Source organism: Tripterygium wilfordii, chromosome 12 (genome assembly GCF_013401445.1).
Source record: "Tripterygium wilfordii isolate XIE 37 chromosome 12, ASM1340144v1, whole genome shotgun sequence".
NCBI lineage: Eukaryota > Viridiplantae > Streptophyta > Magnoliopsida > Celastrales > Celastraceae > Tripterygium > Tripterygium wilfordii.
Genome location: NC_052243.1, coordinates 5,635,871 through 5,707,959, shown reverse-complemented (window position 1 = coordinate 5,707,959; position 72,089 = coordinate 5,635,871). Strand labels below are relative to the sequence as shown.

At 36.5% G+C, this 72,089-nt stretch overlaps 3 protein-coding genes and 1 pseudogene across 3 annotated transcripts; 3 read left to right on the top strand and 1 right to left on the bottom strand.

Annotated features, from left to right (window-relative positions):
- The first annotated feature begins 34,459 nt into the window (after nucleotides 1-34,459).
- Nucleotides 34,460-41,930, top strand: LOC120010183. Its single transcript, XM_038860899.1, has 2 exons — nucleotides 34,460-34,589; nucleotides 41,061-41,930. The coding sequence occupies exons 1-2, from the start codon at nucleotides 34,491-34,493 to the stop codon at nucleotides 41,331-41,333; spliced, it is 372 nt and encodes a 123-aa protein (XP_038716827.1). The 5' UTR covers nucleotides 34,460-34,490; the 3' UTR covers nucleotides 41,334-41,930.
- Nucleotides 41,931-42,653: 723 nt separating this feature from the next.
- Nucleotides 42,654-43,942, top strand: LOC120011144. Its single transcript, XM_038862208.1, has 2 exons — nucleotides 42,654-43,363; nucleotides 43,445-43,942. The coding sequence occupies exons 1-2, from the start codon at nucleotides 43,112-43,114 to the stop codon at nucleotides 43,613-43,615; spliced, it is 423 nt and encodes a 140-aa protein (XP_038718136.1). The 5' UTR covers nucleotides 42,654-43,111; the 3' UTR covers nucleotides 43,616-43,942.
- Nucleotides 43,943-48,412: 4,470 nt separating this feature from the next.
- On the bottom strand, nucleotides 48,413-49,632 carry LOC120011587 (uncharacterized mitochondrial protein AtMg00810-like; the record flags this gene model as incomplete). The annotated part of the gene is made up of 1 exon (XM_038862737.1): nucleotides 48,413-49,632. A coding segment is annotated over one exon (1,197 nt), but the record flags the coding sequence as incomplete, so codon positions are not given.
- Nucleotides 49,633-65,042: 15,410 nt separating this feature from the next.
- Nucleotides 65,043-68,553, top strand: LOC120011124 (annotated as a pseudogene).
- Nucleotides 68,554-72,089: the final 3,536 nt, after the last annotated feature.

Here is a 72,089-nt window from a genome sequence, read left to right as displayed (position 1 = left end):
ATGAAACCAAAAACCTGTTATTTTATCTACAATCATGAACAAACACATTAGATTCCTCAAAATGTTGAAAGACTATTATACAACAAAATAAACAAATCAACCAAATAGGAAAACACCAAGACAACAAGGCCCGACCCCTTTGGTACAACAACCATTATCCCCAGTGAAGTCGCCAGCTGAAGCAACCGGCTTGAAAAACAATGAAGTCGCCACCAATTGATTTTTAGGATGCAATTGGACATCCGTTCTGGTCTACGAGAAAAATGGGCAAGGGGGTCTATTGAGCATGGGGAAGGTGTTAGGCACCCCACAACTCCCGAAAACGGTTACCTTTGAATGTTTTCCTATTTGGCTCTGATTTGTTTTTGAAAATCCCATTTTGATGGGTCTTATTAGAAGGTAATGGAAAAAAACCCACTTGGAGTGGTTTGGACAACTAGGTGCACGGGATCATTGGGGCCATTCCCGGCTTGGCCGATTGGAGAAAACACCACTTGGAGTGGGTTTGGATATTTGAAAAAAGGGGTTGCACGGGATCATTGGGGCCATTCCCGGCTTGGCCAAAGATTGGATAAGGTACCACTTGGAGTGGGTTTGGAAAAAAGGATTTTTTGGGGACTTGGTTGATGTACCAAAAGGGCCCACAATCAAGGAATAATGTTCAATTCAAGCCTTACTCACAATTATGTTCTTCATGAGAAAAGAAAGAATTCATTTATGGCTCATTGAATGAGTCAAATATCTTTAAACTCACCGTTGAATCCGTAAATAAATTCTCCTAATCCCTAAAAACATATTTGCTTTCCGAGTCCACGAAATCCAAATGTTTTGGATGAATGCCAATGGAACCCCAATATCTTGAAGGCTCTTTGGTATTTAAACAAAACATAAGGATTCCATAATTTAATCTTGATGTGTTTTATTAATGTGAGACGGCTTGGATTAATCCAATGACTAACGCGTTGCATTTATTTTCATGACATTCAAATAATCCTAGCATACGTCTAAACATCATGGCATGGTGTGAAAAATCAAAATCCTAAGCATGCATTCTAATGCAATCATCATTCACAAAATCATCCCCTAATGTCTATATGCTTCTAGCACCCTAAACATTTATGTATGCATTTCCACTATTTTCCACTATACTATTACAAAGATTTACATTTTACAAGGATACGTGACAAAAACGAAATTTATACAAATGTACAAAAACCCAATATTGCCCTTGGGACCCATTGCTCAACTCCGGCCCAAATCTTCTAAGTATGTCCTCCGGTCCAAGTAGGGTCAAGTCCGATCCAAGCCCAACATCAAACACAAAAATAATGGGGGGGTCAAAATTGTGCTCAAATGCCATAAAAACTCAAATCAAATTCAGTCCATATATTATAAACATACCCACGCAACTCATATATACAAATATACAAATTGGAATATATATACATACACAAGCACATATACAATATATATACATATATCCACACCTTATAATACACACACAAATCTATGCGTACACGCATAACATATATACTGACAAATGCATATATATACATATAACATATACATTCACACACAGACACCATATATGAATATAATGTGCACTCAAACACGATATATATATATATATGCACCACACATACACGCAAAAGAGATCAAAACAAACTTAAACAACATCTCAGTGGTTCATCATCAGTATAAACGGAATATAAGCATATAAACACCTCTAAAAACATGAACAATATACACATATATAAACAGGAATGATCCATATGAAGAGCTTGATATAAACAAGAGTCCATATAAACAGATCCAAAAGAGAGACAAAATCTCAATCACTCATTAACATATAACCGGCACATCGAACTCGAAATAGGAATCGAAGCATGGATCTAAGGACATGGATCAAAAAATGGATCTAAGAACATGGAGCATCGAGTACAAATGTGAATCCAAAGAACCAAAGTGTATATGAGATATTACCTTCTTAGAGCAATAGAAAGTCCTCCTTTTCTTAGAATCAAAGTTCTCCTTGAGTGACGAAAGGCTTTCTCCACAACTCTCCCTTGATTTTGGCTTTCTCTCTTGTCTCCTCCTTTTGTTTGCTCCCTTCTCCCCCCTTTTTATTCTTTTTCTTCTCCTTTTCTCTACTAGTGTGCGACACCCCTCCCTCCACCAAAACATAGTCTTCTCTTATTTGTCCTCTTTTCAAACATCACCGAAAGTCTTCTTATTTGTTCCTTTTTTCTTTCTTTTTTTTTTTTCAATTTGTGCCGCGCCTTTCTCTATTGGTTCCCCCTTTCTCTCCCACCTTTTCTTCTTTTCTTTCTTTTTCATTTTTTTTCACCGTCTCCTCTTTTGTCTTTTCTTTCTTTTTCTTTTGTCCTCCCACGATTTTCTTCCCTCTTTTTTGGTTCTTTTTGACTTTTATTTTTCACACCACCTCCCTCTCCTATCATTGTCTTGTTTTTTTCCTAATTTTATTTTATTTTATTTTAATGTTTTTTTTTTATTTTCTTTTATTCCTAAATATTTTCTAGAGTTATGATTCATTAGTGGGCTGGACCAAAATTTTGGGAACTTATGGGCTTATGGATCAAAGAAATGGATTATGAATATTTGTGTGTTCATGGGCCAAAGAAATGAGTTTTATAGGCATGTGGGTACAAAAACGGGCTTTTGAATTTTTGTATTGTTTTTGGCCGGACGAAAACCGGTTACTACAAGGGATTATTGGATTCGTTGTCTTCCTTTGATTGGGTTGTTAGAGTTGTTTGTGAAATCTTACAAATTCTTGGACTCACCCTTATACTTATTGTCCGTGGTGTATTCCTAGGAGTTTGTTGATATTTTGATTGATGAACATTCTTGATTTCTTCTATAGAAGAAAGTGGTACATGTATTCATGGTTTTGATATGATACATGGGTTCCAAATCCTCGCATACAATGATATTTTATATGTGTGTGTGTGTGTATATATATATATATATATATAGATGTTAAATATATGAGTTTAAATATTATATGTAGTTAAATAATTAAAACGTGATTTTACTGGGCTCAATGGGGTATACCTAGCTAGGCCTAGGAAGACAACTTGATTTTCTTAAAGTTGCATATCTTTGAGAAATGGGTGGATAAGGGGATGTTAATGTGGAAATATTTGAAACTCTTGAAAATACAACATGCATCATGAATTTGATGGGATTTTGCATTGAAATTTTGGATTGGATAAATATGTGGCACAACTAGTATTCCTGGACCGGATTGAGCAAAGCTCTTGGTCAAGAACCCAAGTAGTGGGGGTCTAGGATTGAGCGAAGCTCTAGGCCCAAGATTCTTTAGTCGGAAGTAGGCTATTGAAATTGTATACTCCAATACCTAAGGTTATAAGTACTAGGTGTACTTATAACCTAGTTAAGCAATCAATGGTGATCGGTGTCCGGTGAAAGACCTATAGAGGATCATGGTATGACTAAAAGAATGGTTTTAAAGTTGAGATTTGGGATACTTGGTAATTGGAATAAATGTATTTATTTTATTGATATAACTACATTGGATTTTGAGCATAACTTGATGAGATCTTACATCATTTGTTATATCATCATCGTTTGGGGGTCGTCATATCCAGTTTATTATTGTTTTCTTCGAATTATACTTTTAATTCCTTTCTCAACCTATTCTCTTTTCTTGTTCTTGTTTACCTTTTTTTTAAGTGAGTAGGTTAATGAGCAATTATCGGACATGTGAAGCAGGTGTAGTCCATTTTGTCTCAATCAACCCATTTTTGTTCCATTAAGTATTTCAACGGTCACTTTTGTCAAAATTTCAAACATCACTTTCTAACGGTCAAAATTTCAAATATCAATTTTCAACGGTCAAATTTTCAAACATCAACGGTGAAAATTTCAAACATTACTTTTCAACGGTCATATACTTTTTCTATTAAAAAAAAAGAATTGTAGTATATTATTTCCAACTTCATTTCTTCATCTCTCATATCTTATTCATTATATTTTTTTGAACAATGAATTCTTTTTTCAAGCGTATAAAAAAAAAATTGGACGATTCATCCTCAAGCTCTTCCTCTGACGATGACTTTGAAGATCTTTTAGTTCTAGAATATGAAAGAAAATGATTTGAGCGTAAAGAATGATCAACGTCACATACTGGTTCTCATCGACGATGTTCGTTCATTGATCGTAACCCAGTGCAAGGTCACGACGGCATTTTCAACGATTATTTTGCAGAATCACCAGTCTACAATATGATATGTTTCAAAGGAGATTTCGCATGAATCGAGCTCTATTTCTTCAAATCCAATATGCAATAGAGATTCATGAACCATAATTTCAACAAAATAGAAATGCAGCCAGTAGATTGGGGTTGACTTCTCTTCAAAAGATAACTGCAGTCATGAGGATTCTTGCTTTTGTAGTTTCTACAAATTTCATGGACGAGTACATAAGAATTGTAGAAAGCACTGCTATAAAGAGTTTGAAAATCTTTGTGAAAACAGTTATTTCTGTCTTTGGAATATATCAGGAAACCTAACAGCAATGACATGGAAAGACTGCTAGCATTAAACAAAAGTCGTGGAGTTCTTGTGATGTTAGGAAGTATTGATTGTATACATTGGTAGTGGAAGAATTTCCGACTGCATGGAAAGGTATGTATACTGGACATTGTCATGAACCAACAATTATTTTACAAGTTGTTGCATCATATGATCGATGGATATGACATGCATTCTTTGGACTACCAGGGTCTCATAACAACATAATATATTAGAACGATCCCCTGTTTTTTCTGAACTAGCTCGAGGACGTGCCCCTACAGTTAACTATTCAATCAATGGTAATAGCTATGCAAAGAAATACTATCTGGTTGATGGTATATATCTTTCAGGGGCCACTTTCGTGAAATCAATCCCCTTACCACAAACTGTGAAGACGAAACATTTTGTAAGATGTCAAGAAGGTGCAAGAAAAGATGTGGAACATGCATTTGGAGTGCTAAAATCACGATTCGCAATAGTACGTGGACTTGCTCGTTATTTTGAGACTGAAACACATAAAAATATTATGTATGCATGTATAATCTTGCACAACATGATTGTTGAAGATGAACGACATCTACACGTTCCAAAATTTTTCCTTCACATATGATCAGATCGATGAAAGTCCTTCGCCAATAGAAGTGTCACATGACCATGCATATGAACTTCAAGATTTTATAGATCAACATTATCTAATCAGAGATTGAGAAGTTCATTCTCAACTCCAAGGTGATCTTATTGAGCATTTATGGAATATTTATAGTGAATCTTAATTATCTTATCAAAGAAATGTAACTTTTTTATGTTGTTTTAAGTCAATCTAACAAAAAGTTATTATTTTTATATATCGACCACTAATATTGAAATATTTATAAATGTATATATAAATATTAGTGTTTAATTGAACAAGATATGCCAAATATAACACAATACACAAAGTTAAGAATTATATAATAGTCAATTTAATAATCAAAAGTCTGAATATTTTAATAATAAAAAATTATTAGCGGTACTGATGCAGCACGGTTTTCGTGCTTTTTTGGTTTTGTATCCTGGTGAAATACCATGAAAGATGGTTTTACAAGAACTGATAAGGTTGCTCTAATTATCATATCTACACTTCCAAATTTATGTAAAATCTTTAAATATATTATTTTATTTGAATCAAAAAAAAATATTTTTATAATTTTACAACCTTGAAATAAATTTTCAAACAGAATAATTTTATTTCAAAAAATTTCCACTTACCCAATATTTAAAAGAGTGCATGCCTAACTATATATTGAAGCGATTTAATCACGACGAATTACTGTGAATCAATGAATATGAATCAAACAACAATTCAACAAAGTGAGTAGGAAACATATCACAAAAGATTTTCAGAACAAAGTATAATGCATTAGAGGCCAATAAATGAAAAACCCTACATGCCATGAAAGGAATCAAACCTCACCACACCACAACTTATCTCCAATCAAATCTTGTCAGAGACAATAGAATGCTCATACTTCCTAATGTAAATGACATTAAGGAATTTAGCGAAGAAACAAATAATAAAGGAAAATATGATCTACTATGCCATCATGATCAACTATATACATATATATGTATATGTACCTGAGGCCAATGAGATCTGAACCCCGTACCTTGATAGTAGTGCAACCCAAACTATGCGTCTATCACATCTACTATGCCACCTTGATCACCTATACATATATACGGATGTATATTAGGTTATTACATTATTCAAAATCACTAGACTAACTAAATAAATTTTCCCATGGTCTAATTAATCAGCTGACCTGTAATGGCCCATTGGGCCTGGCCAATTGGGAAAATAAATTCAAAATTACATATTATCAACTAAAAAATATATTATTTCCCTCACTCAATCAAATATGAAAATTAATATGGTATTTCAAATTCTAATGTAGATTTAATTTCATTTTTTTCCTCACTCAATGAAGCATAAAGTTTTGTCCAATTTATTTTCCTAATCATAATTTTTATTTAAATACTAAAAACTCATTTATGTACTAAACTCAAATCTATTTTTTTTAAATACACTGTTAATCTTTTCATATCTTTTTCCACCTAACGATATTTCTCCATTCGTTAACTTTCTATATTGATTAAGATCTCAATATTCGAACATAATAGGGAACAACCTCCAGCTTAGTTGGTAATGCATTCCCATATCTAGACATTAGGTCTAGGGTTCGATTCACTCCCCATCCAATGTATCAAAAAGATTAGAAAATAATATGGTATTTATTGGCTTTACAAATAATTTGATTGAGTAAATCAATCATAATTAAGGCACTCCAGTACTCAAATCTTTGTAATATTTAAATATCAATCAAATAATGTTATATTATTATTGACATCCCTTTTAACATCATATTATATTTCTGAGTTTTTTAAATGGTATAAAAACGATTTTATTCCACATGTAATCACATAAATTACCTATTTTGCATAATTGCATCAATTTTTTTTTGAAAAGGCATGTAACATTGAATATCATTGATATAGGAAAAGACAGCTCATAAGTTTATACGAAAAATTTATAAGTTTACACACAAAATTTTGATGATAAATTTATGTTTTTGATTGATGCATCAATCCATTACATGACATTAGAATAGTAGGCTTCATTGTTAGATCCCAAATCTGTCAACGTCATGAATGATTTACATATTTCATTGTACCGACGTTGTTCGGTTGAAGTTGTACAACCATCAAATTTTATCTTCACTCGTGAATGACATCTCCTAACATCCTTCCTCCACCTTCTAAAGGCATACTGATTTGAAAGTAGAAATTAATCATTATCTAACACATAATACCCCTGAACTCAAATAGGAAAAAGTAACATCGATTCCATTATACGTACGGTAGCATTTATTGTACATACTAAAAAATCCCTAAGTATCCATAATACACCTGACATGCCACATGGGCATAATGACATGACAATTTCAAAACAAAAAATATCTGAAAAACACATCTGAAGGACTATCCATCCGGACGGGCCAAGTAGTTATTGAGATGTGTCCGGACTATAGTTTTTTTTATTATAAATAGAAGTCTTTTCTAGGGTCATAAAATAAGTTCATATTGTTTTGCTTTCTCTAAACATGGGTTAGAGACTCGACCAGACCTAGTGAGAGATAGAGATATCAAGGTAGGGGAAACTTTATGGTTTATCTCTTGGTGTAATTGAGTACTGGGTATGAGATTGTGAGAGATTCAAGATGTAAAGTATTAGAGATATATCCTGGATTGGAGCTTATGATAATCTCTTGAGCTCTTGGGTATTCTCGGATTTCTTGGTACAGGAAAATTATTGGTGTGTGGTACAAATTTTATAAATAGTGAAGTTTTCTCTTGATTGTCTTTTGACAACACCTGTGATTTTTTCTCAGATTTGGAGTTTTATACATAAATTGCTTGTATTGTGATTGTGTTTCTATTCTAAAGTTCAATTTATATTTTGTTCTTGATACTATTGAGGGAGGATCTTGTGGTAATTTCACAATAACTGATATAAGAGTTTTGGTATCCTTAAGACAGACATGTTAAGTGTCGACATTGAGAAATTTTATGGGAGATGGATCAATTTTGGCTTGTGGCAAGTTCAAGTCAAAATTGTATTAATTAAATTAGGATTACACAAGGGGCAATGGATGTTGAGAGTGAGCCATGAAGGGAAAGTGTTGAGAGAAGTGCAATAGGACGGCTGTGGTGCAATTGAAAAAAGCACAGCAAGTTTGATGCTGTGTGGGTTTGTCAAGTGTGGCACTGAAATATGTTGTAACGATAGAGGTGTTGGATTGCGTGTGCCAAGTATGGCGCGGAGGTGGAGCTCTTGCATGGGTGGTACAGCTCATGGTAGGAAGTCTACCAGAGGTTAAACAGATGTTACCAAGTAGAGTTTTTTGGTGGTGGAGTTATCACCTGAAGGAGCTCGGTGGGGTAGCTGAAGTTGTCACCTGGGCATAAGGTGTGGACAATCTTGGCACCTAAAGAAATTTTTTATTTTAGGAGGAGCATGTTTCACTAAAAGTACCAAAGTCAGTAGATAGAGATGTTGATATTGTTGTTGACGATATAAGAGGCTGGTTATACTTTTGTCATGTTGACTGATTTCTAGGTTGCCACAAAAGAGGATGTGTCACTGAAAGCGGGTCCACAAGTTTACACGCGGGCATTGGTTTGGCGTGGATATAGGGTTTGTGGTGGAAAGATATGTCAAGGCTGAGGGAACTCCTAGGACAGTCAAGCATGGGTTTGTGACAACACCCGTGATTTTTTTCTCCGGTTTGGAGTTTTCCAAGTAAATTGCTTGTGTTGTGATTGCGTTTTTATTTTCAAGTTCAATTTCTCTTTTGTTCTTATATTGTCGAAGGAGGATCATGAGGTAATTTCACAACAACTAATAGCAAAATTGAGTTTATTGTATTTTCTTTTGTTATGTCTGTAATTATCAACTTCGATAGAAAAATGAAGACGATATTTAATAATTCAACTAAATTCAACCTCTACAATATATTTTGATTTTATTTTTGGTGTGTAAAAAATCACACATTAGAGAGGGTGACAATTTTCGGATCACTTGCGAATTAACAATACCAAACACAATAACAAGCATATCGAGGTTTTGTTGGTGTTTCGATAAACTCGATGCATTCTCCATCTCTCTGTTGTTGAGCAAAACATTTTGTATCACAATCATCGGGAGTGCACCCACTGGGATATAACAATGTAGAACATTTGTCTGCGTTAACCTGACGCATCGTTGAAGCAACTGCACCAAAACAAAAAAAAAGAGAAACAATCAAAATATCTTAGCATATTTAGATACAAGTTCCTTTTATTCTACCGTAAAATAATTTATATATTTTTATATAAATACTGCAAAATATTCTGCATTTAAATGTTCGACAAGTGAAATTTTGAGACTTATTTAGAATCTGTATGGTATCACTTTTGTTACTTTTTTTTTGTTTTAGTTTTCAAAAAATAGAAAATAAAAACAAAAAATATTGTTTGTTTGTATTTTCTGTTTTGGTTTTTACGAAAACTAAAAACAGGTTTTCAAAACTTTTGAAAACAAGAAAAAAAGGTTTTTAAAAGTTTTGGAAACAGAACTAGTTACACTTATTATAGATTGCACTTTCTTTAAGATTTCAGATTGCAAATTACATAGAGATATGAAGACAATGATCAAATATACTTTGTGTAGTACCCGGTTTTCGTCCGGCCCAAAAAAAAAAAAAAAAATAATAATAATAAAAAATTAAAAAAATAAAATTTAATTAATGAAATTAAAAAATACAATAATAATAACAATAATTCAAAAGCCCGTTCTGGAGCCCGTAATCTCACAAAAAATTCAAAGCCTGTTTCTTGGACCCATAAGCATGCAAAAAATCCTAAAGCCTATTTCTTGGACCATAAGCCCATAAAAATTCCAACCCAAGCCCAATATAACTAAACCCTAGAAAATATCTAAAAAATAGGACATTTAAATAAATAATAAACAAAAGAAAATCCTTAAGAGAGAAAGGTGATTCCTTTATTAGGGTTTCACAAAAATAAGGAAAAGACAAAAATGTAAGTCTGGAGGGTTTTAGAGAAGGAGAGGTAAATAGGGTTCTTGGGGGCATTTTGGGATTTTTTAAAATAAAGATAAGTTAAAAGGGAGAGGGTAGCCGAAGTTAAGGGAGAAAAAAGAGAAAAAAAGCTTGTGAGAGGAGGGCTGCCGCACAAGAGGGTTTTGGTGTGAAAAGAAGAAAAAAAAAAACAAAAAGAGAGAGAGCAAGAACAGGGGAAGGAAATCGGGAGAGAGGAAAGGAGACAAAAAAAAAAAAACAAAAGGGAGAACAATAGGGGGATTCAGCGGCACAAAAGGGAAGTCGGGGAAGAAAAGAAGAAAAACAGAAAAAAAAAACCAAAGAAATCAAAGGAAGGAGAGAAGAAATCGCACAGGAGAAGAAATTGAAGGAGTTTCAGGAGTTGAAGAAATCAGAGAGGAGAAAGCAAGAAAGGGATTTCTTCTTTTGGTTCTCGAAAGGTAGCGATTTACTAGATTTCATTTCTTTCTTTGCTTGGATTTTCATCCGGTTCTATTCCATTAAAGCATACTCTATTTTCTTCACTGATTTCTTGTTTGATTGCTGTTGATCAATTGTTTGCTTGGAATCGGAATTTGTTTGTTTGTTTATTGGTTTGCTTCACCGATGTCTTGTCCGCTTGTTGGCTGGAATTTCTTTTGTTTGCTTGGGTATTAATGCCGAGATTACTCTCTGTTTCTAATGTTAGGGTTCTAATGCTTGATAGATGCATGGGTTTGGCGTCCCTTTTTGAACCATAAAGTTACATATGTTGATGCCAAGTTCAGTCTCTGTTTCTATTTCTCTTGTTTTGATGTTAAGGATAGATTTGGTTTTTTTGATATTTGTCATTCTGCATCTCTGTGGGATAATTGCTTTGAAGTTTTTTTGATTTTGGTTTACATTGCTGAATAGAATGGAGTTCCTTGTTGATTTCGGTTTCTGATTTTGATTCAGAATAGAGTTGATTTCTGAAATTCTTGTTTCAAATCATTGATGGAGCAAGTTCTAGGTGCATATGTGTATATATATATATATATATGGTGTATGTATATATAGCGTGTGTGTATAGCAAGTTCTGGGTGCATATGTGTGTGTATATATATATATGGTGTATGCATATATAGCGTGTGTGCATATATGTATGCCTCTGTGTGTGTGCATATATATATGGTGTACGTGTATATGTACATATAATGTGTGTGTGTATATATGGGTATATGGGTTTAATTTGATTTGAGTTTCTATGGTATTTGAGCACCATTTTAACCCTTATCTTGTTTGATTTTTTGAATGTGGACCGGGCTCGACTTTATATGGGCCGGACTTGATTGGTCTTGGGTCGGAGAGTTCATTTGGAGATTGGACCGGGCTTGAGCAGTTAATGGGCTCCATAGGCCATGTTTATATGTGTATTTTTACCTTTATGTTTTATTATTTGTATATATTTTTACTTTATTTTTGTTGGGCATGTATATCCTTGTAAATGTAAGCCATGTAATAGTATAGTGGAAAAATAATGAAAAGTAGTGTAGAGTAGTGTAATTTATATTTATGCATATTTAAATTGATTAGTATGCATGTTAGGGGTTATTAGTTTAGGATACATGTTTAGAATGTATATTAGAATTGTATGCATAGATCATTTTCCGCAAATCCGTCAATTCAACAACCACGTCTTTACCAACTTTTCACAAAAACAAATTAATGGATACTACATTAAAAGTCAATTAGGAGGAGGACTTGATGACATTCAGCTCCTGCCTAGGCTTTAATTGTGCTATCCTTATTTAAGAAAATGTAAATGGTAATTTAATTTACTAGATACCTAAATTAAAGTTCATTAGGAGGAGGACTTGATGACATTCAGCTCCTGCCTAGGCTTTAATTACGTTATCTTTTCAAATTAAAGTGTCATTTGTATTTCTAAACACAATAATAAATTAATTTACTAGATACCTAAATTAAAGTTCATTAGGAGGAGGACTTGATAACATTCAGCTCCTGCCTAGGCTTTAATTATGTTATCTTTTCAAATTAAGGTATCATTTGTACTCGTAAAAATAATGGTAACTGAATTGAAGTTAATTAGAAGGAGGACTTGATGACATTCAGCTCCTGTTTATTGCTTTAATTGTGTTACCTTTTCAAATTAAAATACCATTCAAATTGGGACATACAAACAATTTTCAAGAAAAGCACATAGATCAATCTAGGTAACCTTTTAGGGAGTTGTGGGGTGCCTAACACCTTCCCCACACTCAATAGACCCCCTTACCCATTTTCTGGTTCGTAGACCATTTTTTTTTTAGTGTCCAATTGCACTTAAATCAATTGGTGGCGACTCTAAATCATTTTTTTCATCCTTTCATCGCCGGTCCGCGTCGTGACCCCGGTTGCGACAACTGGCGACTCTGCTGGGGAGATTGGTTTTCATACCAAAGGGGTTGAGCCTATATGATTGATTTTTGTGCTTTTCTTGTATAGTTTTTATGTTAGTTCCTATTTGTACTTGTATATTAAATTTGAAGAATTTGATGGATTTGTTCAATGTTGTAGATTTCTTCATCAGATATGGGCCTTGTGAGACTTAAATGTTAGGGATATTGGTTTGTATGCCCCCGCACACACATTCACTTATCACTGCACACACATAACCCTATACCCGGGTTACTTAGTGATTAGTGAAGGTTGACCTACCACTTTCATGGGATTCACTTCCCTGTATGGGTGGGGGAAGACACCTTCCTGGATTGACGTCCTCTTATGACATTAAGGGATGGGCTTTTGTGATCCAATGGAGCAAAAGCCACCTGATCCAGGGACCTCGTGATTAGTTAGTTAAACCACCCATATGCACCATAGATAAACCGTAGCCATGGTTCTAAACCTCCAGACATTTTTAGGCGGTATTACCCATTTTAGGAACAAAAGGGGGCATCTCTATCCCTAACTATTTATTTCGCATGTCCATACTATGTCGTATTTCTTGTTATATGCCTTAATCATGCTCATTATTTTTGGTGTAACTTATTCCCTCTCGTATATTGTTTTGCTTGTATCCTAACCTAGTCTGTGCAGGTTAATATCCATGATTGTTTTTCTTTTTCTTTCTTTATCATTGATCATGCATACACGTTAGATCACATCTTTGCAATCTAACTAGATAATATTGGCAGAATGATCAAGCCCATAGGAACAAGTACGGTGGAGTTGGGTGATCCAGTAGAAATCAGAGACAAGTTAGAAAAGCTACAAGAAGAGTTGGGAGATAGTTTGAAAGAAGATCAGTCGTTGAGACTAGTGAAGAAGGTTTCATTCCAGTCTCGAGCACCAGAAGCTTTGTCTGAGTTTTGGCAGAAACAGGATATGAATACAAAGAAAGCGTTTAGGAGTATGTTTGGGAGAATTGATCATCTGTTGACTATTCAGACGCCAGTAACTCTCCTGAAGGCGGCTATGCAGTATTGGGATCCAGCATACCGTTGCTTCACTTTTGGGTCAATAGATTTATCACCATTGATGGAAGAATATGCCGAATTATTGGGGTACACCTTGCACGCTAATAAAATCTATAACCCAGGAGAAAAAACTTTTGCAGAAGCAGTTATCTCTAAGCTTTTGGGTTTACCAGTGAAGAAGATTAAAGAAATGGGAAGTACAAAGGGTGCGAGGTGGACTTTTCCAGAAGAAATATTGATGAATTTTGCTAAAGAGAATTTCCACAAGGAAGAAGGACGATTTGCTTTTGCAATTGTCATATATGGTACCGTGATTTTTCCATGTGCTGGTGGAAATATAGATAGAGGTGTGATTAAGATGGTTAATCATGTTAAGCATCAAGCGACTCCAGTGCCTGCCATATTATGTGAGACTTTCCGGTCCCTTAATCACTGTCGTGTTTCTACAGAAGGGAGGTTTATTGGGTGTGCTCAGTTGCTTGGGATCTGGCTTATTAGTCACCTAAAGTATGACAAGACAGTTGGGGCTCCTTTTGTGCAGTTCCAAAAGGAGGATTGTCAGTTGAGAGATCCTATTAGTGATTTCGAAAAGGCAAGATTGCAGCCTTTAAAGCCTTCAATGGAGAAGTGGAGCTGTTTTTTGTCTAGCTTGGATGAAAGGAAGATATACATGAGAGCCCCATGGCATAAAACAGACGGATTGATTTATAGGTGCGGTGATTTTGATTGGGTTCCACTTATAGGCCCTTGGGGAATTACAAGTCAGGCACCAGCCATGTTTCTCCAACAAATAGGTGGGAATCCATGTAGACCAGTCACTTTTCAGTTGAAGGAGTTTGAATTCTCCCTTGAAGAGGAAAAAGCAAAGGCGTTAGTACGAAAGATAGTGGAGGCTTGGAGTACCCCTCAAGGAGTAAGAAAAGGTCCGCGAAATATTTATGGAACTGTTCAGTACAAGGCATGGCATGCAAAAAGAGGAAAATCTTATACAGATTATGATATGTCTGATGAGGGAAGAAGGAAAGGAAAAGGAAAGTTAGGTGGAAGAGATAATGGGGAAGAAAAGCATTCTCAGGAAAATGAAGCCATACTCAAGGAGGTCATTGAGGAAGAAGATGAAGATGGAAAGGTTTCTTATCCAGATTTTGTCCTAGACAGAGGTGTAGAAGTAATGGTGGAAGAAGAAATTCGGGAAATGGATGGAGATTTACAGATGGAGGACACATCAAGCGATGATGAAATGGTTAGAGGACCATCTGGATATCCTGACAAAGAGGCGAAGATAATGTGGAAAATGCTGCAAACTATGACTGAGAAATATAAAAAGTATAAAGGAAAGTTTAGAAGGATGAAAGCTGAGTTTGTCAAGAGCAAGAAAATGAAGCTGCAAGAAGATTTGCAAATGGAAAAAGAAAGGGGCAATCTTCAGGAAGAGTATACCAAGATGAAGGAGCAAGTGAGCAGTATGAAAGGAGAACTTCAAGAGGCGCGAAAGGAAATTACTCAAATGAAGGGAACAATTGTGACATTGGAGGAGTTAAGCTACAATGCTAAGAGGGAGATAGTTGACAAAGTTGATAAGTTAAAGAGGAATAAGGTGGAGATCAACTCTCTGAAAGAACAAATGGAGTATGCCTTTTCAGAAAGTCAAAAATTCCAGAAGTTGTATGAGGCAGATGAAGATTTCATTCAGCAAAAAGAGGCGGAGGTAGAAGAATTGAATCAACAGAATGATTTCTTACATGATGAATTGAATGAATTTCAACAGAAGCAACAAGGCACAGAGGACAAGATCAAGTTAATTATGAGTCGAGCATTGCAATTATCAGAATGGGCTCACAGCTATGAAAAACGGGTACAAGATCTGAAAGTAAATCGGGCATTTAAGGCGCCGGAATTGGCTGGGGTTTCCTTGTTTTTGACAGATTTACACAAAGACTTGTATGTACTTAGGGAGAAGATATTTCAAACGCAGTCAGCTAATTCTGATGTTATTGAGATTGATGATGAGTAAAGATGTAAACAATTCGAGCTACAATATTTTGAATGGAATGATATTTTGCCAATATTATCTTTTTTTGGATTGCAAAGATTTCTTAGGATTTGCACAAATAATAACCACATGCATGCATGTTCTTAAAATAAAATAAATGAGGACTAATGTCATTGTTTTCAAAATGCACAGAAAATCATAAATAATCATAGCGTCCAAGAAGCACCATCGACACCCCTATCAGACTCGCCTACAATCAAGAATTATTCAGAATATGGAGCAGGAAATGGGTGAGCATAGCCAGAATCAGGACATAGCTGAATTGAAAGAGCAAATGGCCCTATTAATGAAGAATATGGCGTTGCTGATGAAAGGAAAGGGAGTAGTTGAAAATTCTGAAACACCAGAGGTTCCTGAGAATCATTTGCACCAAGAAGTACCAGTTTACCCACCCGGGTTCACTCCTGTCCGTAACCAAGCTTTGCCTGGTTTGCACCAGCATCAATATGTTTCTCACCAGGCAACGACTCAAAACCCAGTTTACATTCATCAAGTTGATCCTCATGGGCATGAGAATCCCTTCCCAGTCGGTGCTGATACCGCGGGAACTTTTATTGGCGGGGTAGTAACTGAGGGAGTCCAGAATGAAGAAAGTAGCTCAATGGATGCTATCAAGAAGTTGGAGAAGAGATTAAGAGCCATAGAGGGTTTCAATGCTGTAGGGATGCTGAACCCAGCCAATTTGTGCTTGGTGAAGAATTTGAATGTTCCACATGACTTTGTATTACCAAAATTCAGTTTGTTTGATGGCACTGGAGTCCCTTTGGATCATTTAACGATGTATTGTCGACGCATGCAGCCATATGCAAGCGATGAGAAAGTGTTGATGCATTATTTCCAAGATAGTCTGACTGGGGCAGCCCAAAGGTGGTTCAATACCCTTAATCCTTCATTAGTAGCTTCGTGGGAGGATTTGGCTGAAATGTTTATGAAGCAGTATAAGCATAATGAAGAAAAGATCCCTACCATTTACGATCTGCAGAACACAGCAATGAAGAGTGAGGAAAGCTTTAGGGAATTCGCCCATCGATGGAGGGATTTGGCAGCCCAGATAGTTCCACCCCTTTCAGAAAAGGATTTGTTGAACGCTTTCATTGATGCTCTCTAGGAGCCTTATACTTCCAATCTGGCGGGAGGCGGTCATAGTAATTTAGCTGATATGATACAAGCAGGGGAGCGAGTTGAACGATGCATGAAGAGAGGTACTCTGCATTATCCTACCCTTTATAAATCAGACCCAGCTAAGGCAAGTAAAGGCAAGAAGGCTGAAGTGCATTCTGTGAATTTTGATTCAAATCCAGCTGTTTATGGTGTGCCTACTTCAGATTATCGCCCTAGAAGCAATGCCCCAAGGATGTCAAGCCCAGGAGCCTACTATAATTATACCCACACCAAAAATCCTTATCCACCCCGATTCAATGCACCATTACCCAATCAATACTCCCAAAACCCAAACACTTACCAAAACTTCCAAAACCCAAACACTTACCAAAATTTTCAAAACCCAAACACTTACCAAAACCCTCGTCCAAATTTCCAAAACCAAAGACCCAGAAGGCCTGTTGAGCATTTCGATCCTTTGCCCATAACTTATGCTGAATGCTTCACGAAACTTCAAGCGCAAGGAGCAGTGGCTCCTGTTCCGGGACGGGTCCACCAACCTCCATATCCCCATTGGTATAATCCTAATGCTACATGCTTATATCATGGAGGTACACCCGGGCACTCAACTGAAGGATGTTTACAATTTAAAAGGATAGTCCAGGGGATGATTGAAGCGAAATGGCTGGATCTTAGTGCAATCAATAAACCAAATATCAACAACAATCCATTGCCTAATCATGAGAAAGATGGAGTGAATGCCATTGAAGAATTTTGTGCTACAAAAAGATAGGTATCAGAGATTGCGATGCCGTTGGGCCAGTTGTTTATGGTGTTGAGGAAAAAAGGATTAGTCGAGGAAGTGGCAGTGGATGTGGCCGTTCAACGTGGACTTTTTGATGACATGAAGACTTGTGAGTTCCATAGAGGACAAAGGGGACATGCTATTGAGGATTGTTGTGGCTTTCAGGAGAAGGTACAAGAGTTGATGGATTTGAAGATAATTAAGTTTGAGGTGAAAGGCCAATCAAATGAAGTCAGTGTTATAGGAGGATATTATCAAGGGCCTAGGCCGAACCGTGCTCCGTAATTTGTCTTGCAGTATTATGTGGAAGATGCGCCACCAATTGGGCCACTCAAACCAAAGATAGATCCTTTATACAAGAATGACAAGGCTGTGCCATGGAATTATGAGGCTGAAGTTAGAGGAAAGCAAGGAGAAATGGTAGATAATATTTCTGGTGTTAGTGGAGTTACCCGGAGTGGGAGATGTTACACAAGAAATGAGCTAGAAAGGAATCCGGTAGTGGATCTTGAAGCTGAACGCAAAAGAAAAGGGAAAGCAATACCTGAAGTTGAAAGATCAAGTTCTATTCCAGAATAAGGTTTTTTTGTACGCCCAGAAGAGAAAAAGAAAGTTGTAACTGATGTGGAAGTCCAGGAGTTCCTGAAAATTATTCGGCAGAGTGAGTACATGATAGTGGATCAATTGAAGAAAACCCCTGCAAAAATTTCGATATTGGAGTTGATAATGAGTTCTGAACCGCATCGACAAGTCTTGATGAGAATGTTAAATCAGGCATATGTATCAGATAAGATTCCTACAGACTATTTTGATGGCATTGTGGGAAATGTGTTAGCGTCCCATTTGTTGTCCTTTACTGAGGACGATATTCCGCCTGAAGGGATGGGGCACAACAAAGCTTTGCATATTTCAGCCATGTGTCGTGGAAAGGAATTGGCAAGTATTTTGGTGGATAATGGGTCATCGCTCAATATTTTACCGAAGGAGACTTTTGAAAAGTTGCCGATTGACAGATCTTATTTAAGAGCAGTGCCGATGGTAGTAAGGGCATTCGACGGAACACGTAGAGAGATTATGGGAGAAATTGAAATACCTTTACAGGTTGCAAGCGTAACTTTCAATGTACCATTTGTGGTAATGGATATCTCACCAACCTACAGTTGCCTGTTGGGATGACCTTGGATTCACACTGCAGGAGCCGTTCCCTCATCGTTACATCAGATGCTCAAGTTTGTTCATGATGGAAGGGTTTATATAGTAAAGGGCCAGTCATAATGGATGGTTGCTAGTTTGTCTAATAGTTCTCCTATTGATGCTCCGGCAGAGGGGGTTGAGAGTTCATTCCAATCTTTTGAAATTGCTAGTGCTAGCTATCTGAAGGAAGGATTCTCTCCCTTAAAGTCACAAGTATCCAAGGTTACGAAAAATGTAGCAAAATTTATGTTGAAAAAGGGGTTTCGCCCGGGAGAAGGACTTGGTAAGAATCGACAAGGAATTAAGAAGACAGTAGAAATGGTGAAACATCCAGAACGTTGGGGCTTGGGTTATAAGCCAACTAGGGTTGACAGGAACCGTGCGCAGGCAGAAAAACAGACAAAGAGGTTTGCTCGTCTGGAAGGAAAGGAGCTGGAAGTTGAAAAGAAACCGATTCCTTGGCTTTATGACAGTTTTGTGTATGGAGGGATGCAGAACAAGATAAGTTTGGCTGATACTGGGGCAGTTTTTGGAAAACTGCCAGTTGAAAAATCGGCTGATGTAACTGGGGCAATTTTGATAAATATATGTGATCAGTTTGAGGAGTTCCAAGTTGCTGTGGTGGAAGAGGAACAGAGTTCGGCTGCTAGACCTTGCTTTGTCATCTCGCGTCCTTCAAATTTCAAATTAGGCAACTAGACCAGTCTGGAGCTCCCAGTATCTCTCAAGAACCTGCAAGAGTAATCCCGAGTGCACTACCATCGTGGGCCCAGCTCACGGCCTTCGTTTGGGTCTTTTGTAATGAGCATGCTTTACTTTGCTTTCAATAAATCTTATAGTATGGCGATTGCATGTTCAAATCTCTGTACATATTCCCTTTTCCATGAAATGAAAGTCTTTTGACAGTCATCCATATTCATGTTTCTCCATTTCCATTTAAGTTTTGGTTCTCCATTCTCAAAACCATTTTTATTCATTTCTTTCACAGGATTGAAAATGATGATAACGAAGATGACGAACTTAATGAACCAGATTTTGATGCACCTATTAGCAATGTTGAATCTGACTATGAAATAGAGGAAGAAATTGAGATTTTACCGGAAATGTTAAGACAAGTCAATCAGGAAGAGAAACTAATAAAGCCGCACCAAGAGATAACTGAAGTTGTTAATTTGGGAACTGAGACGGAGAAAAAGGAGGTTAAGGTAGGAGCTGCCTTCGAAGGAGAGAATAAGAAGAAATTGATAGATTTGTTGCATAGTTACCAGGATGTCTTTGCATGGTCTTATCAGGATATGCCCGGTCTTGATACAAGTATAGTTGTTCACAAGTTGCCATTAATTCCAGAATGTACTCCAGTGAAACAAAAGTTGAGGAGATTAAAGGCAGATATGCTTTTGAAAATAAGAGATGAAGTGAAGAAGCAGTTTGACGCTGGTTTTTTAGCAGTGGCTAGATACCCTGAATGGGTGGCAAATATTGTACCTGTTCCCAAGAAGGATGGTAAGGTTCGGATGTGTGTCGATTACAGAGATCTCAATCGTGCAAGCCCGAAGGATAATTTTCCTCTTCCCCATATCGATGTTTTGGTGGATAATACGGCTAGACATTCAATTTTCTCTTTCATGGATGGATTTTCGGGTTACAATCAGATCAAAATGGCACCAGAGGATCGTGAGAAAACGACTTTTATTACCCTATGGGGCACCTTTTGCTATAAAGTCATGCCGTTTGGTCTGAAGAATGCTGGTGCTACTTATCAACGAGCCATGGTCACTTTGTTTCATGACATGATGCATAGAGAAGTTGAAGTATATGTCGATGATATGATAGCAAAATCCAAAGAAGGTGAAGATCATATTGTCAATCTCCAAAAGTTGTTTGATCGATTAAGGAAGCATCAATTGAAGTTGAATCCAGCTAAGTGCACATTTGGGGCAATCTCGGGGAAGTTGTTAGGTTTCATTGTAAGCAGGAAAGGAATTGAGGTAGATCCTGATAAAGTGAAGGCGATCTTGGAGATGCCACCTCCTCGGACAGAAAAGGAAGTTAGGGGTTTCTTGGGAAGGTTAAATTACATTGCCAGATTCATTTCACAGTTGACAGCTACTTGTGAACCTATCTTTAAATTATTGCGTAAGAGTAACTCTACTGAGTGGAACGAAGATTGTCAGATTGCATTCGAAAAGATCAAGCAATACTTGAAAAGTCCTCCAGTGTTGATGCCTCCTGTAGCTGGCAGGCCGCTTATTCTCTATTTGACTGTCTCAGATAGTTCGATGGGATGTGTGCTTGGACAGCATGATTCATCGGGAAGAATAGAGCATGCCATTTATTACTTAAGCAAGAAGTTTACTAGTTGTGAAGCAAATTATTCGATGTTGGAGAAAACGTGTTGCTCTTTGGTTTGGGCTGCACATCGGCTTAGACAATACATGCTTTATCATACGACGTGGTTGATTTCCAGAATGGACCCTATCAAATACATTTTTGAGAAACCTTCTCTTTCAGGGAGAATAGCAAAATGGCAGATGTTGTTATCAGAATATGATATTTTGTATGTTACACAGAAGGCAATCAAAGGGAGTGCAATAGCAGATTATTTGGCAGATGGAGCAATTGATGATACTCAGTCTATGGATTTGAAGTTTCCAGATATTGATGTCATGACTGTGTCGATAGAAGAGGGGAATCAGAGGGATTTGGCAAAATGGACTATGTTGTTCGATGGGGCTTCTAATATCATGGGATGTGGAATTGGTGCAGTGTTAATATCACCCGATGAGAATATTATCCCGATTACAGCTAAGTTGTATTTCGAATGTACTAACAATGTGGCTGAGTATGAAGCATGTACGATGGGAATTCAAGCTGCTATCGATATGGGGATTAGGAGGCTACAGGTCTATGGTGACTCACAGTGGGTGATTAGGCAATTGAATGATGAGTGGGAAACTAAAGATGACAAGCTCATTCCATATTACCAACATATCAAAAAGTTAGTTAAGTTTTTTGATTGGATTGAGTTTGATCATATCCCAAGAGAGGAGAATCAAATAGCGGATGCTTTGGCGACTTTGGCGGCAATGTTTGATGTAGACCCAAAAGGGGAAGTGCAGCTAATTAAAATTGAGAAACGAGAAGTTCGAGGTTACTGTTCAAATTTAGAGGGAGAGCCTGATGGTAAACCGTGGTATCATGATATTCAACAGTACATTGAAAAGAAAGCATATCCATCAGGGGCATCAGAGAATGATAAGCGTACCATCAGGAGACTGGCAGGATCTTTCTTCTTGAGTGGAAATGTTCTTTATAAAAGGAATGATGGGATAGTTTTTTTGCGTTGTGTTGATGTTGCTGAGGCTAAACAAATAATGGAGGAAATTCATGAAGGAATATGTGGGACTCATTCCAGTGGATATGCAATGGCACGAAAGATTATTCGTGCAGGGTATTATTGGTTAACCATGGAGAGGGACTGTATAAGTTATGCAAACAGATGCCACAAGTGTCAGATTTATGCAGACAGAACACATGTTCCAGTTAATCCATTGCATGTGTTGACATCACCATGGCCTTTTTCAATGTGGGGATTAGATGTCATTGGTCCAATTGAGCCAAAGGCTTCTAATGGGCATCGTTTCATTTTGGTTGCTATTGATTATTTTACCAAGTGGGTGGAGGCTGCTTCGTATTCTAATGTGACGAGTAGCGTGGTTGTTCGGTTTTTGAGGAAAGAGATTGTTTGTCGATATGGAGTCCCAGAAAGAATTATCACTGATAATGGCATGAATTTCAATAGCAAAATGGTGAAGGATTTTTGTGACCAATTTAAAATTTATCACCATAATTCGACTCCTTACCGTCCGAAGATGAATGGGGCTGTCGAAGCGGCGAATAAGAATATCAAGAAGATCATTGGGAAGATGACAGAGAATTACAAAGATTGGCATGAGAAGATCCCTTTTGCTCTATATGGTTATCGGACCTCAATACGGACATCTACCGGGGAGACGCCTTTCTCCTTGGTGTATGGCATGGAAGCGGTTTTGCCTATCGAATTGGAGATTCCATCCCTTCGAGTAGTTCTGGAGGCAGGATTGGAAGAATCAGAATGGACTCGAATGCGTTATGAGCAGTTGAATTTGATTGAAGAACGAAGACTAAGAGCAATTTGTAAAGGGCAATTGTATCAAAGAAGATTGATGAAAGCACATAATAAGAAAGTTCGATCTCGCAGTTTCAGGGAAGGAGATTTAGTGTTGAAGATGATCTTGCCGCTTCAAAAGGATCACCGAGGGAAGTGGACACCGAATTATGAGGGACCATATGTGGTGAAGAAAGCCTTTGAAGGAGGGGCATTAATTTTGACAAGAATGGATGGAGAAGAATTGCCTAATCCGGTGAATGCAGACGCCATCAAAAAGTATTACCCATAGCAAAAAAAAAAAAAAAAAAAAAAAAAAAAAGCTAGATTGAAAACCCGAAAGGGCGATCTAGGCAAAAATTAGAGTTAAAAAGCTCGCTAGATTGAAAACCCGAAAGGGCGGTCTAGGCAAAAATTAGAGCCATAAAAATCCCGCTGAAGTGAAAACCCCTCGTGGGCGCTTCAGGCAAAAATTAGGAAAAAAAGAAAAGTCTCTACTAAAGTGAAAACCCTTCCTGGGAGCTTCAAATAATATTGAGATCAGAAAGGTGTGGTGAAAACAACTAAGGGGAAGGAGGCAAAGGCCTTTCGAGGATTTGAGATGAATATAAGGAACTACAATGAATGACAGATAGCGAGGCTGTACACGGGTGGATTGGTTATGTTCAGGGGTACGCATGATGAGTCTGCGAAGGAGAAGATCGATATAGAAGTGGTCAGATTCAATAATTGCAAAATGGGGGCACACAAAACTGGGGCAGTTTTGTGCGGAATCAAAGTTATCTCATTTTATATCTTGTAAAAATTTCTGCTATTTCCTTTATTCCTAACCCTCTTGAATCATATATATACTTGATCAGTCTCTCCTGTTATCTATCTATTCTAAATAAAACTCTCTGAGGTCATTCAATTCATTTCTGAATTCCTTATTCATTGCTTGTGTTCTTCACGATTTTTATTGCTTGTATATCTTGCCTTCAGAAATCTCATGTAGTACAAGCATTGCCATACTATTGAATTTATTTGACAGTTAAGTAAAGTATTAAAAGAATCATGACAAGTGTATCAGGACATTGTTCTTAGCAAGAACTTGAGAGATTTTGGTGTTCTTGACTGTAAAGGAGCTAAAAGAAATTAAATGGCGCTAAAAAGCATGGTGGAGCCGAAGAGATTGTGGTGTTCTTAATTCCAAGAGAGCTAAAAGAAATTATATTATGTTAAAAGACATAGCGGGGCCCAAGAGATTTTGGAGCCGAAAAGCTTTTGTTTGGCGTTAAAGGTATGTCGGATTTGATGGAAATAAGATGGAAGCAGTAAATCGATGGAAAGACCAGACAAAAAGAGAATGAAAGATACAAGAATAAGCGTAACATGGCAGATTGAAGATAGGGTGGAATCAAAAGTGCAGTCTTCTCATGATGGATGATTGTAGGATGATAGGGGTGATGGTGCCTACGACTATTAACCAAAATCAAATTTTCAAACAAACATTTGGCCAAGCCGGGAATGACCTTGTGATCCCGTGCCTTTTATTTTTCTGCACCAACATTTGGCCAAGCCGGGAATGGCCTTGTGATCCCGTGCCCTTTATTTTCTGCACCAACATTTGGCCAAGCCGGGAATGGCCTTGTGATCCCGTGCCCTTTATTTTCTGCACAAACATTTGGCCAAGCCGGGAATGGCCTTGTGATCCCGTGCCTTTTATTTTTCTACACCAATATTTGGCCAAGCCGGGAATGGCCTTGTGATCCCGTGCCCTTTATTTTCTTGCACAAACAGTTGGCCAAGCCGGGAATGGCCACAGTGATCCCGCGCATTTCAGTTCCCGTACGAAACTCGGTTGACTACACCTTTGTTTGTCTTTTATTTCATAAAAGACATACAAAGGGGGGCAGCTGTAGTACCCGGTTTTCGTCCGGCCCAAAAAAAAAATAATAATAATAATAATAAAAAATTAAAAAAATAAAATTTAATTAATGAAATTAAAAAATACAATAATAATAACAATAATTCAAAAGCCCGTTCTGGAGCCCGTAATCTCACAAAAAATTCAAAGCCTGTTTCTTGGACCCATAAGCATGCAAAAAATCCTAAAGCCTATTTCTTGGACCATAAGCCCATAAAAATTCCAACCCAAGCCCAATATAACTAAACCCTAGAAAATATCTAAAAAATAGGACATTTAAATAAATAATAAACAAAAGAAAATCCTTAAGAGAGAAAGGTGATTCCTTTATTAGGGTTTCACAAAAATAAGGAAAAGACAAAAATGTAAGTCTGGAGGGTTTTAGAGAAGGAGAGGTAAATAGGGTTCTTGGGGGCATTTTGGGATTTTTTAAAATAAAGATAAGTTAAAAGGGAGAGGGTAGCCGAAGTTAAGGGAGAAAAAAGAGAAAAAAAGCTTGTGAGAGGAGGGCTGCCGCACAAGAGGGTTTTGGTGTGAAAAGAAGAAAAAAAAAAAACAAAAAGAGAGAGAGCAAGAACAGGGGAAGGAAATCGGGAGAGAGGAAAGGAGACAAAAAAAAAACAAAAGGGAGAACAATAGGGGGATTCAGCGGCACAAAAGGGAAGTCGGGGAAGAAAAGAAGAAAAACAGAAAAAAAAACCAAAGAAATCAAAGGAAGGAGAGAAGAAATCGCACAGGAGAAGAAATTGAAGGAGTTTCAGGAGTTGAAGAAATCAGAGAGGAGAAAGCAAGAAAGGGATTTCTTCTTTTGGTTCTCGAAAGGTAGCGATTTACTAGATTTCATTTCTTTCTTTGCTTGGATTTTCATCCGGTTCTATTCCATTAAAGCATACTCTATTTTCTTCACTGATTTCTTGTTTGATTGCTGTTGATCAATTGTTTGCTTGGAATCGGAATTTGTTTGTTTGTTTATTGGTTTGCTTCACCGATGTCTTGTCCGCTTGTTGGCTGGAATTTCTTTTGTTTGCTTGGGTATTAATGCCGAGATTACTCTCTGTTTCTAATGTTAGGGTTCTAATGCTTGATAGATGCATGGGTTTGGCGTCCCTTTTTGAACCATAAAGTTACATATGTTGATGCCAAGTTCAGTCTCTGTTTCTATTTCTCTTGTTTTGATGTTAAGGATAGATTTGGTTTTTTTGATATTTGTCATTCTGCATCTCTGTGGGATAATTGCTTTGAAGTTTTTTTGATTTTGGTTTACATTGCTGAATAGAATGGAGTTCCTTGTTGATTTCGGTTTCTGATTTTGATTCAGAATAGAGTTGATTTCTGAAATTCTTGTTTCAAATCATTGATGGAGCAAGTTCTAGGTGCATATGTGTATATATATATATATATGGTGTATGTATATATAGCGTGTGTGTATAGCAAGTTCTGGGTGCATATGTGTGTGTATATATATATATGGTGTATGCATATATAGCGTGTGTGCATATATGTATGCCTCTGTGTGTGTGCATATATATATGGTGTACGTGTATATGTACATATAATGTGTGTGTGTATATATGGGTATATGGGTTTAATTTGATTTGAGTTTCTATGGTATTTGAGCACCATTTTAACCCTTATCTTGTTTGATTTTTTGAATGTGGACCGGGCTCGACTTTATATGGGCCGGACTTGATTGGTCTTGGGTCGGAGAGTTCATTTGGAGATTGGACCGGGCTTGAGCAGTTAATGGGCTCCATAGGCCATGTTTATATGTGTATTTTTACCTTTATGTTTTATTATTTGTATATATTTTTACTTTATTTTTGTTGGGCATGTATATCCTTGTAAATGTAAGCCATGTAATAGTATAGTGGAAAAATAATGAAAAGTAGTGTAGAGTAGTGTAATTTATATTTATGCATATTTAAATTGATTAGTATGCATGTTAGGGGTTATTAGTTTAGGATACATGTTTAGAATGTATATTAGAATTGTATGCATAGATCATTTTCCGCAAATCCGTCAATTCAACAACCACGTCTTTACCAACTTTTCACAAAAACAAATTAATGGATACTACATTAAAAGTCAATTAGGAGGAGGACTTGATGACATTCAGCTCCTGCCTAGGCTTTAATTGTGCTATCCTTATTTAAGAAAATGTAAATGGTAATTTAATTTACTAGATACCTAAATTAAAGTTCATTAGGAGGAGGACTTGATGACATTCAGCTCCTGCCTAGGCTTTAATTACGTTATCTTTTCAAATTAAAGTGTCATTTGTATTTCTAAACACAATAATAAATTAATTTACTAGATACCTAAATTAAAGTTCATTAGGAGGAGGACTTGATAACATTCAGCTCCTGCCTAGGCTTTAATTATGTTATCTTTTCAAATTAAGGTATCATTTGTACTCGTAAAAATAATGGTAACTGAATTGAAGTTAATTAGAAGGAGGACTTGATGACATTCAGCTCCTGTTTATTGCTTTAATTGTGTTACCTTTTCAAATTAAAATACCATTCAAATTGGGACATACAAACAATTTTCAAGAAAAGCACATAGATCAATCTAGGTAACCTTTTAGGGAGTTGTGGGGTGCCTAACACCTTCCCCACACTCAATAGACCCCCTTACCCATTTTCTGGTTCGTAGACCATTTTTTTTTTAGTGTCCAATTGCACTTAAATCAATTGGTGGCGACTCTAAATCATTTTTTTCATCCTTTCATCGCCGGTCCGCGTCGTGACCCCGGTTGCGACACTTTGGGTTATTGTTTTATTTCTTATCTTTTTTTTCTTTCTACTGATGTTTTCAATGGTGAATTACATTGCAATAAACATGACAAAGGCTGCAGTTATGAAAAATATAGTGGTGTGGATATATTCCATTATTATGAAAATAAAAACATAAACACACCTTTTTTTTTCTTTCAGTTTTATGCTTTTAGTTTTTGTTTTCAGTTTTAAGTGTTCAACCAAACAAGTTTTAATTTTATGTTTTTGTTTTTTATTTTTGTTTTCAAAATTTTTGGAAGTGATACCAAACACAACCTTAGTCATTTTGAAATGTAATTAATTTACTAAACATCCTTAAGAATAAAAAAAAAAATCATTTCTGAGTATTATTGGTAGAGAGCGATTTAAATTCAAGTTCACTGGTATTACTTACTTTAAACCAAAATAGTACATTAAAAAAAAAAAAACATGATTGGTTCATTTAACCGAACCGGGGAGGACCTGTGCACCAAAATTTTATGAAAAAATCTAGAAAGAATTATAAATGTGTGTTGTATTTAACATAGCAAACTCAATAATATATTTTTTTGTTTCGAAACAAAAATAAAGTTCATTCCGATCGAAACATCAAGTGGTTTGAGTTTATAATGAATATGATTTTTTTTTTCAAACAAAAAAAAATGTCATTGGATTCGTTAGACAAAATAATAACATTTATCATTTTTCAGAATTTTTAAAATTTAAATTGCACAGGTCCTCCCGCAATCTCATTTAATCTCCAAGAAAACGAAATTAGAAGTGAAAAGAAATCTCAATAGATTGGAAGAACGCACAAATCAATCTTACCACTGAGGATAAGGAAAACCACCAAAATATGAGAAGAAGAGAACTTGGCCATCTCTGGTGTAGCTATTGAGAAGCGCATATATGTCTCTGTAAGGATACATATATATATAGTACGAATTGTCTAGGATTTTTAATTAGAAATTTTTTTTGAAAATCTTTCTTTGTATAAAAATTCAATTATATAATATAATATGAGAAAACATCACAAAATTCAATGACCTACCATGAAATAATAGTGGGATGTGATTGCAAAAGTTTGACTTGGGTTCCAACTTAGATAATTTCGACATATATATTTTGATGTGAGGGGATAAATTTATGTGGAAAATAAATTCAAAATTACATCTTATTTACTAAAAAAAATATTATTTCCCTCACTCAATCAAATATGAAAACTAATATGGTATTTCAAATTCTAATGTAGATTTAATTTCATTTTTTTCCTCACTCAATAAAGCATAAAGTTTTGTCCAATTCATCTGATTTCCTTCTTATTTTCCTAATCGTAATTTTTATTTATATACTAAAAACTCATTTATGTACTAAACTCAAATATATTTTTTTTGAAAGAATACCCTATTAATCTTTTTATATCTTTTTTTACCTAACGATATTTCTCCATTAGTTAACTTTCCATATTGATTAAGATCTCAATATTAGAACAGAATAGGGAACAACCTCCAACTTAACTAGTAATACATTCCCATATCTAGACATTAAGTCTAGGGTTCGATTCCCTCCCCATCTAATGTATCAAAAATATTAAAAAATAATATGGTATTTATTGACTTTACAAATAATTTGTTTGAGTAAATCAATCATAATTAAGGCACTTCAATACTCAAATCTTTGTAATACTTAAATATCAATCAAATAATGTTATATTATTATTGACATCCCTTTTGACATCATATTATATTTCTCTTTTTTTTAAATGGTATAAAAAACGATTGTATTCCACATGTAATTACATAAATTACCTATTTTGCATAATTACATCATTTTTTTTTGTAATCTTTTCATATCTTTTTTCACATAACCATATTTCTCCATTCATTAACTTTCTATATTGATTAAGATCTCAATATTAGAACATAACAGGGAACAACCTCCAACTTAATTTGTAATGCATTCTCATACCTGGACATTAGGTCTAGGGTTCGACTCCCTCCCCATCTAATGTTTCAAAAATATTAGAAAATAATATCGTATTTATTGGCTTTACAAATAATTTGATTGAGTAAATCAATCATAATTAGGGCACTCCAATACTCAAATATTTGTAATACTTAAATATCAATCAAATAATGTTATATTATTATTGACATCCCTTTTAACATCATATTATATTTCTGATTTTTTAAAATGGTATAAAAACGATTTTATTCCACATGTAATTATATAAATTACCCATTTTGCATAATTGCATCATTTTAGTGTTTTGACTTTTGAGTTTCTACTTTTCGTATATTGTATTATATCATTGAATTATTTAATGCCAAAAAACAACTTTTAGTCCCTCAACTATGTGTCAGGTTTCATTTTTGTCCCTAAGCTTTTTTTTCCCCTTTTTAGTCCCTGAACTATTGAAATGTACCCCTTTTGTCCTTAAAGTGGGATTGACGTCTGAAAAATCTGTCATCGCGCCTACGTGGCTGATCGAAGATATACTATGTGGCCAACTGTAGTACCCGGTTTTCGTCCGGCCCAAAAAAAAAAAAGAAAACTAGAAAAATTAAAAATATAATAATAAAAATAATTCAAAAGCCCATTCTAGAGCCCGTAAGTTTACAAAAAAATCAAAGCCTATTTCTTGGACCCACAAACATGCAAAAATCCTAAAGCCCATTTCTTGGGTCATAAGCCCATAAAAATTCAAATCCAAACCCAATACAACAAAACTCTAGAAAATATCTAAAAAATAGGAGAATTAAATAAATAATAAATAAAACCTTTAAAAATGAAAGGTGACACCTTTAAGGTTTTTGCACAAACATTGGAAAAGACCAAAATATCAATTTCTTAGGAGAAAATAAATAGGGTTTGGGGGGACATTTTGGTAAAAGGATGAAATAGGGTTTTATAAGGATATAGTATAAAAGAAGGGGTTTTGGATTGAGAGAGGGAGGTAGCAGCCGGAGGATTGGGGGAAAAAAGAAAAAAACAAGGGAAAATGAGGGGTTTCTTTTGGGGACGGCACCATAAAAGAGGAGAAGAAGGTTTGATAGAAAAAGAATCGGAGAGGAGAGGGAATCGCCGCACAAGTCAAAGACAAGAGAAGAACTAGAAGAAAAGAAGCCACAAAGGATCAACAGAAGGTAATCGACACTCTTTGGTTCTATCTCCTTGTTGTTGCTCTGGTTACCTTTCTAAGTTGTAATCGGTTTGTATTTGCTTAGATTTACAAATATGAGGCTGCTTGTATTAATAAATCTGAACTGAAATTATGCATTGAGTAATGACTTGTGCTAGTCTTAGTTGGTTGATGTTCTGAGTTGTATAGATTCTAGCTGATTATAAATTACTATTACTGGCTGATGTTCTAGTTGATGTTCTGAGTAGTGTGGTTGTTATTATCACTGGTTGAGTTGTGTGGATTCTAGCTGATTATAAAGTATTATGATGTTCTGGTTGATTTTAAGTGTTTGTTGTTGATAGTTTGCCATATATATGTGGTTTGTGGATTGTAGTTTATGTTTGTGATTTTAATGATTGAATTTTGGAATTGGTATTCGGTTCGAGGGAATTTTGTCAAAGTGAGGCTAGGCTCAAGGTGAGGCTAGGTTCAATGTTTTTACTTGATTTAAAATGTGGAAAATGGGGAGTCAGATTTGTTAAATTCGTATGTTTGATTTGTTACATAATGTGAAATTTTGGTTCATGTGGGTTAATCTCCCAATGTAAGTTTGATGTTGATTTGAGTTTAGGTCTACATTTGAGTATTCAATTCTACCCATTCTTATATTTGATTTGTTGGGTTTGGATCGGGTTTGACCCTACTTGGGCCGGAGGGCATACTTAGAGGATTTAGATCGGGTTGGAGCAATGGGCCTCGCGGGCAATATTGAGTTTTTGTACATTTGTATAAATTTCATTTTTTAATTTTATTATTTGTCATGTATTCTTGTAAAATGTAAGTCTTGTAATAGTGTAGCAAAAATAGTGGATGTAAAATAGAAAATGCATACATGATATTCTAGGATGTTAGAAGCATATAGAAATGAGGAATTGATTTCGTGAATGATGATGGCATTAGAATGCATGCTTAGGACTTTGATTTCTCACACTATGGCATGATGTTTAGATGTATGCTAGGATTGTTTGAATGCCATGAAAATAAATGCAACGTGTTAGTCCTTAGAATTAATCTAAGCCATCTCACTTTAATAAACACACCAAGATTAATTTACGGAACCATTATGTTTTCTTTGAATACCAAGGAGCCTTCAAGATATTGGGGTTCCATTGGCATTCATCCAAAACATTTGGATTTCGTGGACCCAGAAAGCAATAGGAAAACTTTCTTTTCTCATAAAGTAGAGCCAATGGAACCCCAATATTTGGATTAATTCGTGGACCCAGGAGCCTTAAATGGATTCTTTCTTTTCTCATAAAGAATATAATTGTGAGTAAGGCTTGAATTGAATAGTTTTTCATCGATCGTGGGCCTTTTTGGTGCATCAACCAAGTTCCCAAAAATCTCTTCTCCAAAACCATCAAAACCCATTCCCATGTTTCTATCCAAATAGCCTTTTTTCCAAATCATCCAAAACATCAAAACCCACTCCGATATGGATTTTTTTCATCCAAGACCAAGTAAAATGTTTTCGGCCAAGCCGGGAATGGCTGTAGTGACCCCGTGCATCTTTTTATCCAGAACCACTTCAAGTGGAATTTTTTATTAAATGTTTTCGGCCAAGCCGGGAATGGCCGTAGTGATCCCGTGCACCTTTTTTTGTCAACAACCACTTCAAGTGGAGTCTTTTATTTAACATTTTTGGCCAAGCCAGGAATGGCCATAGTGATCCCGTGCACCCCTTTTTACCAAAGACCACTTCAAGTGGAGTTTTTTTTCGGCCAAGCCGGGAATGGCCGTAGTGATCCCGTGCACCCTTTTTCCTTCTTTTTTATCAAAACCCATAAAAATAAGATTTTTAAAATCAAATCTTGGTCTAACATTAATGGAACATTTCCACCCATTTGATAATACATGATTTTCCGGGCATATGGAAAACTCATTAAAACATTTGGGACATACAATCATTCCTCAAATCAAAGTAGAGCCAAATAGGAAAACTTTTTTTTTTGAAGGTAACCGTTTTCGGGAGTTGTGGGGTGCCTAACACCTTCCCCACGCTCAATAGACCCCCTTTCCCATTTTTCTCGTAGACCAAAATGGATGTCCAATTGCATCCTAAAAATCAATTGGTGGCGACTTCATTGTTTTTCAAGCCGGTTGCTTCACCAACTATTGAACATTTGAATGATATGTCCCTAAAATATTTAAGTTGGTGACTTTTCGTCCCCGACCTTTTTGAGAATGTTATGCTTTGTCCCTTTTCACATAAACTTTCAACATGCAAATCAATGCACAATTTGTAGTGCATATTTAAGACAAATTACATTGCAATTTAGATTGCACACGTAAAGAGATCCAGTAGCACATAACATCAAAAGTAGAAATAGTGCAAACATTACACACCATAACAAAAGTCACTACAAACCCAGTTAACAATAACATGAATTGAATTCAATAGCTGCTTCGAAGACCATTCAAATCTGCAAAGTTCCTCACTTGTTCACATATTGTTGAGTTCCAGTGCCAGTTGTGGATCCCGAAGATGATCCAGTAGCGTTGCCCTTCTCATATGCTATAGTAGAAGCCTGTGATAAGTTTATGAGTCAATGGCATACTTCAATAAAAAATGCTTAAATGCATAACAATTGCATACAATAATACCAGTTTTGTTGCGGCAGAGACCATATTTTTTGAATAACTTGGACCTTGAATAACACTTACAGCCCCAATACGTGGATCTTTGACGGTGTAAGTGTTAGGGCCATAGTATTTGGTTGACCTTGTCTGAGGCCTAAAAATAGGAATTTTTGGTACAGCGGGTTGCATATTGCTCCTTCTAGTGGGCCTCACAAAGTATAAAGTTTTACCATCATCACTAATAGTGCTAAATGGCCTCCACTGTTCGATAGCTTGCCTGGTAAGTGGCCTATCAGGCCTCACACTGGTGGCAACAACAGTTCCTCTCACTGGTGGTAAATCTCCTCTAGGCCTCACATTATTTGCACCAGTAACAGCCACTGGTGGTAAACTTACCCTAGGCCTCAGACTCTTTCTAGTACTAGTAACAGCCAATGCATGTGTACCTACCCCAGGCCTCACATTATTTGCAGCACCAGTTGGAGCCATTGGAGGTACGGTTACACTAGACCTCACACTATTTCGAGCAGTATTAACTACTGGAGGTACACCTGTAATAGGATTCACAGTTTGAGACAGAACTTGAACAACACTACATGTCCTTGCATTGTGCTTATCACCACCACATTTGCTGCACCTCATCTTCATGCCAACCTTTGAAGCTTTCCCATTCAATGGTTCACCAGCTTCTCTTCTCCTATTCTTTTTAGGCCTCCCAGTAGCTTTCTACACAGATGGGGGTAGAATATCATCGTTTTGTGTTTTTGGCCATCTCTCTGGCCCTTCTGTTGGGTATATCAGATAAGAATAACACAAATTAAATGCCTCCCTTTTGAAACAATCAAGCACGAACTCCTCAATCTTCCTCCTTCTACTATATGTACAGCTAACAGCATGCCTACATGGTATTCTTGTTAGATCCCATTTCCTGCAACTACAATAAATGGCATCAAGATCAACCACAAACTTTTGTTGCATGCAAATGACCTCAAATTTCATATCTCCTGCCCATTTTGGCAACCACTTCCCACATTCTTTATGCTCAATCTCTAATTTCTTCTTTATCTTTGGCAGGACATTACCTTGATACCTATTGATCTTGATCCTATTCTCTGCCCACCTTGTCATGAAGTATCCTTTGATCTCATCCAACATTGTTACTATTGGTTTCTCTCTGAATTGCAGGATGGTTGAGTTGAAGGTCTTTGACATATTGTTTAACAAGGTATCACACTTGGCATAACCACTAAAATGTGACTTACACCACAATCTAGGATCAATTCCATTCAATTCTGCATATGCACCAGGATTAACCTTTTCGATCTCCTTCATGTCCCTTTCCCATGCTTCCCTATTTGTGGCTCTGGCAGCCTGCCACATAAATTCTTTCAACTAAATGCCAGGACATCTCTTGCTAATGTTGTTATACATATGACGTACACGGAATCTATGCTCATGTTGTCCTTCCAATGCTTCTAATACATGTACCAACCCTTGCATAATGAAATTCAGCTTAACATCAGAACATAAAACACATTATAAACGTTATATAATGAAATTCATTTACCTTCTGCTTGTCGCTTATGAAAGTGATCTTCCTTTTGGAACCAATGTCTTCCAACAACCTTGTCATAAACCAGTCCCATGTCTTTGTGTTCTTCACCCTCACAACTGCAATTGCAATTGGCAGCATCCCATCATTAGGATCTCTCTCTACAATTGCTAGCAATTGACCACCATACATACCTTTAAGAAAGCAACCATCCAATCCAACTATAGGCCTACATGCAGATAGAAATGCCTTCTTACATGCGTCCAGACACATATACAATCTGTCAAACTCGGGATTCAACACCCTTGAAGGTGTAGGATTCTCCACCTCCATTGTATATTCTGGTGGTCTATCTACCTTCACCATACATGTGCTGCCAGGATTCTCCACCTCCATTGCCCTTTTCCTTGCTCTAGATGCCATAGTCTTGCTAATGTCTATTGTGTACTTGTCTCTCACCTTTTGCATTATCTCCACAAGCTTCATTCTTGGGTTTCTTCTCATCTTGTCCACCAATCTATTGGCAAGCCACTTTGAATTTAACATCTTGTCCCCAGTTGTCCTCTCACAAGAATGTTCAGTCAAAACAGTCTTTAGCTCCTAACTTGCCACCCCACTAAGCTTCGAACAAAATAACAAGAAGTTACACCCATCCACACAACCTACCCATGCTCTCATATTGTCGAACTTGATCTATTTCAGAGACCATCCTCCTTGAATTGCATATGTATCAACTGCATCCTTAAACGAATCTCTGCATGGAAATCTGATACCAGTATGCCACTTGTAACTGTCCATGTTCTTAATGGGCTTAAATAGTGGATGAGATTCCCTTTTCTCACCATCTTCCTTTTCAGTAGAGCCATCATAACTCTGCAGTGAGTCTGTAACGTACTCTGCATCACTGAAAATTGTATCTTCATTAGGCGTAAAATTGAACTCATAACTCCTATCTTGCCCACCTTGATCACCCTCAACTCCCTCATTAGTGTACCTCGTGAACAAATCATCATCCATGTTGTCTTCATCACTGTCATTGAACCTCACATTCATGACACTTTCATCACTATCAAAATCAAAGCAATCATCGCTTTCAACCTCATCATCAACACTTGCATTCTGTCCAGTGTTTTCACCTTCATCACTAGTAGATAATGTAGCAGACCTTTTTTCTGGAAGCAAGTTTTTTCACCATCTGCAAGAACAATTGCATAACCTACTTTTCAAAATGAATCAGGATCACATGAAGAATAAACGAATTGGGTCGATTAGACTTGATAAACCGAGAACAGTGATGTGCGATCCTCAAAATTAGAGTAATGCAAGCTGCTTCGAAAATGAATCAAAGGTTGAAGATGGCGTCTCTCTCTCAACGACTGCAAGGGAGTGTACAAGCTTCGAATGAAAAAGGGGATGAGAACCTTAGCCCTAATTTCATCTCTCTTAGGGTTATAATAGTCATTTACTAGTCACGTGTACAATATATCTTATGCGGAATTTACACGTACATAAATAATGGAAACCAAAATCCAGGTCATATGACACATCAGCTTTTTCGGTGGCCGAATCTAACTAAGGGACAACTGGGATACATTTCAATAGTTCAAGGACTAAAAAGGGAAAAAAAAGAAGCTTAGGGATGAAAATGAAACCTGACAAATAGTTGAGTGAATAAAAGTTGCTTTTTGCCATTATTTAATAGAGCTTGGCTGATCGAATTTTTATTGGGCTTGAACCTGGAGGTTAGACTTGGTAGGGCATATAAATTCGAGTTCGGGTTTGGCTCGTTCAGAAATATAAAAGCCTAAGATCAGCTCGTTTGGGATCGATTTAAGTCAAAAATCCATCAAATAATTTTCTAACTAATATTTATTGACGCTCAAAGTTGAAAATTCTTCTTTTCAATAAAAAGAAGGACATTTACTGCTTCTTACTAGTAGAAGTAGATATTACGATTGTAATTAAGTCCATCTACTAATAACAGAAGTGGATACAGGGGATTACATTGGGCTGTAGTCCTCTTCAATTTTTTTTGTAAAAAAAGAATATTTATATAGTTATACATAAATAAAAATACACTTATATACAGTTATATATGGACTCATACCTAAATTTACACTTAGCGACCTAAATAAATGAATAAAAACACACACTTTATACACAGGTCCATACCTAAATATCTAAAGCTCTAAGTGACTAAGGACTAATTGTACCACCTAGGGCCCTTATTGACTAAGTCGTTGACTAAGTCTTCATTGTCTTCTTGTGCGAGCGTAGCCTCTACTTGCCCGATTGATGAACCGCTTCGTCTCCTCTTGTCCTTTGTTGGTGCAATTGTGCAAGTGTGTAACCATGTCAGTGTTGCTTTATAAGTTCATCTCAAGACTCTCTACTCGATCTCAATTAGCCTAAATTAGATGCCTAATCAACTAATCTCAATAACTTGTGCTGTAAATTTTGGGTTTTGCATGGTTCTTTACATTGAACGAGAACTTGCTAAGAAAGTCAATTTAGATTCAGTAATAGAAGATTTCTATTCCTTGAAGTTTCGTTGAGCACAACTTCAATAAATATTATTTCACAAGCCAATATTTTGTTTCATCAACTTCAATAGTATTTATGCTCGCATTTTTCATTATTTTATGTCATAAAATATCAAGATGAATGTACATCGATAATGTTATTTTAAATAGGTGTAATGTTGCAAATAGCCCTAAAAAAAATTTCAGACGGCGCTGCCCTTGAACCCCTGTTAACTTTTGGTAACCCCACATCAACTCCTAGCTTCGCCCCTAACTTTTAATTGCAGAGATTTCATACTGTAATTTGGTCTATTGTACAATCGTACCATTATTTGATAGTGTGTTCCCCATTTTTGACAATTGACGAGGTAAAAAGTCTCTAGTGACACACCACAAAACTAACATAAGGCCACACATACGGGAGATAATAAAACTTGTCATCACTGAAAGATTTTCCATGTTCCAACTCAGTCACCAAATGTTTAAACATTTCAAGTTAGTAACCTAAAATTCAAATTGTTACAATTTGGTAACTCAGATAGATTTTCACACTTTCAGGCAGTCAACCTACATATGTGGTGAATTGACCTTTAACTTCAACTATTGAAAATGTTGGATGTGGGCCGACAGTTGCCACATAAAAAATGTTTTTTTACCCAAAAAATTACATAATTAAATGTTTTAAACAAAATAAAAATAAGAAAAGGTTTAAAAAAACCCACCATGACGCCATGTCTGATATTACAGCCAAAAACCACCAAATCTCCAGGGGCACCATATTGGACCTCTAAATTGAGGTTTCAATATCCTTTAATTGGGTTATTTTAGTGTTTAGTTAATGTTATAATTTTATCCTTATGTTTTATTGAGATTTAGTATGGAGCCTGTTTTTGTGCGTGGTGACCGACTTGATGACTCAACCCAAAAAGATTGTTGCAGATCCAAAATGTAGATTTCTGGAAGCTTACTTCATGGAGCGGAGGTGAGGGCCTATAGGCCCAACCGGAGTTAAGTGCAGGGTTAGGGTTTATAAGTGTGATTGTAACCCCATAGCCAGATCTTCTATTCTTTCTCTGAAATAGTGAAAACTCTCGCCAACTCCATGAACATAGACACAGTTTGCCGAACCAAGTAAATCTTTGTGTCATGTTTTTGATTGCCCTTTTTTTTTTGCTTATTCTTTGTTGTTAATTTCTTTCCCAACATGTTTTCCATTGATTTTGTAGGAAAATGACCTAATTTTGACACAATGTGACGCTTAGAGCTAACTCTACAGGGAGTTGGGATGCCAAAACACAATCTGTCCAAACACCATCCCACGATGTCTGGATAGCCATGCAGATATCCCATTTCAGAACAATCTCAGAACTTGAGATAAGAGGAAACCTGTCTGGACATCTCCTAAGACTCGTCCAGACACCTTGGCTGCAATATAACTCTAGACATAAGAAAATGCATTCGAACACCCTTCATGAGTTCTCTGAATAGGTGACACAAACTTGTATTTTCATAATAGAATTTTGAGAGACTTTTTCTTGAAAAATCTCAATATTAATCAATGGGTGACAGTTTTATAAGGGTAAATAGGTAATTTTAGACACAAAAAATAGACTAAAACCCTAATTCAAGGGTTTAGCTCATATCTTTCATACATCTTTGATGTAGCCTCTTGCTTTTGTTTTAGGTTTTCTCTCATTCTCTCTAAAATCCATTGTGTAATCTCTTGATTTTGGTGTAAACTCTAATTTTAATCAATAAAATTGGATGTTTCCTATCAAGATCATGAATGGCTAGATCCTTTTTTTAGTCTCTAGTCCCAAAGGGTGGATGTGATTTTCTAGTCTCTAGTTCCTATCAAGGTATGTGTATAGAAATCATAGCTTCGATTTCTCCCTTTCGATTCTGTAATAGTTATGTGTTGGGTGCATACGAACGGATATGTGTTTATTGTGTTTTCTTGATTTGGAGTGTCATTTAGGTTCGACGACTAGGCTAGGCTCTATAATATTTGGTATATTGTGTGCTATGTATTCATCATGAATCTAGGAACTCAATTTAAAATGCTTGAATCGAAGTCCTTAATGTCCAATGCATGATTTCTCCAATTGTTTAAGCCAAATTGATTAGCCATTGATTATGTCTATTGATGATTGGATTTTGAAAAATTCATAGAATGAGCATGGTAGAGTTATGGTCAATTGGTCTTTGAGTGTGGAACTAAGGTGCTAGCAAAGTCGAGCCCTAAGGGGAAATATTAATCTATAAGACTAGGTGCCTATTTCTTTGCGTTCATCGTAGACCAAGAGGCATGATGACCTCTATGTTTGAACGCAAGTCTTTATGCCCAATTTTTCTTACATATGCATGATTAATGGTATCACACAATTTCATTGTGCATGGTTTCGAGTGTTTATAATATTACCTTGAGTATGAGAAATTATCATCCACTGGGACGGATTAGAAGTTAGAGTTTTTAATTACTCATTTTCGTAAAATCTTTGTTATTTTGGTTACAAAACGCTTTCATTGCTACCGAGTCATTTGACCCTATTTACCTTACTCACATTTATTTGTTATTCGTTGCGTTTTAGTCTAGAATTAGGTTTGCATTTCATCCACTCAAATTTGCATTCGTTTCCTTATGGATTCGATCTCGGTCTCCACTATAAGAAAACACGATTTTAGTGACGGAAAATTTTCTGTCGCTAATTAAATGATTAGCGATGGAAAATCTTTGACTTTTCATTGCAAAAGTAAAAAAAAAAAACCTTCTTTTAGTGACGGAATTTTTCGTTACTAAATTTTTCTGTCACAAAATCCATCCCAAAACTTGGTGCGAATTATCGCGCTAATTAGTGATGGAATTTAGCGACGGATTAGCTATGAAATTTATATTCCGTCGCTATATTCAATGACAGAATATATTTTCCGTCAGGTTAATACCACTTTTGCACCTTGAAAGATAGTGCATGTTCCACTTTACACACCATTGTTTAAATTGTTTCAAATTAGTCCCTCGGTCAATTTTTCCCCCTTTTGGGCAGTCAAACTGCCTATGTGGCACGCTGACTGCCCATGGCCATGATGACATGTCCAACGTCGTGACAAACGGTGTTAATAGTGATGATGTGGATAGATTTTCGTGCTAAATGTAGAATACCCTAGAATAGAAGAACACGAAAAGTCTTTTCCTTTCAAAATCATATCGACTTCAAAACCCTAGTTGTAGATTCTCTCTATCGAGTCCAACACTACGATCTTCTTTCTGCATCATTTTCAATAAGTTCATTACATATGCAGTGTATTACCTACATCACCTAAGGGGGAACAACGAACAACTACGATTTCCACATAGGGTTTTAAAATCATAGGAGTTATTTTATGGGTTATAGAGTATTGGTTGTTGAATCATGCGATTTCAACCTAGGGTTTATTATATAGCCTAGTTTAGCGAGATGGTTTCCATTTTGACTGTGCGAAATGCGATTACGTCTAGGGTTTTAAGAGTTGCATCTGTATTACATGTTTGTGATACTCTGTTTTAGACCAGTTGTTTATTCAACGATCAAACCCTAATACTGGTTCTGTTAGTCATTTATGATGTGATTAGGTTTTTTTACAGACAATGAAGCCTGCTCCAAGACGACCTATGACAAGGTCAAGTAACAGGATGAAGAGGACAGTTCAACCTAAGGGCTGTAGTGGGATAATGAATCTAGATTCCAGTGATGATGAAGTTCTCGACAATTTCATGGCCAGTTTCGAAGGTAGTCTTCAGGGTACTGCTGGTAGGTCTGGTGTTGTTGCTGGTGGAGGTGGTGGAGTTGCTAGTGAGGGTAATACTGGTGGAGGTGGTAGAGCTGGAAATGTTAAAACTAGAGCTGGTAAAGCTTGAGTTAGAACTAGAGGTCATTGCTGCTGGCAAAGGGAGTAAGAATACTGGTTTCAGTAATAGTCCTGGTGAGGTTAATGTTGATGGTTCTGGTGACAATAATGTTGATGGTTATGTTTGGGGTAATCATGATAGTGGGGTGATCATGCTGGTGGGGAGGATGATAATGAGGATTCAAATATTAGAGAGGTTTATAGATGTGATGATGATGACATTTTATTGTTCGATAATGATAGTGATTGGGAAATAAGAATGCGTGTTAAAGGGAATCCTAAATTCATGCATGATGATAATAGTAAGGAGTATGTATTTGAGCTTGGAATGGATTTCTCTACCCTTAAGGAGTTCAAGGACGCTGTTAGGAGTTGTGCCATTAAGGGGGGTATCCTATTATATTTCAAAGGAATGAGAAGTTTAGATACAAGTGAAGTGTGATTTAGGTTGCCTATGGGTGATCTGGTGTTCTAAAATAACTGGAGAGGCTACTTATCATATTAAGACTTATGTGAGCAAGCATATGTGCAATAGAACATTAGACAACAAGCAAGCAAACAGTTCATGGCTTGGTAGAAAGTTGGTGGATAAGCTGAGAGGGGAGCCAAATATTAGTGCTGCTAATCTGGTAACCTATGTGAAAGCAAATCTTTCACTTCATAATTCAAGAACTCATGCATATAGAGCTAAGAAGAAGGCACTGGAGATAATAGATGGGACTCATTCAGAGCAATATGGTCAGTTAAGAAGTTACTTGGCAGAGCTACTAAGGACCAACTCGGGCAGCACATGCAATATAATTGTGGATAGGAATAGACCTAAAGATCTTGCACTATTCAAGAGGGTTTATGTGTGCTTGGCAGGTTTGAGAGATGGGTTTCTCACAGGATGCATGCCTTTGATTGGATTGGATGGGTGTTTCTTGAAAACATATTATGGTGGCCAGTTACTAACTACAGTGTCATAGGATAGGGCTAATGGAATTTTTCCTATTGCTTGGGCAGTGGTTGAAAGGGAGAATGGAGATTCTTGGGAATAGTTCATAAGGAAATTATTGATGGATATTGGAGGCTTTGAATCAAGGAGATGGTGCTTTATTTCTGACAGACAAAAGGGTTTAGTGCAGGCAATTGAAGGACTATCTACTGGTAACCAACAATCAATTGAGCATCGTTTCTGTGTAAGGCATATTTATGCCAATTTCAGCAAAAGATGGCCAGACATCAGATTCAGGAAACTAGTCTTCGATTGTGCAAAGGCAAACGCAATGCCAGAATTTTAGAGACGAATGCAATATATTAGGGACCTTGATAAGGATGGTTAGAAGTACTTGAACAATATTCGACCATGTCTATGGACTAGGGTTGCATTCACAATGCTTGAATGGATTAGAGCAAAAGCAATGGATAGGCATGTTAAGCTTAGAATTAAGATGGAAAGTAAGCAAGGTTTACTTGTACCAAAAGTACATGACAAATTAAATCAAGAGTTCAGAAAAGCATGTCATGGACAACAAAATGGAGTGGAGATAATCAACACTCTGTTTTCCAGGTTTTATTCTTTCTCTTAATAACTGATTTAAATTATGGGTGTCTTCACTAACTCTATTTATACAATAGGTTTCCAAGAGGCCACATCAATATATTGTTAATGTGGATGCAGCCTCTTGCACATGTAGGACATGGGATCTATCAGGGATTCCATGTACACATGCAGTGGCTGCTATTGGTTGGCTTCACAAGGATCCAACTGACTTTGTCCGTACTGCTTATACAAGGGAGACATTCATGCGGATTTACCAACATAATGTGCAGCCAACAAACGGACAGAATTTGTGGTTATCCAGAGGATGTGACAAAGTCATTCCTCCACCAATGCAGGTTGTAGATGCTGGAAGACCAAAGAAGAAAAGACGACGTGAGCATGATGAGCCTAGATCTGGTACACGGTTGCGCAGACGATATCCCAAGGTCAAATGCACTTGTTGTGGAGTTGAAGGGCATAATAGAAGAAGTTGCCAAAATGAACCATTGTCACAGGTAAAATAAGTTGATTGTTAAAATAATACTAAAATGTTATTGAATGACATTAAACCTGAATATGATGTTACTGAATGATAACAAACCACTGAGCATATAGGAACTAGTGCTTCTGCTAGTGCTGCTGGAAGAGGTGGTGGTAGAGTTGGTGGGAGTGGTGGTGGCAGAGGTGGGTGTACTTCTGATGTAGGCAAACTTCCTGTTAGAAGGCCCATTATGAACAATGCTTCATCCAGTGATAGTGCCATTTGAGAACAGACCAAATGCTTACAACCCAACTATAAGCCCTGGAAAGGGTAACAAATCTCGTGCAATAAGGAGGTTGCCACTAACAATTTCAACCATTCAGGGAGCAACATCCAATGCAAGGTATACTGTTATGTGGAATTCAATTCGAGAATCAATGACTGCTGCGAGGAAGGCTGCATAGCACGTATGGATAATATATTTTGGATAATATGATGCTAGTTCTAACAAGTATTTTGGACAATTAGTATATGGTGCTAATGATATGTAGCTGTTATGGATTTTTGTTATTATCAAAATTGGTCTCATGTTAGAACTGTGTATTTTGGGACTAATGTGAACTCTCAGTGTTCGATTTGAAACATTTAAGTATTTAAAGTTTGAATGTGTACAAATAACGGCTACTACTGGTATATGATATGGATTGGTCCACATGTTATTTTGTCTTTCAAAAATTGTTTATATCCACGTGGACTATGGTCATGGGCAGTCAACGTGCCACATAAGCAGTTTGACTGGCCAAAAGAGGAAAAAACTGACCGAGTGACTAATTTGAAACAAATATATCATTGGATGATTAATTTGAAACAATTTAAACTATGGTGTGTAAATTGGAACATGCACTATCTTTCAAGGTGTAAAAGTGGTATTAACCCATTTTCCGTCACTAATTAAAATTAAAAAAAAGTTCTTTTAACATTAGCCACAAAATATACTTTCCGTTGCTAATCTATCAGGTCATCAATCCACATGAAAATTTAAAATTTGGAGCGCGATTACTCCCGCATCTATTCAAATTTCACCACAATCTTCTATAAAAGGTATAAAAAGAAGAAAACCCCATCTTTGGTCACAACTGATCGATCTCGATCTAGATCCCAAAGAAAGCTCAAGAGTCTGAATCCTCACCATGGCCAGAACCAAGCAAATAAATCAAAAGTCCACCGGAGGCACGGCGCCAAGAAAGCAGCTCGCAACAGATCTGTAGCTTGGGTGCTGCTGTTGTCCCTGGCTATAGATTCTTTCCCTTATTTTTTGTCTTGGCAGTTTGGGTGCTGCTTTTGTTGTAGGCTTGGCTAGTTTCAAGGATATCAAACTCGTTTACTGCTTTCCAAAGGTTGCTGCTCTGCTGCGAAGTAGAGATGCGGAAGTTCTGGATATATTTCTATTATGTAAAATTCCAATCGAGTTCTTTGTGTGTATGTTTTGTTTTTTTAGTTATTTGTGTTTATCATTTTGTTTTTTGGGTGCTTTTGGGGTCTCCCGAAATTGCTTTTTTGGTGATAAAATTGTAATTGCAGAGAAAAATTTCATTGTTTTTGAAGTTTCAATGCCCCTTGGGTGTCCCCCTTTTTAGTGTTTCATAATCACCATTACTCTGTCATTATTGATAACGTCAATCAATCCATTCCTTGGTCTTCAACTCTATTGTGGAATCCATTGTTCTATCTAACTTTCCTTCAAAATTATTTTTTTTTTTAAAAAAAACAAAGCTAGCGACAACATTTTCCGTCGCTAAGACCGTGAACAATTAGCGACAGAAAATTCCATCATTAAATTCCGTCACAAAATTCCGTTGCAAATAAATTTCATCACTAATTTTCCGTCACAATTCCATGGCAAATTCCATAACAAAAACATCTGTCACAAACATCCGTCGTAAAAATTTTGCAACAAGCTTTTTTGCAATGGAATATTTTCCATCACAAAATCTGTGGCAAAATTATTTTGTGATAGAATTTGCTTAATTTGCGACGGAAAATTCTGTAGCAAATTAGCTGTTTTCTTGTAGTGTCACCGTGTATATTACTTGTTGACTACCTTGCACTTGAGGTACGTTCACACACATATACTATTTGGTGTCGGCCACCTGAATTGGCCATCTTGGGCCACATGCTACACGACCCAAAGCGCCCAAAAGTCATTAAACCTATTTAGGCATGGGTCAATTTCTTTTTACTTCAATCGGCCAAATTACTCTTAAATAATAAATCTTTACTTGGGCTTCCCTTAGTCAATTTGGGCTAGATAAAGATCACGGGTCAAGCCACCTCTAAGCTTTTTGCCTTTTTCCATTGGTGCATGTTTCATGCACTGGTATACTTAGTCACGGTCTTTGCGACTCGGTCACCGACCTCCCTTACCCAACGACAACCGACTGGGTCATCATGGGAGAGGCTAAGCCCCCACCAGCTAGCAACCACCAAAGCAATGATTTCGCTGCCTAAGATCCCTTAGCCCCGGTATCGTGATCGAAGATCACCAACCCCCTTTTCTCCATCCACTTGAGGCATTACCTTCATCCTCCGTCTAAAAAATTACCCCAATTTGGGGTTATTCGTCTTTGGCCATCTTTCCTTCCGGCGAGGGATGCCCCATTTGTGATAGTGACCGTGTAGTGGTATGTGGATGTAAATGAATAATGAATGTGTATGAACAAGTAAAAAGAAAGTTGTTAAACTGTACAAAGTAAAGGCATTATTTCCCTAAAATAAAGCAGGCAACGACAAAATTGGTAGCGAAACATGGAACTCCCTATTTCTCTTGGTATGATGGCTTGACCCTCTCGATAAAAGACGAGGTCTTTTCTCGATCATCCCCTTCAAAGCCGCTAACTATGATATCCAGCCTGGCGGTTGGGAGTGTGCGCTCGCACGTGTCAGCATAACACATACGGGCACTTATGCTATGCTTGTTAGATTCTGTCTACCACAGTTATGGTGTGTGATGCATGAATGATAGCAAAGACATGAAATGATGTTCGACATGAGACTATGCTTGTTTCCGAGTGTAGGATGAACAGGAGACACATGCATATGTAGTTCATGCACAAAACTATCGATCATGATGAGAATGAGAATAAAAGATGAATGAAGATGGATTCATGAGATGTGTGTTTCAGATACCATCTGACTCCCACCATCATGATGAATCCGATGGTCACCAGTGTATTTCTCCTTTTATTATGAATTATTCTATATGATGTTAATGTAAAGTATACTTACCTGAGGTGGTTGAAGGAAGATATGAGCCCTTACCTATTATTCCTTCCTTTTGACTTTTTCTTCTAGAATCTCTCGTCACTTCCTGATTTTGCTCTTTTTGGGGGCAGAGATGCAGGACCAGATAATTTCTAAAATGAGGCGACCTGAGATGCCTCTGATTCTCCCTTGACTTTGGGATGACCAAGGATCTCACGTCTTACCCCTTATTCTTTTCGATGGCCGGAGACTTATTTAGGCTTTCTACTCTCTTTCCCCATAAATCTTTTTCTCAGGAACCCGCCCATTTTTCTTGAGCCCTTGCCCCCTTTTTATCTTTCTCTTTCTCCTTTCTTCTCAAGCCCTTCCAACATGGCCTTCCCATTACTGGGTCCTCTTTTGGAACTAGTTGGGAAACTTTACTTCGTGAGGAAGGAAAATATGTCGTTCTGATTTTATCCCTTGGGAACTAAATCGTTCAAGGGGCCTAGTCCACTTTCGAAGGGTTAGGCACTCAAAAGGTCTCTTGAATGTGAATTTGTTCCTACTAGGATGCACATAGGACCTTGCATGTTATGGGCCAATTTGAGACCCAGGGGTAGGAAGCTGCATGTCACGGGCCGGACAAAATTGGGGCACTACACACATGCAAACATTTTTATTTCATTCTCGAATGAATCAACACCATGATGAAAAGGATTTACTTTATTTCATTATCTCCTTCTTTATGTTTGTCATGATAAACATGATTTTGCTCATCACATCTTTTAAACTGCACAAATTGTTGTTGAAATCAATGAACCTTCTGTTGTTTGTCTTCAATCATCATATCATGAATAGGAAAATAGTGGTTTTTTCGTGGAGGCATCTTATAGGCTCCAATACCAATTTGACACCTGAACGTGGTAGGGTTACTCAGATTGATTTTGGCAAGATTACAAGTCCCACTACGAATAAATAATATGGACAAAGGGTTCCAATTGTGGCGAGGTCTCAATCATTATTTTTAGAGAAATATTTGTCTGTTAATTTCTATATCCCAAACCCTAAAGTTCATAGGTATCAACATGTCTAGTCGGACAAGCTCATCAAATAAGCCGCTACCGGGAGTTTCTCCGGCAGCATTCTAGGCCGCTATTATCAATGTCTTGTGTCACAAATTAATACCATGAAAACTTACAAACATGCCAAGGATGGTTTATCCCACAAATTAATTAAGTTGAGATGTGATAAAAACAAGTTTATAATTGCATTATTTTCACTATAATCAAAACAAAGAGTAATTTGTTGGAAGATTTTGGAGAGCAAAATAAAGATATCCAAAAGTTGCTACACCAGTCTATAATCTCAAAACAATTTTCTTTTAGCCTCTTGCAAATTCATGCTCAACAGCCTTGTTAAGCAAGCTATCTCGATCGAGAAAAATTCCTACCGGTGAAGAACCAATCCCTCGCGCCATGGCAAGCATAATTTCTTTCATCAGAGACCTAAACTCTGAGCGATCTATATTCCCATTTCGATTTTGATCAAACCTCTCGAAAATGATATTGTAAAGTGTTAGAGAAGTGAAAGGATATGTTAGAGAAGTAAAAGATCTGTATTTCACTATATGTTGATTGTGTACAACATGCCTTTATATAGGCGTTAGAAAGGAAAAGTAAGAAAAATAATGTCAATAAAGTAAATCAAAGATATTGTTGATATCTTTGACAAATTCAAAGATTTTGTTGATTTGTCAAAGATATCATTGATATTTTGTAGATATCTTTGACAAATTCAAAGATTTTGTTCATTTGTCAAAGATATCAAAGATTTTGTTGATATCTTTGACATCCCCCCTCAAACTCAAGTTGGTGCAGTAGAAGTAAGCTTGAGTTTGGAAACTAAGTCTCTGAAACGACCTGGCAGGAGTGGCTTGGTGAAGAGATCAGCAGGTTGGTCAAGAGTAGATATTGAGCAGAGTTGAATAGTTCTCTGTGTGACATGCTGACGAGTAAAATGGCAATCAATCTCAATGTGTTTGGTACGCTCATGGTAAACATCATTGTGAGCAATGTGGATTGCACTTCTATTATCACAAAATAGAGGTGTAGGACTGGGAGATTGAACTCCCATATCTCCAAGAAGCCAACGAAGCCAAACAATTTCTTGAGTGGTAGTAGCAAGTGCACGATATTCAGCCTCCGTGCTCGAACGAGCAACTGAAGTCTGCTTCTTGCTTCGCCAAGAAATGAGAGAATCCCCTAACAAGATGCAAAAGCCAGTGGTTGATCGTCTATCAGTGGGATCACCAGCCCAATCGGAGTCAGAGTAGGCGCGCAACTCAAGTGAGGAAGCAGCAGAAAAATGAAGGCCATAATAAAGAGTTGCTTTGATATAACGCAATATATGAATGACTGCTTCATAGTGGGAAGAGCGAGGAGCTGACATGAATTGACTAACAACATGTACAGCATAGGCTATATCAGGGCGGGTGACAGTAAGATATACGAGACTACCAACCAATTGTCGATAGAGGGTGATATCACTGAGAGGAGTACCATCAGAAGGTTTAAGCTTGATATTAGGTTCCAGTGGAGTAGAAGTAATCTTACTATCTGTGAGACCAGCCCGAGCAAGTAAATCAGAAGCATACTTAGCCTGAGATAAATAGTACCCGGTAGTGTCCGAGAGTACTTCAAGGCCAAGAAAGTAACTTAGAGAACCAAGATCCTTCATCTCAAATTGTTGTTGAAGATATTCCTTAAGATCAGTGATACCAGAATAATCATCTCCTGTAATAATCATGTCATCGACATAAATTAGTAGAAAAACACAGCCTAAGGCTGTCCGACGAACAAAGAATGCTGAGTCATAAGAACTGGATTGAAAACCACGTTGTTGAATAGTAGAGCTAAACTTGGCAAACCATGCGCGTGGAGCTTGTTTGAGGCCATATAAGGCACGACGAAGGCGACAGACTGTATTAGGGGGATGTGAATAGCCAGGAGGAGGTTTCATATAGACTTCTTCAGCAAGATCACCATTGAGGAAGGCATTCTTCACATCCATCTGTGACAATGTCCAGCCTCTAGCAGCAGCAATAGCTAACAGACTGCGTACTGAAGTAAGACGAGCAACTGGAGCAAATGTCTCTTCATAATCAATGCCATACTCCTGAGTAAAGCCTTTAGCAACAAGACGGGCTTTGTATCGCTCAATAGAACCATCAGACTTGGTTTTTATTTTGTAAACCCATTTGCAACCAATAGCAGACTTATCTGGTGGGAGAGAAACAAGATCCCAAGTATGAGATTGCTCAAGTGCCTGCAATTCTTCAGACATAGCTTGTTGCCAAACAGGATTAGATTTGGCCTCCGAATAGAACTGAGGCTCATATAAGGTAAGAGTAGTGGCAAAACACTGAAAATCACGAAGTTTAATAGGAAGTTCTCTTACCCGGGTAGAGCGTCGAAGAGTAGGGGAACTGGTAGTGTCTGCAGTAGATCCATCAGACAAGGAAGACAGTTCAGGAGCAGGCAAAGTAATTTGAGTGTCACCTGTATGAGACTCAGAGGGAGATGGTTCATCAGGAAATAGATCAACCATGTTAGTGGGAGAAGGAAGAGATAAGAAATGTGATACTGAGGAGAACAAAGTGTTTTCCAGAAATACGACATGACGAGAAATGCGAAGTCGTTTGGAGATAGGATCCCAACATCTATAACCTTTATGTTCTATCCCATACCCAAGAAAACAGCAAAGATGAGTACGAGGTTCTAATTTAGTGTGTTCATGTGGTTGAAGGAGAACAAAACAAACACATCCAAATACTTTGAGTAAACTGTAGTTAGGAACAGACCCATAAAGACGTTCATAAGGCGATTGATTACCAATGACTGATGAAGGAATCCGATTGATGGTAAACACAGCAGTGAGAGCTGCTTCACCCCAAAAACGTGTAGGACAAGAGGCAGAGATAAGGAGAGCCCGAACAGTATCTAATATGTGTCGATGTTTACGTTCGGCTCTTCCATTTTGTTGGGAAGTACCTGGACAAGAACGCTGACAAATAGTGCCATGGTCATGTAAAATGGTTAAGAATTTAGAATCCTTATATTCCATGGCATTATCAGTGTGAAAAGTTTTAATAGGACATGAAAACTGAGTTTTAATCATCTGAGAAAATTCATGATAGATTGTAGTAAATTCAGAACGAGTTTTCATGAGATAGATCCATGTAAAACGAGAGTAATCATCGACAAAAATTACAAAATATTTGGATCCCCCCATAGAAGCAGTAGGAGAAGGTCCCCAAATGTCAGAGTGCACAAGGTCAAAAGGTGCATGAGAAACAGAATCACTATTATTGAACGATAAAGCAGATTGTTTAGCTAGAGGACAAGTTAAACAATCAAAATGATTATTAGAAACAATTCCCAAATGACCATGAGAAACAAGAGACTGAATACGACTAACAGAAGCATGACCCAATCGAGAATGCCAGAGACTCAAAGAGAAAGCTGGAACTGTGGATGCAGCGAACTCATGACACGGGAGAGTGGGATGCAAGGGGTGCAAAGAGATGAGCTCATACAGTCGCCCAACTTTACGGCCTGTCCCAAGCGTCTGTCCCGTCTTCGGATCCTGTACAGAACAGCCAGAAGGAGTAAATAGAATATTAAGACCAAGTTCACATAACTGACCAACGGATAACAGGTTCAAAGTGAGTTGTGGAATAAGAAATGTATTGGACACTGATAGGTTTGGAGTAGATATGTGCCCAATATGACTAGCTTTTATCCTTGAACCATTGGCAGTTTGTATAGATGGCAAATGCGAAGAAGAGTGTGTGGAAGTGAAAAGAGTAGAGTCAGCAGTCATATGATTGCAACATGCTGAGTCAAAGAACCATGATGATGATTTACCTGACACAGTGGTGGATGCTGAAATAGAATGGTTACCAGAGTTAGAAAGGAATTGACGAAGTAGTGACTCAAGATCACTGGTCAATTGAGTGGTTGTGGGTACATGTTCAGGACTCTCCTGTGCAGTATGATCAGTTGTGGCAGCGGAAAGAAGTGTTCTGGAATGAGTGCCCTGAGTTGATCCACCTTTGCTGGGACAATCTTGTTCATAGTGTCTTGGTCCAATTTTGCGACATATGCGACATTTGCGAGTTGGACATGTAAGTATCATATGACCAGATAGATGACAATATCGACACTTTGAAGAAGTGTCAGCTTTCTTTGTTTGGTGTACCTGAGGAGTGGCAAGTACTGTGTCGAGATGTCGTGGTTGACGGATCGAGAGCCGTGTTTCTTCAGAAACAAGATCATCAAGGGCTTGATCAAGAGTGGGTAATGGCTTCTGATGAAGTAAGGCTGCACGTGTAGGCTCAAAAATATCTTGTAAGGCCATAAGAAATTGAATCAGCCGGCGATGGTCTTTATATGTGGTAAAAGCTTTGGCATCTTCAGTATTCTTCCAGACTGGTTCAGTAGGAGTGAGTTGATCCCAGAGAAACTGCATTTGAGAGTGAAAGTCAGTGACAGTTTGTCCGGATTGTTGACGTAGCTGATTGAGATTCTGAATTATCTGATATTGATGAGAGAGATCGGTGGCAGTGTAACGATGAGCAAGATGATCCCAGAGAGTTTTGGCAGTATCAAATCGACCAAAGTGAAGATTGATGGAGGATACTGAAGTATTACGAAACCAAGTGATGATTTGATGATTTTTGCTATCCCAAGTTTCTAAACGTTCAGCAAACTTATCATCAGCTTCATCTTGGGATTGTGTAGGTAGAATGAAATCACCAGTGACATATCGCCAAAGTCTCCTACCCTTGAGAAAGCTGCACATGGCTTGTGCCCATAAAACGTAGTTACGCCCATCTAACACAATGTTGATGGGTTGAGAGATATCTGATTTGTCCATAAGTGCAATAAACAGGTGCAAAAATAACAACCAGATCAAGGAATGACGAAAGAAAGGACTGCAGTAGGCAAGAAAGATGAAATAGAATTTGAAGGTGAGAAACTGATATGAAATGGGATAGTGATTACCAAGCCTCTGATACCATGTTAGAGAAGTGAAAGGATATGTTAGAGAAGTAAAAGATCTGTATTTCACTATATGTTGATTGTGTACAACATGCCTTTATATAGGCGTTAGAAAGGAAAAGTAAGAAAAATAATGTCAATAAAGTAAATCAAAGATATTGTTGATATCTTTGACAAATTCAAAGATTTTGTTGATTTGTCAAAGATATCATTGATATTTTGTAGATATCTTTGACAAATTCAAAGATTTTGTTCATTTGTCAAAGATATCAAAGATTTTGTTGATATCTTTGACATAAAGATTATCAATCTCCTCTCGTGGTTGCAAATCGTTCTCTAACGTGAAAACTCTACCCAATCCTTCACGAAACTCCTTGTGCGACACCTCTCCATCCTTGTCCGAATCGAGCTTTTTAAAGCATTCATCAACACAGCCTTGGAATGTAGAGGCATTCTCCACAAATTTGGTAATCGTTGAGCTATTGAGCACAGCTAAATTCATGGTTGATCTTGCTTTGTCTAATGAATTTTTTTCTTAATTTCTGGTTTTATAGATGTCTTAGGCTTATATTTAGGTTTTCAACAATGATTGGTGATGCTTTGTTATAGGGGGTTTTTTTTCTTGTACGCATGGAGAATCACAGGCTACATGTAGTCATGTTTACTATTTATGCAACCATAATATTATTTTCCACGCAAAAAATATTTAAATTTTGGTGATGGTTCCTATTAAATATCGCCAAGCAATGTGGACCGGCAATCAAAGTTTTTTTTTTTTTGAAATACCATTCAGAAATTTGTTTTTCATTGGAGTCGAACATTGGGCACACATATACCTAACCCAGTCGATTGTTAGTCGAGCCGTCTCTTGTTAGTGAATCAAAGTTATTTTTTATACTTAAATTTCCTCATACTTTTATATGGGTAAAAGGTAAATTAAATTTGAGTTTTTTAGTTCACTCATAAGAGAATTTTGTTGATAATTTTAAGGATTTAAATTTAAACTTCTTTTTTTAAAATGGGGAGGAGGGATTCGAAACTTAGTCACCAGAATAATACACATCATTCTTATCACTCCAACTAGTGGTTCGGGTGTTAAAGTTAAAGCTTCTTACTAATATTGGTTGGAAAATTACCAACAAGATTCTTTTAGCAACCCTTTTATATTATTAGTAGTACATATTTAAGTGTTTATTAATATTTTTATTTTCTAGGAACATTTTTTTATATAAAAATTTCATTGTTTTCATGTCTCATTCATTTTATCTATGTTTAAGAGTACAAGTTATCTTCAGAGTAATTGCAACAATAACTATTTCCTCTGCCCAATTAATCAACACTATTTCCATCTAATATATATAATTATCCAAGTCATTTTAGTGTTTTTTTTTCTATTGAAAGGAAGGATATCGTACTGGAATTTTTTGAATTAATAAAAAAAACATTAAGAGTGTATTTGCATAGAGGAATTTGGGAGAACGGAAGAGAAGAGAAAGGAAATGAAGTTAATTTCCTTCCAATTCCTTTGTTTAGATAGTTTAGAAAAAATTAAGGGGATGAATTTGAAGAGAATTGGGAGGAACCAAAATACTTTCTCCCCAAAATGGAGTCATTTGTCAGTAAGGTAGGACTAATTAAGTTATTTATAAGTTAAAAATCTATTTTATCCTTATATATATATATATATATATATATATATATATAATATTTTAACATAAAAAGTAAAGATAAATTAGTAAATTAAATGAATTTTATTTCCTTTCTTTTTATCTATATCTAAACATGAGAGATGAAAAAATATTCTACCTTCCCTTCCCTCCCTTCCGTTTCCCTTCTCTTTCATTCCCTTAAATCCTTCAATCCAAACACACTTAGACACTTCATTTTGATTCATTTTGAATATAATAATGTGACTAAATGGTATGGTGTATTACTCAAAAAAAAATAAGAACATAAAATGGCAGATGCAGATGGAGATGGTGTGAATGGTATGATATACCTAACCAACAATCATGTTATTTCAATTGTACAACCAAATATCGGTCACACGCGTATTGATCTTAACTATATATGATCAATTCTTACTTGAGTTACTACTCTCTTGTTTTCACCAAATTTTCTTCAATCTTATCAGTATACACATAAATAAAAAAAATAATAATTATTAATGATGAGGTATATATGTTATAATATTATCAATTTTAAAACTCGTAAGATGTTGGTGAAAATTAAAACAAAATATATATCAAATTTTTGAGTACTATAGGAAGATAAGAAAAACCTTCTATCATCTCTTTTCATTATCATAAATATCAAAAGAACAACTTCTCTTTTTGATTTTAAAAACATTAGTAAAAAATTCGAAGAAAATATTGGAAAGTTTACAAAAAAAGTGTTTTCTAGTTATAAGGATTTTAAAAAAAGGAAAAAAATTAGTTCTAAAACAAATTCATTTTTCTTTTAAAAGAAACAATCACTATTCTATTAATATTTAGCGGATTAGATGAATGAAACTAAAAAAGATATATCAATCTCTTATATAGCGTAGACGGATATCGTTGGGTGTGTCTCGTTTCTCACCTTTGGAAGAAGAAATTCATTTCTCCAATACAATGTTTGATTTGTTGTTAGACAAAATTATAGTATAACATATGTGGTAATATGTATGAAATATCCCATCTAAATCAATTATCATTTTTTAATGGCTTGAGTTCATATTACACTCTTTTTCATGTATCTATTTGGCATATGAATCTATTCGGATCTGTGTTTTGACCTGTTTCTTTCAAAAAAAGGAACCCATATCATTACATAACGGCATCACAAAAAAAAAAGCTACCCTGGTGAATATAGTATAGCCAAATAGTTTCAAAAATATCCAAAATAAATGGCATCACACTAAATATAATAATAGCCAACTAGTCTGTGGAATACTAGTACAAAATGAATAAAAGAGAGATCAAGAATATGCTACTACCTCAATAAAAGAGAAAAAAAAATATTCATCAATTAGAATTGGATCATACAAGGATGCATAGGATCCCAATATGACACACGTGGAAAGGTCATCAAGTGTATCCCAACCTCCAAACACCACATATGGCCGCCCCATAAAGCTAATTCAATTATCCATACGGAAATATATTAAAATTAAACACAAAAAAGAAAATTTAAGATCCAAAAAAAACAAAATAACTAAAATTAAATAGAGGGAAAATAATAAATAACATTTATAGATGTCAACATTTATAATTTATTATAATTACCCTACACCAATTACATTATTTACAACTAATCTCTTGCAAATAGTTAAAGTGCCTCTACTTTTCTTTTGGACTATCTATGCATGCTTCATGATTTAATATTTAATTAAACATAAATAAACACTACAAACAAACCATATAATTGATCCATGAGTGCTTTTATCAAAGATGCCAAATGATTACGCTTAAAATTATGGCCTAATGACAAACTCTCCCGATTAATTAATAGCTGATCTTTTCTCATTTTGTTTGTTCTCGTTTTCATTTATTTTTCATTACGTATCATTGGGTGTGTATTTTGAAAATATTGGGTTGGACTCACCCACTATGGGTTTACGCTAAACAATTAACATTAGTCCAATACATACAAAAATGACATGTAACCCATCAGTTTGATAGTCCATGTGAGCCCAATAGGTTTATTCTATTGATTAAATAAATGGAATAGCTTTGTTCCACTATTTTATCCCAGAATTTATTGTCCAAAATTTATTGTTTTAATATAGTTTTCATTGTTTTTTAAAACACAATGTAGAATTCATTGTTTTAGTTTTGAATCCATTCTTTTTGAAATTCCATTGAAAAAATAATGGAATTAAGATCCACCTGATAAAACTCATCGACAATGGATCTTATTATAAAGAGATTTATGCGCTGATTCTGAATATGTAATTTTTTTTTTAAATCTAACATGTATTTTGAGAGTTAAAAAGTTTTAAAATTTCTTTTAAGAGACTTTGTCTCTCATGGGCTACCTAACACTACTGCAATACATATTGTAGGAATAAGAGAAAGGATCATATCCAAACTAAGGATATAGATCAAAGTTTGTGTTTAAGTCCTATTGAAAGATGAAAATGTAGCAGTCTAATTCTAGTGAAGAATAGAGACTATGTCCTAGATAAGCTAGCACTCCTTGGGAGTTTTAATAGGATTCTTACTTTTTTCTCTATAAATAGAGGGGGTATAGAAAATTAGAATCACATCTGAAACTTGAGAGTTTTCACACAAACGCTCTGGTTTACATCTGAAACTTGAGAGTTTTCACACAAATGTCCTAGTTCTCTCCCTCCGATTTTTCTTTTGTAGATCTAGGTTCTTGTGATGTGAATACATACGGATTTACTCTAGTACCATATTCATGACCTGGACATTCCTTTGGCAAGAAGATTGTTTCCGCCTGTGAATCACTTGTCGTGTTCTACTCCTCGTCCAGACTCGAAGGGGTAAGTTCAACAACATATGTGTTGTTTAGTTGTTGGATTCTAGAGAAAGAAAATTATAATTTAGTTAATTTAATAGAACAATAAAAACGAAAATGCAAAACCTAGGCTCCGTTTGGAACTCTGTATAGTATAATTTTCCTATCCAATGTATAATTTAATCTTTGTATAAGTTGATGTATAATTTAATCCTATCCGATGTTTGAAAATAATCTGATATTAAGCTTGTATAGTATAAGATTTATGGTAATATGTCTGGATTACCCCCAATTAAAGTGAGAGTGAGGCTCTTTTTATCATTTGACATGTTATTTCTTATACTAAGCGCTCCGTATAAAATAAAAATGAGTTGGAGGTGTTTTAATATTATACGGACGATATCGTATAAGAACCACTTTTGTATAAAGTTATACTATCCCAAGTATTTTAAAAATCATCCAAACACTGGATAAATTCATTAAAGGATAATTTTATACTATACGGAGTTTTATCTACTCATCCAAAACGGAGCAATCTTTTATGCATGTTTCATGTAGCAATATGATGGCATGACATTGATGACATAATGACATAGTATTTATAGCTTTACCTATTATCTTGGATTATGTGAAAATCGGAGGTTTGACTTGTTTCAACAAAATCTTCAGCAGTGGGTCTCGTATTTAGCTTAATTTTGATGTTTGGGGCCTCAATTCCTATTTTTATATTTCAGCCTGTTTTGGACTTTTAATCTTTATATTTCAGATTGTCCCATTTGTTCTTAAATTGTGGTTGATCATATCGCTTCCCTGTTTTCTCAAAAAAGCCATTAACTATCTTCTGCCAACCTTCTTTGGTGAAGTGTGAACCAGACCTACGTCCTTCATTTACTTGTTCGACACAAAGATCAACAAACACTTTGGTTTGGGAAGAGTCCCAATTGGCCTTGTCTGCAGCTTGGGTTGATGCTGCAGCTTGGGTTGTATTACTCATACTACGTTACAAGGGCGATGTTTATAACTTATCCACAAATATAAATGCTAAGGCACACAGTTGTACAATAAATAAAAATATACACCCTAATTCTATTGCCACACAAATTACACTAAGCACCACAACAAATGCAAACTCAGTTTGATAAACCAAATATTATTATTAAAGATAAACCAAACATCATGCACATGTTGTGAAGACAATGCAAACACGGATGCCCATATGACAGTTTTTTTGGATCCAACTTACATATAGACAATAGAACATTTGGAATAAATCTTATATAACATGTTAAAGTAATAAATCTTATACCCTACTACCTACCTATAATCCTTTGCTGTGTAAAATGCCTTAGAGAATTCTAACACTAATAGACAGTAGAACTCCAGAATCTTTGTCACTGGACAGTGCAAAGAACAGGGGATCAATAGAGGTAGACTATATGTCAGGGACATGTACATTTCGAACAATAAGAGAAGTGAGAATCTAGCTCATACATTATAAGAGAGGTGAGAATCTAGCAAAACATATATGTTCCTTGACAATGTACAGTCATAATATTAAGTTCATCAGGTCATGCTTTTAATCTCTTGATTGTTTTTCATAATGAAAAAGTGTTATGTATTTTATTGTTCTACGAGTTTATATAACATTTAGAAAGTATGATTTTTCATTCCTCTGGAATTTATGTCAACTAGCATGGTGCAATCCCTCATGCACGCATTCCTCCTCCTCACAAGATAAATTCTTTTTCTAATTATCTTAGGGCAAGCAAAAATGACTCGTCGATTCAAAGAAATCATGTTCTTAACAAAATTACCGAGCGCAATCCCGAGACCAGCGTATGAGCAAGAGCTATGTGTTAGAACCACCTCTATCAAACCCTAAAGGCAGACATGGTTTGGCCGAAATCCCTAACCCTCACCCCCGCGAACAACAACAACGGAAAAGAAATTGAATGGCCAAATCGAGCACATACCTAATTTGATTTGAGTTGAGCTCGTCGCGAATCTCGTCGTCGTAGCTGAGTGTATATGCAGCGGAGTCACCGTGGTTCACGTCAGGTGGGAGAGCTCAGTTGTGGATGGATTCAGTAAGATCGCCTTCTCAGAGATGAAGAAACGCGTACTTGTGTGTGTATTGTGGGCTGGAACGAGAAATTCACGTGGTCTGGAACGTCATCCAACAAACGTGGGCTGGCCGAAACGTGTGATGGGCTGCAACAAACAGATTCGGCCCGTTACGTCCAACCGTAACACAAACGTGGGCCTATGACCGTGCTGCCAAACCCGCACATTATGTATGAGTTTGGCAGTGTGTTGCAACTGTGTTCAGTTGCAACACACCTCACAGCACCACAGTTTTTTATGATACGCCAAACAGCTTTTGCGTTCTAACTCACCTCACAGCACCACAGCTTTTTACCTCACAGCACCTCACCACACCTCGCCACACTCCCAAACACTTACAATATATGTTGACTTGTCCTACGTAATCAAATTAGGTCAATTATTGTATTTTAGATTAATGTACAAGGTAAACCTTGAGTGATTTTATATTAATATTATTAGTTATCTAATATAAGCGTAATTTTGATACGTCAAACGCACCGCACCACACCGCATCACAGTTTTAAAAGTTATGTGCCAAACAGCCTTTTGCGTTTCAACTCACCTCACAGCACTACAGTTTTATAACTCACAGCACCACACCACACCACACCTCACAGCACCTCACAGCATTCCCAAACAAGCCCGATGTCTTCTTTGAGTTTGGGACTATTCCTTGTTGGACTTATTTCTTTGTGAAAACCCTAGATCTTAGGGTTTAAGTGCCTTCTCTTTCACTTTTTGGTGGTATATTGAATAGGGAAAAAAAATTCCTAAGAGAACGTTTTCTCTTCAACTCTTCCATATACTTAGTATTCCATAAGAAAGCCAAACCTACCCAAATTAAGTTGGCATGCATGGTAGGGGCCTATAACTAGTCAGTCCTTTCAAAATTAGGCTCTCAATTTGGCACTGCGATGAAAAGAAAACTGATGGATTCAACTTCCATCTGCTAAAGAGAAGAAATGTTTGGATCATTGACCGGTGGGGGGTCCCTCTTTGTCTACCTAATTCTACTATTCTAGAGCTTTTCTTTTTTGGGAGAGTTTGGCCATGCCCATGGATGAGGCTCAAAAGCATATTTGAGAAATTCAAAGTGAGATTATATATATTTATTATAAAAGCCAAATAAAGAGAAAAATTCAAAGCAGCCTCTACACACACACACACACACATATATATACACAAACATATATATATATATATATACACAAACATATATATATATATATATATATATATATATATATATAGTTGATGATGATATGTGACCTTTCATTGGATTAGTCGACGATAGACACCCTAACCACACAACCCCTTCACGATGATGTCTCATAAGTGTTTGGATTTGAATACGACTCGACAAAAATCTTAACGTGGTTTTGCTGTTTTGGTGCATGGAATTCACATGTGAAGGTCAAATTTGTCTCTTCAATGAGTGCACCCTAACACCCGAGCCAAACACACCGTATATGTTTATTTCAGTTTGTGCTTCTTTGGCCCTTACGTACACGACCACGACCAGACATATGAATAGGCAAACCAGCTCCATATGAGCTAACACATTACCGTAAAGGGTCAAAACCGACTCCTAAAAATAATAATTCTAAATTTTGTGAAACTAGAGAGCCATTATTTGCACGTATACTCTTTTTTTTTTTTTTTTTAATATAGGGGAAGATGATTGGGGAGGCTCTAACTCGATACCTCTATGAGATACCATACGCATGAGTATCATCTGAGGTACTCGTGATTCTCTATTTGCACGTATACTTGAATTCACTATAGACACTCACTTAACATACCCCAATTTTTTTAACACACACATTAATTGAGCTTTCCAAATTATCCTTATATTATTACGTAACATATAATATCCTAAATATCATCTTCCCCACCCACATATCTCTATCATCTCAGCAACTCCATCCTCGGCCAATTAACACGACCGTCCATGCATCCACCACTACTTCTGTTGGGTTTTGTTGAAATAGAGCCTATCTTTTTTTAAAAAGAATTGAACTTTCATCTTGTTCAGTTTAGTCAAAACCGAGCTATCTTTTTTTTTTCTTTTTTTTTTACCAACTTACCTTTTGTAGATCTAGAACAAGCTCTTCACGAACATGAACCCGCCAGAGCAAGTCATTTTTCTTATTTTGGTAATCTCCAGGATATGTTCTCTTATTATGTCCGTAAAATTGGTTAATTACTCCCTCTATTAATGTCAATCGATTCTCGTATCGCTATGTTGAGATCTTTGAGTATCATAAAATGATTGATACGTGTAGTATATCCTTCTTTCCATCCAGATGCACATGAATGTCGAAACATGTGCCATTTGTTTTCAATTGGAGGTACTGGATGAGCTCATTCGAAGATTACCTATGAAGAAAATATGAGTTAGAGTTCTGATAGCAATTCGAAACTTCATTGGGAAGAACTCAAGTGTCATTTAAAGTTTGCATATGCGCTTTCAACTCTATAAATATACATATGAAAAATACTTAGTGATTACACAGTATGTATGTAAATGAACAAGGTGATAATTTCATTACCTATTCGTCGTCGTTTTACCAAAATGCATATAATTATTTGTGAATGCAACAATGAACTTCTCCTTATAAAGATTTAACCATGTATCAAAGACATATTTAACAGGAGTGTGATTCATATTGAATGTGGTCATGAGATCATTCACTCTACGTACATAATCAGCCTCATTATATGTCAAAACAGCAATACCACATATACTCGTAAACACCTCTCATGTGTCCTTGTCCCTAAACATTTTCTTGCACTTTGTCAAAATATTTTTGTTGATATGTCATCGACATAACAAATGTTGAGTATCAAAAAAAATAGTCTCCATGACACTTATAAGAGACAACTCCTTATCCGTCACATTCACTGATGGGAGCTCAATACCATTATCCTCCATAATTGATCAAAGCCTATGAAATACCCATAAGTAATTTTCTATACGCTCACCACCTATGTAGGCAAATGAAACTAGAAATGTAAGACAACTGATGTAATCACAACAACCTCTACAATGACATTCAATATCGGTTAGTTTTGTATGTACAGTCTAATAACAAAACATGTGGAAAAGTACGTAACAAATCAATGCACGTCGGATGGGCCCACATCAAATCAACTACTGTGTCTGTAATGTCAACAAAAGATCTATGGTGCACATAATACTTGTGCTCAAAAAGTTTACCCAATAAATATTACATTTGTGTCCTTCCCGCCTTCTCGGTGACTCTGTGCCTCTGACACTCATTATAAATAGTTATGAGTATGTTGCATTTGATGATTGTGCTTTCCGTTTAAAACTTTCAAAACCCAACCATCCCCTGTTTTATTTTTCTTTCCCTTAAGTAAGAATGGACAACCACAATTTTTGATACCGATAGATAGACATTTCTTGACAATCTTTGAGTCACCACTAACCACCTATATGTACCAAACCTTTCACAAGCAAGCAATACTCGTGGCTTCCTGTCATTTCCACTGCAATTAGAGGATCTGATTGTAAGGACACGTCTACTTTGTATAGCAACCCCTCGAGTCTAAGAAATCAAATGATATTTACTTTTGTATATCTGTCATAGAAAAACAAAATTAGTGTATAAAAATGAACGAGTAAAGTATATATAAAAAATGATAAAGTCATACTCACATCATGTCGTTTAAAGACCCAAAAATAGGTAATGTCTGTCGTCTATAATATGTTTTCCAAATGTCGTCTATAATATGTTTTCATTGTCGACAATATTGTTTTCGAGATATTGTACCTGATATTTATTCGTATAATCCTTATGTAGCTCATCATCTTCTATCTTGTATGATTTCTCAATCAAAAAAATAACTATTTCACCGCCTGTTTGGTGAGGCGTTGAGCACAAAAATTTCGCTGTGCGATTCGCTGGCGTTGAACGCCTCACCAAAGGGAGAGCGGCACCAACAGTTCCACTGCCATATCAAAATCTCCAAGATGGAACTTCTGAAGGTGGTTCCTCTCTAACTTTTTCTTTTTTAAAATTTATTTCACGTGGGGCCCACTACATGCCTCACTTTATCAAAAGGAAAGTATTATTTGTCCCAACACTTTTGATCCCAAATCTTCCCAATCTCATGTGACATTGCCACCTAAGCTTGATGACATGGAAAGCATATTGACATGGATGGACACATTTGAAATTTAAAATTTTCTCCCTCCACTTCTCTTTTATTCAAAATTTGAAAATCAAACTCTCTCTCCATATTCTCTCCCACTTTCATTTTTTATCTTATGTCTTTATAAACATTGTTTTTTGGACATATAAACTCAAGATTACATTGTTTTTTTTTTCACACAAACATGTTATAACATTATTTTTTTCACACAGACCTGCATTTACATTATTTTTAAAACAATGTCATTTCCAGAATAGGCAAATATAAGATATAAAATGTCAAATTTCCATAACAATATAAATTGTCAAATTTCCAAAACAATGTAAATTGTCAAAATTATCAAAACAATGTAATTTTTAGTGTTTGCCATATATAAGCTAGAGAAAAAATAGTCTACAAATCAATTATGAATAACAAGGTAAAATAAATTGTCTCAAAAGCATATTCACTCAAATGAGTGTCAAACACATTATTACATTGTTTTCAATACAGTGTAACGTCCAAAATATGCAAAAAAAAAAAAAAAAGTGAGAAAACAAATTACAGTGTTGCTGGAGCTAGAGGTGGCCGGAGACATTGTTGGAGGTGGCTGGATGCGCGGATTGATGGATTACATTATTTACTTACAATGTATGTTGCATTGGGTTGCCGGATTCTGGCAACAATCTGGCCGAAAAATGGGTGGGTAAGGTGCGCCCCAACGTGTGGAGTCCAAATATGTGGTCGATTGCCGGAGATGTCACCAAAGGTGGCCGGATCAACGCGATTTGTGCCTCTGTGACCTTCTCCTTTAAGTGCCTTGTTCTGACGATACGAGAGGCGATGGGTGGTGTGGTCAGGAAATGATCCTAGTGGCCCGGCGCTTTCGTTCGATGAGTCAACAGCTCCAATTGGTGGTTAGACGGAGGAGCTTCGGTGAGTGGCAGTGTTATGTCATGAGAGTGGGAGGGAGAAAAAGAGAGGGAGAGGAGAGAGAGAGAGGAAAGAAAGAGATGAGTCATGAGAGTGTTTATATAGACAAAAAAAGAAGCTTAGGTTACATGTTGATGTGGATTGTCACATGGGATTGGAAACAATTGACACTATTTTCATTGGGCTATTTAGCAGGATTGTTTGATAAAATTGAGACCCACTAATTACTACCATGCGTGAGAAAGAGAGGGCCTCACTTATCTAATCATTTTATATTAATATTAAGATGATAAAATAAAAATATTTATAAGTAAAATATAAAATAAATTAAAACAATTACTTATAATAAGTAAATTAAAATCGTATGATAATAAAAATATTTATAAGCTAATTTTATTGATTAAATAAAAGTTAATTAATAGTAATATAATATTATAATACCGTTTTATTTTAATATAATATTATTGATATAAAAATATTTATAGCATTCTACTTAAAATTAATTTTAATAATAAATTATATTTATTAAATAATATTCAATAACCAAACATATTATAAAATTTATAAAAATCATAATATAATATTATAAAAATTAATAATATTTTAATTTAAAATTTTTAGCAAACATCAACTTTCAATTCATCAAACAATTAAAGAACATATTACATAATAATAATTTAAATTTAATTTTTAACTTTTCTACTAATATTGAAAATGAATCCAACTTAATGTATGATAGATCAGCTTTTGCTCATCTTTCCGTCTCATACCGAGTCAGAAGCAGAAGAAAAGAGAGGGAAAAACAGAAGGAAAGAGAGAAATCCCAAATCACAACAAAGGAACAAGAAGAGGAAGCACAAAAATAAATAAAGAATTTTCGGAGAATGAATGGTCTGAGTTATCTTGAGGAGCCAGATGATTACTCTGAGTTTGTTGAAGTTGATCCTACTGGAAGATATGGCAGAGTAAATTATGTTTCTCTGCCTATTTTTCTGCTTCTACGTCTTATTAAGCCTTTTGGGTCTGATTTTTGGATTCCATTTTTTGTGGCTTTGCAGTACAAGGAAATCCTCGGCAAAGGAGCTTCGAAGACAGTGTATGAATTTTGTGATTTTTCTATGCTCTTTTGATAGTTTTGCTGAATTTGGTGATTGAACCACTTCTGATTTTGAGCAGATTTGAACTTTTTGTGGTCTTTCTATGAGCTCTTGCAAATGGGTTGTTGATTGATTTGAGTGTTATTGGTGTTTGATTTGAAGCAGTTACAGAGCCTTCGATCAGTATGAAGGGATTGAAGTTGCTTGGAACCAAGTCAAACTTCATGATTTCCTTCGAAGTCCCGAAGATCTTGAAAGACTCTACTGTGAAATCCATCTACTCAAGACTTTGAAGCACAAGAACATTATGAAGTTCTTTACTTCTTGGGTGGATACTACGCATAGGAACATTAACTTTGTGACTGAAATGTTTACTTCTGGGACTTTGAGACAGTAAGAGTCTGATAAAATCTCTTGAAATCATCATCATTTATTGGCTTCTGCCGAATTTGCTTTCTGGGTCTTTTATATGTCTGATAACTCCAAGCGGGTTTGCTTGTCTTTTTGGTTCTGGTAGGTACAGGCTGAAGCACAAGAGAGTTGACATTAAAGCAGTTAAGCAATGGTGTAGACAGATCCTGAGAGGACTTTTCTACCTTCATAGCCATGACCCTCCTGTAATCCACAGAGATCTGAAGTGTGACAACATCTTTGTCAATGGGAACCAAGGGGAAGTGAAGATTGGGGATCTTGGCCTTGCTGCGATTCTCCGTAAACCACATGCTGCTCACTGTGTTGGTATGTTTAACTAGCTCAAATCTTATGACATCTGATATTAATTGCTGTAAGTTGGAACTGGAAACTTTACCTCCAAAGACAATAAATTTTGTCTTAGTTTCTTGTTAAGTATTGAATATTTGGTGACTTGAATGTCTAGAGGGCCAGTATGTTGATGATGGTTCATGTTTCTCTATTGGTATCCCCATTCTGCAGGGACACCAGAGTTCATGGCTCCAGAAGTTTATGAAGAGGCATATAATGAATTAGTTGACATTTACTCATTTGGGATGTGCATTTTGGAAATGGTCACCTTTGAATATCCATATAGTGAATGTACCCATCCTGCTCAAATCTACAAGAAAGTTATATCTGTAAGCTCCCTTTCCTTATCTCTCTCTCTCTCTCTCTCTCTCTCTCTCTGACCTTGTCGGTTTGAATGAATTTGATTCCATTCTCACGCGTTAATGTTTTAGGGTAAGAAACCTGATGCCTTGTACAAGGTGAAGGATCCAGAAGTCAGACAATTTGTAGAAAAGTGCTTGGCTACTGTGTCTCTGAGGCTCTCAGCAAGAGAGTTGTTGAATGACCCGTTCCTTTGTATGGATAGTTGCGCATCCAATTTGAGACCACTGGATTACATGAGTGAGCTTGAAGACATGGGTCCTCTTCTAAGGCAACCTTACCTTGAACCTCATCACAGTAACAGTTCATTCACTAATGGATACTCAAACAGTTATGGTTATAGTTATGAATCCCAAACGGAATGGGGGTATCAACCAACTGAGATCGAATACAGTGGAATCGAGCTTTTTGAGTATCAGGACGATGAGCATTCTCCAAATGTTGACATAAGTATCAAAGGAAAGAAGAGAGACGATGGCGGCATCTTTTTAAGACTCAGGATTGCAGATAAAGAAGGTCAGAAATTTATTTCTTTCCCTTAGACAATCAATTCTGTTGAATAGGTTATCTTTCCTTTATAGCAATTATCAGAACTCGTACTTAATTATGTCTCCATGCAGGTCATATCCGAAATATATATTTCCCATTTGACATTGAAACTGATACGGCATTGAGCGTGGCAACTGAAATGGTTGCAGAACTTGATATTACTGATCAAGATGTGACAAAAATAGCAGATATGATTGATGGGGAGATTGCCTCCTTAGTGCCTGAATGGAGATCTGGACCAGGGATAGAAGAAACACACTGTTTTGCAAATCAAAATTATTGTCAAAATTGTGCTTCCAACCGTACTTCCAACGGTTCCCTAATGGAATTTTTGTCAAATAATCCCGGTGCGAGGAACTTTGAACTCCCTCAATGTTGTAGACATGGATGTGCTGCTTCGATGCATGGCCGGTTTGAAGAGGTTACATTTCAAGTCGATGAATTTGAAGATGGGACAGAAGTTGCACCAAATCCACTGAGCTCGTCACACTGCTTGCATTATCTGGAAATATGGAATCAACATGAAAGCCGGGAACTTAGTCCAGTGCACTCTGCACGAAGCCACTCTGACGAAGAATATGAAAGATTGAACCACCTAAGCTCGGTAAAGGATGTGGACAACCAAATTGCTTCCGGTGCGACAAAATCGGTTCATTTCCTTGACAGGTTCTCGATCAATCTATGATGTTCCTCCATTGCTAATGCTATATCACGTCTCTGACAGTTATGAGAATGAAATACAACAGGAACTTAGACGGCTCAAAGCAAAGTACCAAATGTAGTTGAGGAAACTTAAAGATCAACAATTACGGCTTGTGTCAGAATCCTCGAGTTGCGGCGACAGAGGACAAAAAAAAGTAACGATTTCATGTCCTCTTCAGGATCAAACCCCTCTCAAAGAGATGCTAATGGAATTGTCATTAAATCCCTGTCCTATTACAAGAATGTGGGTGCCAACATCCCTGCTTATGGGAAGAAAAGCTAACGGTTTCATGTCCTCTTCAGGATCAAACCCCTCTCAAGGAGGTGCTAATGGAATTGTCACTGAATCCCTGTCCTGTTACAAGAATGTGAGTGGCAGCATCCCTGCTTATATGAAGAAAAGCTGCCCCAACTCGGAATCCCAAAGGCCCCAAAATTGTGTGGCGATGAAAGGGGTCCCAACTAGCTAAGGATATGGTCACTGCAAAGTGTTTCTACAGTGGTGCTTCATTGCTTCCAAAACCTCTTCACATCACAACATCCCCCCGGTTGATGCTGTTGATGTATTGAATTGTGAGGCCTTTCATTCTTTTGCAAATTACATATTCTCCCTATAGAGGCTGTATGTATGATTCTCACACCCCCTACTACACATTATGGGGAGAGAAGTGTTTTGAGGATTGTAGGCATTACTTATGTTCATTCACCACATTATTATTACCAAACAATGTGAATGTGATGGCATTATTCAGTTTTTATATCAAGAGAGATGTAGATATTGCGGCTTCTTGGTTGAGTTTGATTCTATGCAATGACTTATTGACTCTGAACTATCACAATAGTATGCAATAATTGGAAGCCTGCAGTTGAACAGGTAAATTAGAATCTTATTTCAGTTGTAGTTGTTCAATGGGATATTTTTTTCAAACAATTCTTCTTGTGGGTCCCACATCTTGTTGACAATAACAACATTGTGGGATACAAAAGCATTATGTCATTTTTCATTTCATGCCTGCTAAGCCACATGAACAAACAGAGCTTTCAGAACTGGGAAAAGAAGACATGGTCCAGAAAGTTGCATCATTTGAGTCATACTTTTGAGATAAATAATGAATACAGCACAATACAAATAACCCGATATTGATTGTACAAAAGTTGTACCAGTTGGTACTTTCTTTTGTAGGGTCAAAACCAGCTCATAGTTGGCTTTGTAGTCATCTCTCACTCTCATGAAGATAATATTTAATGCATATCTGAAGAGGTATATGGAGACCAGCCACTACCATAATTATTAAAAATGCCTACTTTGTGGAAATAATTCTCTTGTGCCAGTCATACCTTGACAGCAAGCCATTAAGGTAATTTTGATTCCATATTTGATTTTGAATTGTCTTTTCTTTCTAAACATTTCAATAAATCTCGAAGTTTTAATATGGTGTGTCCAACTTGGATTCCCATCTAGAAGTATTTACTTTTTGACCTGATTTTGCATAATACATCAAGAGCAGATAGACTAAGAACAAAAATGATTAAAATATTGAAAAATCAGTCCACTTGGTAAGATGACAAACAGGATACGGATCCACCCACAAGCACATTCCACGTAAAACGCTTTAGGCCGACTTCACCCTTGTTGGAGGTTTGGGCTAGACGGCCTATGTCAATAGTCGAAAAATGTTCATGAGACTTTCCAAGTATGTTGGGTTTGATTAAAAACCCCTGGAGTTCTTCACTAAGGTTTGGACTGTACGGCCTAAGTTGATAGTCGAAAAGAATCTATGGGACTTCCCAAATACCTTGGATTTGATTAAAAACTTATGTGGTTTCTCATTGAGGTTTGCGTAGCATGGCAAAGGCCGACAATCCAAAAAAGTCCATGGGACTTCCCAAGGAGCTTTGGTTTGATTAAAAACACAAGGGATTCCTCACTGAGGTTTGGACAGAAAGGTCAAAACCATCAATCCAAAAAAAGTTTATGGGGCTTCCCAAGCAACTTGGGTTTCATTAAAAATCCAAGGGTTCCTCACTGAGATTTGGACAAAAAGGGCAAGGTCATCAGTCTAAAAAAGTTCGTGGGACTTTCCAAGTAACATGGGTTTGATTAAAAAACTCGATAGGTTCCTCATTGAGTTTTGGACAGAAAAGCCAAGGCCATTAGTCCAAAAAAGTTCATGGGACTTCCCAAGTATCTTGGGTTTGATTAAAAAACTCAAGGGGTTCTGTTGTGTTAATTATATACATATAATTACGCACCCTTTACATGGTATTTTATGATTCTTAGAGTGAATTGAGGATTGATATTGCCTAAGGATTGTATATTTGCACATCAGGGCCTAGGAGCATATCGGATGAAAATGAGTCAAATTGGATCAAAGATTGAAGAAAAGAGAAAATAATAGCAGAGGGCAAAACCGATCGATCGGCCATGAGTCTCGATCGATCGGCCAGGCATTTCTCAATTTTAACAGCAAGCAATTCCGATTGATCGGACTATACCCAGATCGCGAATATGCACTTTTCAACTTTTCGAAAATGCCCTAAACTCATAGGGGTCCTACTTAAAATGACACCAATGGGTATTATAAATGACATGGGTTTAGGGGGTATAAATAGGTAGATTTTTAGGGTTTTAGGGATTCCATAACATTCTATACTTTTGGGAAAGGAAGGAGAGCTTGGAGGCCACCATTGAAGCTTGGAGAAGAAGAGGGTTCACAATGGGGTTTTCTCTCTCCTCTTTTATCTTAGTTTTTATGGTTGATTGCATTGCTTGATGACGTATTTTGACTCTATGAGTGGCTAGATTTCTTTACTAGGGTCTTAATGTAACCAAACCTTGAAGATTCAATAAACTTGGTTTCCCTATTTCTTGATTTATCTCTCTTATTGATTGTCTATGGGTGTGCTTAATGCTTTTGGATGCTTGATCACCATCTAATTGATTTGTTGCCTAGATTGAGATAGGAAGAAGATATCTAGGATTTGCCTCTTACCATAGACATCATAGGTTGCATGAACCATATGAATATAGGGGCATGACCTATACAATCGCTACACGATTAATCCACAAATCTTAATGGGTCTTTGTCTTTTGAATTCGATTGTTAGACACAATAGGGATTAGAGATAGAGGTACTTCCGATGTTACTAGACATAGAGCATTGGATAGGTTAGGGAGACCGATTGTCATTATTGAGAGAGGAATTAGGGATTAAGGGACCAAGGGAGTTGAATTGGATAGGGGAGGTGAAATTAAGTATCCTAGTGCTTCCCATCTTTGATTACTTTTGTGTTTGGACTTGTGATTTCTTAATTGCTCTTTTGTTCTTTGTTTTAGTTTAGTTAAAAACAAAACCAACCACTCATCTTTTTCACCCAATTTACATAGTTGTTACTTGTTTGACATTAATTTTGATTGTCAATACATCCTCGTGGGAAAGATAATTTACCCATTATTTAAATCCATATCAGGTTCCTTATAGGAGTTTGGAGAGAAAGGCTAAGGCCAACAATCCAAAAAAGGTCACGGAACTTCTTAAGCAACTTGGGTTTGATTAAAAACAGAAAGGGTTGCTCACTGAGATTTGGACAGAAAGGTCAAGGCCATCAGTCCAAAAGAGTCCATGAGACTTTCCATGTATCTTGGGTTTGATTAAAAAACTCAAGAGGTTCCTCACTAAGATTTGGATAGAAAGGCCAAGATCATTAGTCCAAAAAAGTTCATGGGACTTCCCAAGTATCTTAAATTTGATTAAAAAATCCAAGGGGTTCCTAACTGAGGTTTAGACTAAACGGCAAAGGCCATCAGCCCAAAAAGTCCCCCAAGACTTCCAAAGTATCTTGAGTTTGATTAAAAACCTAAGGGGTTCCTCACAAAAAATGTCTGAATAGTCTGTCGGCCTATCAACAAAGGAAAAAGGCCTTAATAGCCTACCGGTCTATCAACAAATGAGAAAGACCTTAATGACCTGCAAGGAGAAAGACCTTAATGACTTGTCGGCCTATCAACAAATGAGAAAGGTCTTAATGGTCTGCCAGCCCATTAACAAAGGAGAAAGGCCTTAATTGCCTGTCGGCCTATCAATAAAAGAGAAAAGCGTTAATGACCAGCCAGCCTATCAACAAAGGAGAAAGGCCTTAACGGCCTACCAGCCTACCAACGAATAAGAAAGGTTTTAATGACCTATCGGCCTATCAACAAAGGGGAAAGGCCGTAATGGTTTGTCGGCCTATCAACAAATGAGAAAGGCCTTAATGGCCTGTCGGCCTATCAACAAAAGATAAAGGCATGAATGACAGATGGAATAATCAACAATGGAAAAGG

Coding starts and splice junctions, on each gene's coding strand:
- LOC120010183 (XM_038860899.1), top strand. CDS start 34,491: ATGAAGTATCCTTTGATCTCATCCAACATTGTTACTATTGGTTTCTCT. Junction 34,590..41,060: donor TTGACATATTGTTTAACAAG/GTATCACACTTG, acceptor GTTTTTTTACAG/ACAATGAAGCCTGCTCCAAG.
- LOC120011144 (XM_038862208.1), top strand. CDS start 43,112: ATGCGGATTTACCAACATAATGTGCAGCCAACAAACGGACAGAATTTG. Junction 43,364..43,444: donor AAAATGAACCATTGTCACAG/GTAAAATAAGTT, acceptor ACTGAATGATAA/CAAACCACTGAGCATATAGG.